The sequence below is a fragment of the Phaseolus vulgaris genome, chromosome 7 (assembly GCF_051622355.1).
Source record: "Phaseolus vulgaris cultivar YP4 chromosome 7, ASM5162235v1, whole genome shotgun sequence".
NCBI lineage: Eukaryota > Viridiplantae > Streptophyta > Magnoliopsida > Fabales > Fabaceae > Phaseolus > Phaseolus vulgaris.
Window position 1 is genome coordinate 8,926,469 of NC_143504.1, and position 70,446 is coordinate 8,996,914.

Here is a 70,446-nt window from a genome sequence, read left to right on the forward strand (position 1 = left end):
AAAAAAATGTGCTAGATAGAGAAATAAAAGCAAAAAGATGTTATTTAGGGAAATAAAAATGTAAATGGTGCTAGATAGGGAATTTATCCCATGTTCGAACGTAATACCTATTATTTCTCCGACTAAAATTGGAAATCTAAAGAAAATTAAACCTTTGAAATGGTTTGTGTTTAGAGAGTTTGGGATCGCCATGTTATCCTTATTTACATAAAAGTTAGAAGTGAACAGAAACAAAATAGTAGTAGATCAACATAAATCATGTAAAAATCACTATATTCAACTTAATTATAATTTAATTAAGTATAAAGAACTTAAAATTACTTAAAATTATTCAAAAGAAGAATCAACTAGGACTCTGCAGACAGTATTTACAATCTGTCATGACAATGAGTGAATCAGATATCAAAACAAATATATAGATTCCAGTTATTGGTAATAAAGCATACCCATACCTCATCCATATGTTGAACTAACTCTAAAAAAATGCTGCACAACATAATTATTAGACTATTATGTACAACTTTCCCAGTAAATTATTTTCACGATCCAACTAATCCCTTTTTGCGAGCATAGGCTGTTATCATGACAAACATCAAAGCAGAAAGTGCTCCTGAGATAATAACTACCTGCAACAAGGCATAATCGTATATTGACAAACTCCATACAAGTATTTATTAACATATAAGTCCTTGTTTTTTAAGAAGGAATCTATTAACAAGTTACATCTTTGATGTATTTTAAGATAATCTTGATTACAGCTTGTTATAATATATTCTTTCTAAGAAAACAAATTGTTGCAAGTTAGCAAATCCTATATATATATATATGCACATGCGTAAACAGTAATCATTTGCATACCCATTTGAACAAGTAATCATGGTCGTCGTTCCAAGTATATGGGATATTCATGCCAAATATAGCGGTAACCAAAGAGTAGAAAGCTAGACAAAATGTTCCAGAGCTAAGAAAGAGCTCTAACTGCATGAGAGTTGAAGACCATTTAGCAATTTTATTAAAAAAAACATAACAAAATACTGGTAGATATTTCATGCAAGTGCAGAAATACAAAAAGCACCTGAATCAGCTGATTACGGTGGCTGTCAAGCTGCAAAATGGAAAAATATCACTTGATTTTGGTGTCATTCAACATATACTGATAGATATTTTCAGAAAATTGCTTGCCACTTACCTGAATATTAATATAATCTTCAGTATCATCAATATACTCTCGCAGCTTTAAATGAAAAGAAAAAAAAAGAGAAATAGTTAGGTAAAAATAAAGCTACCCTAAACAGAAGATTCAGAGTAAGTAAACTTTTTCAAGTAAATAACACAGACTTTTAAAGAGACCAAACAAATATGAAAACAGTACACTAGAGTTTGGTCTAATTGGCCTAGAGTCTCTTAACACATCCCACCACAAAATTCAGGGATCTTGACAACGTGAATTAGACATTGAATCACAATTATCATAACATTTAATTTCAAAGACAAAAGTGGTACAGCAAAGATGGTCTACTTGATCCAAAAGGAAAAATAGCACAAATCACTCAATCAAGGAATCCAACAAAGAGTATATCATCTCACAAGTTCTTAAAACTAATGTGGTGAATTTTAAAAGGTTGCACAAAATACTTCCAAATCAAGATTTTGAATATAAACCACAAAGTTCAACTTAAAACAGCAGTAGATGGAAGAAGGAAGAGAGCAAAATGAAAATCTGCTTTATTAATAAAAAAAATTCCAAAGTGTAGTATTAACGTTTCCAAACATTAACAAACTTACTAGTTTGAAACTAAAAGTCTTGAGTTAACTGTCTAATAATTAGAATACTTAACAAATCATGGCTTCTAAATTAATAAGAAACCATTTTTTCCCATATTTACAAAGAAACAATCTTCCCAAATAGTTAATTCAACATTTACGGCTCCCTATTGCACAAGTTTACACATACATGATACTTACTGTGGTTAATTTGTTCAACGTATGATCAATTTCACTAAAATAAGCCTGCAAAATGTATAAAGACCATTAATAGCAAGTTTTCCTCATTAAAACAATGGAAGATATTTTCCTACTATTTTCTAAAGCAAGTTTATAACCTCAAGTAACATTTCAAGCTCTTCCACATCATTTTCATCTAAACGAACTGTTGCTAGACTTGCCCTACTTGCCCTAGATGTCCTTGATCCTAAGGTGGGGGAGGCAGCAAACCAATTTGCAGCACCTGTTCCACTGGCTGGTGACGAGGAACCTGCTTTTCTTGACAGGTATAGGTCAGCCATATCATCATCATCATCCAGCAATTGTTCAAGCTCATCTCTGACCTGTTCCAGATAAGAAGAATTGGTGATGGGAGAGGAAAAAGGGATACATGTTTTCTACTTAAAACTGATCAAGGCCGTTTACAGTGGTCACATTAAATCAATTCTATTTACATAAAGAAAATAGGCTTTTTCCAGGTGAAAATTTTTCACAGGCTTGACAGGAAAACTTGACAAACCTTTTGTACTCTAGCTGTCAGTCTTGTCATTGCACTCTTCAGTTTACGAACTCTGTCCAAATTACGACTACTAATCTGCAGATTACATTAAACTAAAGTACATGACAGAACCGAAAAGGTCAAGAAATAAAAGGAAGAAAGGGGAGCAGAGCATCCACATTTAAACCAGACAACAACAAAAAAAATCATTAAGAAGCAGGCATAACTAGAATGAACACCTCAGGCGATGATGAGTTATAACAAATGAAAAGGATAGTAACTGAGATGGAGGAAATAAATTTTCCTTCAGCCACTTTCAAGCAGCTTCATAATTTGTTAGCCTGTGTTATACGGTACGGGCCAGGGGATCCCAGATTAAAAAGTAGACATGAAGAGAAAGAATTAAATAATATATGTACCTTGGAGGTAAGTTCATCTAATGCAGGATAAGCAGCCATCTCCAATTCTGTTGTACGCGCAGCAAGAAAACTGCAAATGGCTTCTAAAGCAACTTCCAGGGCCCGAAATTCAAAGGGTGACTCTACATTGCATAATTTAGACCACTCAGATAACAAGGGCAATAGATAATGCAAAATAAAAAGAAATATTTATAAGAATAAATGCAATCATTGAGTTTATTCATTACTTATGGTTCGTCATCATTATAACATACCATCCTCTTCAGCTGCTTCAGCATCATGTTGGCCACCAAGATACTCTTTACCATCTCCTTGATGTTGAAAACTGGAAATTAATTGAGGCAACCGCCTTTGCAGTTCCTCGACAACAGGAATCACATTTTCATCTGTTGGATCTCTCAACAATACCTATACCATAATTTAGATACAATCAGGAATTCAGGATGTGGAAGCAATGGCATCTCAATTTCTAGATACAATTATGCATTCTACAAGGGACCACAGGTTTGATATAGGAATTCACAAATATAAAAACCAGGTCAGAGAGATAGCCAATGAACCATTTGAGGCTGCCTCTGCAATATTCTAATTATATGAAAAAAATGTCCTTTGCTGAGAGATATTCTTGTGCAAGTCATGTAAGGTATATTCTTGCACAAGAGCCACTATGTTAAGCAAGGCAAAAGAAGTCAACATGTAGTTTACTGTCTTCCTACCCATTTTATTCAATGAACTTGACAACGAAAACAAAACTTCAATCAATCCTCTGATTAGCCAAGACATTAAATACAAGAGTAGGATAAACTGCTCAGAGAACAACACCCCATCCACCATCCCTCCTATTCTCTTATCTCAATCAGTCAAATGTCAGATTGTCAATTATGGCTAGCCTAAAACAAAAAGAGTTAAATCTTGTCTCCCAAACTAATTTCATAATGTTCTTGTTCATGTTCTCTAATCCCGCCCCTTGAGAAATAAAAATATTGAAGGATAAAAACTTGACTAACCTCTTCAGCGGTGATAATTGCCTTGATATGCTGAAACACAGAATCAGAACAAACAAAGAACAAAATGAAAAAAAAAAAAAAAATTGTAACAAAAAATTAAAGAAACAAAACTAAATATATGGTTGACCTCCAAGTTAAGAACAATGGCCTTCTCACGACCGAGAATGGTGGAGGGGTAAGAGAGCAAAGGATCAATGATTCTGAGATCACGCGCATTAATCTGAACCCGATGCATGATTGCATATTTGTCCACGTCGAGCAATGAACCCCGCCCTGTTGCATCGAACAGAATCCAACTTCTCGAAGACTGTGGCTTCTTCTTCACAACCGCCATTGCCTGCGGATCCGCAGGGACGACGATCCCATCCCGCGCCATCCCTTACCCGTTCTCACTCCCACTCCAATCACATGTCCCGATACCAACCTCAATTCAAAATTCAATTCAACTTCAAACTTGATTCAATTCAACTTCAAACTTGATTCAATTCAACAAAAACCACCCACCACACCACGATCGAATTTCCTCACACCCCTTTTGCACATTTCATCAACACCACAATTGGTATCCTAGTCCTGCCTCAATATTTTTCCAACACCAGTATGAGGAATCAGATTACAGACGAAACAAACATAACATACCATAAAAAAGGAACTTTTCTTTCCCCCTTTATCGGAAGAGATAATAAAATATACAAAACTATCTTTGTTTGTTAATTTGTTTCTCTTTAGTTTTTGTTTGTTAATTTGTGTCTCTCTGTTGTGTGGTTTGCATGGGGGAAGCGTGAATAGGCATGAAATGCAGGGTGTAGAAATAACAGAAAAAAGAGAATTGAAACACAAACAGCTGGGTTTATATAGAATGTGGTGAGGGCCCACTGATGAGGTAAAGTCACTGAAATAATGAGGGCTAATGTGGGAAATTAGCCCTGTACCCACTGGCACGGGTATTTTATAAAAACAAATGACAATAATTCTGGTAAGTAAAATAATTTAGGAAATATTATTTTATTACAATATTTATTTTATTTGAGATTATTATTTAAGCAGAAAATAAAATAATTTAGTATTTTTATTTATTTAGAATTTTGGAAACTTAGATATTTATTAATTTTAGATTTTTATCTGAAAATCACATTAAATAATTTAGGATATGAATTTATTTAGAAATTTTGATTAATTTAGAAATTTTATTGATTTTTGATGTTTATAAAGTTTTGGATTTTTATTTATTTAAAATTTTGAAAAACATAGAAATTTTATTTATTTTATATTTTTATTTAAGTAGGAAATAAAATAATTTTTGATTTTGTATTTATTTAGGATTTTTAAAAACTTTTGAAATTGTATGTATGTATCACATTGTTTATTTAGTATTTTGGATATTTTAGAAATTTTATTTTATTTTAAATTTTTCTTTTAAACAGGGAATTAAATAATTTAGAATTATTATTTATTAATATTTTGAATAATTTAAGAATTTTATTTATTTCAGATATTTTATTTAAGTAAGACATTAAATAATTTAGGATTTTTATTTATTTAAAATTTCAAATAATTTAGGAAAAATACAAAGACAAATATTATAATATAAGAAATAAACATAATTTTAAAAAAAGTAATCCTCTTTAAATATTTTTAAAAATCAATCCTCCTACTTTAACTAAAATTAATTTTAAAATGATTTCATTTATATTTAATGTTATAATTAAAAATATAAATATATAATTTATTTTATTTTTGCATAAAATATTTTAAAATTGTTTCAATATATTAATTTACATTCATGCTGGAATTATATTTTTTTTTCATTTTAAGCTTTAAATATCTTTTTGTTGCGCACATTTACTTTTTCATTTTATCTTTATATCAATATTTTATTTTATTATTTTAAAAATATATAATAATAATTTTTATTTTATTTTATTATTATCTTGGACATTTTTGTCATTTTTTTATATTCACTCTATTTTTTTAATTTTATAATCTGCAAACCAAACAAACGTAACTTTCTTAACCATTTCCCACATCCTTATCTGATCCTGTTCTAATTGTTACATTTTCTTTACATGTATTTGCATTGCGTTTTTATATATAGGATTTTGTATTGCTTTACCATGTTGTTGTCATCAAACGCGTTAAGTTTGGTTCCTTGGTTGAATTAAGACGAGTGACTCTAAAGTTTGATCCTTTAGTTAAATTCAGACTAGTGACTCTTCGTCCAATGTGTTTTCTTCTTCACTTCCCCTCATTCACTTCGTTTACTCTCCTCTCAAATGAGTAAGTTTCTCAATTTTTTTTTTCTAAGACACTATAACGGTAAACCTAACTACGTTTTTTTTTTTTTTTTTGTGTCCTCACTGACGTTTGTTGCTTATTTTTTTTCACTATTTTTCCCTAATTTTTTTTTTCTTTTTATTAAAGACTCTTTTTATTGAAGACTCAAATGATTTTTTTTTTCTTATCCAAAATACTAAAATGATTGTTTTATAAACATTAACCATTCACTAATTCTTTTATGTCTTCAAAGATAAATTTTTTAAGCTTTTTGAGATAAATATTTTATTAAGTTTATTTTTATTTTTTTTTATAAAAAACTTTCATGTTAAGCATCACTATGCTACTTGACATCTCAACTAGTTTTTATTAAGTTTATTTACATGCTTCTGTTTTGTTCTCAGACTTCTTAGATAAGAAGGTGTAAAAGTACAAAGATGAACATGAAACATGAGTGCTTATTTATTTATTTATTTATTTTTATTGACTTTTTTATGTAAAGGAAAAAAATTACTGAAATATGATTACTAAAGTTATTAAAATATTTTTATTTTTTCTCATTTGTATATTTAATTGATAGATTTAGTTTCAATAAATTTTATTAAATATATAATAAATATATATAACCTCTTTTATTCAATTTTTAATACTAAATATAATTATATATAAATAATAAAATAAAAGATACGGATACAGCAGCATAACACCTGCGTTTCCGCTACTATACACAAATTAGGAAAATTATGTAGTTCTTATGTTACAATATCAAGAATTTTTTTTATTTTACAATTTGTTCTAGTAAAAAAAATATAATAACATAACGGAAAGACACCACGACAGAAACTAATATTTTTTCAAAAGCTTGATGATGAGGAAAAGACAACACGACAGTAGATAACTCACTCAAGAATAATTTTGCGAAAAGTGAGTATGAAGACGATATTCATCTGAAGCCCATGGTTGACAAAGCGGATTCAGTGTTGGCTGATTCTCCCTGCAGCATATCAATTCAGACCTGCAGTCAACATACTGACTGAAATGTTTGTTTTTTTTCTTAATGAATTAAAATTTTTGTTTTTTTAAATATTTATATCTATAAGATAAATCACAAAGTTTCGGATATATAAATTCAGAACTAATATGTTACTTATGGGTTTTAGCATCCGAAAATTTACCTAGACAACATAAATGAGTTCCGGATCTCAATCCTTAGCACCATTTATAGCACATCATTTTGAATATGAAAATCTAGAACTCATAACTCACTTTCGGATATGATTATCTAGAAGTTTAAATGAAATACAAAAATAACCTTTTAGATTTCAAAATCTGAAATGTATAAAAATCACTTTTAAATTTGTGCATCCATAGGCAAAAATGAAATCAAGACAATGTTAAGTTATAAATTTAATGTTAAGTTATAAATTTTGCGTTGAGTGTATGTCATAAATTATATGTGTAGGAAGAAATTGCCTTCAGGGTGATGGATTGTGTAAAAATTCTTGGCAAGAATCTTGGGTTTTACGTAATGAAGAAATGTTAACCTTAACCACCACTATTTCAATTTTACACATTATTATTCCAGCTCATTCATGTGAAATGCTACTTGCCCCAGGAAAGAAAAAACATGATTCAAATTAGTGACAGTTATAGAAACGTTAAAGTTGCCGAACAATAAATCGACAACTATCAAGAAATGACCTTTTGACCTATATATGAGTGTACAGTTACAATCTGAATCACTTAACAGGAAGTGCCATAGAATTAAATAAATGGATATTCATGCAATTAACAAAAGAATAGATACTAGTGATCTGAACATTTTTCTCTGATTCTGACATTTAAACTTTATAATTAATTACAACTATAGCGTTATACAGAGGAAAAAATTGAGCATTTATGAGACAAGAAAGTATAAGTCTACAGTTACTGCTTGAAGAACGACATCGTCCACCCGACAGTAGTGTTGACAGAAGTGATGATCTCCAAACTACATCTATGGCACTAGTATAGTAATTTAATTTTGTCTTCTGGTGTTACAATATCTGTTCAGGGAGTGAGAAAAGAGTAATGAAAGGTGAAAGAATATTGTATTTAATTTGTTGATTACAATATACATCTATAGTCAAAACCTGACAGTATATAATCCTACAATTAAAACTCGGTATCACGACACTACAACAAATAAGGTAACAATCAATGCTGATAACCATTGATTGATAATTACAATAATTACAAGGATTAACACAATCAAAGGTAATCATTGGAATCCACATATTAAGAGATCTTGTCTTTAATTTCCCCTTTCAAATTGATGGGTGAGGGAGTCACCCCAAGTTTGTCTCTGAGTTGGCTGAATCGTGTATGAGTTAATGCTTTAGTGAGACAGTCAGCTATTTGATCAACTGATGGAACATAGGCTACAACAATCTCATTTTGCAGTACTTGGTCTCTGATGTAGTGCACATCAATTTCAATGTGTTTGGATCGAGTATGCATAACTGGATTTGAAGCTAGTGCCTTAGCACTCTCAAGTTATCACACCACAATGTTGGTTTTCTTGGCAGGGAGAGTTTCAATTCAGCAAGAAGTGAACGAGTCCATGTTATTTCAGTAGCTAAGTCAGCCAATGCTCTATATTCTGACTCTGTACTGGATCTTGAGACTACCTTTTGCTTCCTCGAAGACCAAGAAACAAGTGTTTCACCAAGGAAGACACATTGACCAGCCATAGATTTTCTATCATCCACACTTGTTGCCCAGTCTGCATCTGAGAATCCTACCAAGTCCAAGTCAGTTGATGGTTTGATGTGTAGGCAATGTTGAATGGTACCTTGAAGATATCTCAATATTCTTTTTATGCCTCGCCAGTGATCTATAGTGGGAGAGCTCATGAATTGGTTGAGCTTGTTAACTGAGAATGCTATATCGAGTCTTGTGTTTATTAAGTATTGCAAAGCTCCTATAGCTTGTCTGAATATGGTTGGGTCTTGTAATTTCTCCCCTTCAGTTGTAAACTGCTTGCTGGTTATCATAGGTGTTGGACAAGATGAAGTATTTTCCATTTTGAATTTTCTCATAATGTCTCCTATGTATTTTGATTGCTTCAAGTACATGCCAGATGCATCTCTTTGAACTTCTATGCCTAAGAAGTAGTGTAGTGGACCAAGATCTTTAAGTGAAAACACATCATTGAGTTGTTTGATGAAGGATTCCAAGAACTTGGTGTTGTTCCCTGTGATAATTATATCATTCACTTATATAAGTAGGAAGTTAATGTAATTTGTACCTCTTGAAGTGAATAGTGAGGAATCACTTTATGTGTTCTTGAAACCCCAGCTGACTAAGGCATTTTTTAGGCTATCAAACCAGACTCTTGGAGCCTATTTCAATCCATAAATTGCCCTGGATAACTTGCAAACATGTTCAGATTTAGTTGAGTCTACAAATCCTTCTGGTTGATGCATAAACACAGTTTCTTTGAGATAGCCATTAAGAAATGCATTGTTTATGTCTAGCTATTTGACCTCCTAATTGAGGTGTACTGCAATTGAGAGTATGATCCGAACTGTACTGGCCTTGACAACTGGACTGAAGGTCTCTTCATAGTCCAATCCAGTTGCTTGTTGAAATCCTTTTGCTACTAATCTTACATTTCTCCTTTCAATTGTTCTATCTGCTTTGTACTTGGTCTTGAAGACCCATTTAGAACCAATGATGTTCCTGAGTGAGGTCGGGCTGTCAGGCTAATACCCGCTGACTTGGAAGTTGCTTTTGCTGGTCTTCCCGATGGCTGGCCAAAATCAGAAGAGTTTTTGGCCTTGATATGGTACCAAGAGCCAAGTTTGATTTGACATGAGTGCCTGATACTCTTTTTTCCATAACTTCTTTTCACTGTGGTCTTGAGTGCTTCTGTGACATTTTCTGGTTCCTTCTCATCTGTGGTAGTTTCAACAAACCCGACACATGGCTTCTTTGCCTTATGCATTTCAGCTTTGCTCCTGGTCCAATGAGTGTTGATGTTTGGTTCAACAAAATCTTGGTGATCTCCAGCAACTGTTTCTGTGAGATCAGGAATTTGAATGTTGTTTGGTGAATTATTTTCAAAAATTGGACTGCTCCTTGTTGAATTATTTGCAGCCTAATCTCTGCTAAAATTAACTGCACTCTCAGTTGGATTGGTTGTTCTTGTTCATCACCAAGATTGTTATCATCTGGAAGTGTGGCTGCTCCAATATGTGGGTTACCTGTAGTATGCAAAGAAAAAGGGGGAGATGAACTCTCAGTTAGTGTTTTCAAGGGACTTCTTGTATTAAGAAACCCATCATGGAATGGAAAATGTTCTTCATTGAAAACAACATGTCTTGAAGTGAAGATTCTTCCATGAGAATTTATGCATTTGTATCCTTTGTGAGAGTTACTATACCCCAAGAACACACATCTGGTTGTGTGGAATTGTAGTTTGTGCTAATTATAGGGTTTAAGACAGGGATAGCAAGCACACCCAAAGGGTTTTAAGGAATTGTAGTTAGGTTCCTTTTGAAAAAGCAATGAGTAAGGGCTTTCATTTTGAGTGACTAGAGAGAGCAATCTGTTTATGAGATAAATTGTTGTGGAGAAAGCTTCCCACAAAAAATGTAAGGGCATTTTGGCTTGTGCTAGCAATGTCAAGCCAAATTCAGCAATGTGTCTGTGTTTTCTCTCAGCTTTACCATTTTATTGTGATGTGTAAGGGCATGACATTCTGAATTGCATACTTCTATTGCACGATTTTGCACAGCTTTGTATTCACTACCACCATCACATTGGATTGTCTTAATTCTCTTGTTAAAAAAACTTTCTACCATGTTCTAAAATTGAATAAAGGTTTGTACAGTATCCGATATCTGTTTCAGAGGATAAATCCAAGTAAATCTACTAAAATCATCAATGAAGTGAACATAATATTTGAAACCAGAAGAAGATATTATTGGTGCAGGATCCCAGACAACAGTATGAACTAATTCAAGGATTTCCTTGGCATGAGAGGAATGTTTTGAAGGGTAAAAAATGCATTTTGCCATATTGACAAGCCTCACAAAAGTTAAAATGATCTCTAAGTGATAATTTCACATTACAACTTTTCAAGAATCTATCTAGGACTGTATTATTTGGATGACCAAGCCTTCTATGTCAACTCTCCTTGACAGATACATAAGCACACGAGTCCCTTTCAGTCCTTGAGAGTTGATACAAGCCATCTTTAAGTGTCCCTTTTAAAATTGCCTTCCGAGTTAACTTGTCCTTCACAAAGCAACAATTTGCATCAAACTCAACAAGAATGTTATTGTCAACAGTTAATTTTGACACACTTAATAGATTTTTTGTAATGTTGGGCACATATAAGACATCATGTAAGTTGAGTGAGTTTAGTTTTGAGGAACTTGTGGCAACAATCTACAATTTCTCACCACTTCCAACTATTAACGAGTTCTTACCACAATGATCTGCTAGATCCTCAAATTTTTCAGTTTGGTGTGTCACATGATTGCTTGCACCACTGTGAAAGTACCAATCATAATCTTGAGCAGCGCTTTGTGAGGCTAGAAAGGCATTGTGTGCTCCTTGTTTGTCACTGTCTGCTGAATAATTTGAGTTTGAATAAGACTTATCAAACATGTACCAACAGTTTACAGTTGTGTGCCTAACCTTATTGCAAACTTGGCATGTTGGTTTAGACATTCTTCCTCTTCCTTTGCCTCCTCTCCAACTTCTGAAGTTAGAGCATCTCTCGTTGTTGTTTGTGTTGAATTTGTTATCTTTGTAATCAATTTTATTAGCAACATTTTTTATGCATCAAGAGAGAGTTTGGTAAGACCATTCAGTTGATCAAGTCTACTCTCAAAGGTTAGTAATTGGGCCTGCAGATCAACCCAAGTGACTAGTTTGATCAGATAGTTTGACCACCACATGGTTGTATTCAGAATCCAAACCATTTAGGGTTTGAATGATTAGATCTGAGTTGGAAATGGGACTCCCTGCAAGTTTAAGTCTGTCATCGAGATTCTTCATCTTGACCAAATATTCCTCCATCTTCATTTCTCATTTCCAGATGCTGTGAAACTCAGATTTAAGGTAGGTGATTTGAGATCTTGTGTGTGCACCGGCTAGGCTTTGGGTTTCATCCCAAAGTTGTTTTGAGGTTTCACAGTGCAACAATTGTGTTGCTATTTCAATAGTCGTTGAATTCATCAACCATCCAAGGAGTTGTGAATCATGAGCCTGCCAATCTCCAAATGCGAGTTTTGGTTTCTTGCTTGAATCTGCAAAAACTATGAATTCTTCAAGACACTCCTTTGTCCCTAGTGACGGAAGAGGCCCAAGCACAAGCCACATGCAAGCCCACCAAAGGGTAGATTTGGGCCAACCACTAGAGTTAAAGCCAAGAGGATCCAAGAAGACTGGGATATGGCTATTGACAACAAAGAAACTTCCCAATACATGATCAAAGAGGCCAAAACTCTAGTGTAGAGTAGACTTTAATTTCTTGTCAAAATTAGATTAAGAATTTTATTTGTAATTTTTCCTTAGATGAAATTTGGCACCTAAAAACCAACCTTGGTTAAATTAGGATTTCTAAAACACCTAATTTTAACCAAGGCCGGTTATGATTAACCAAGACACATTTTCCACATGTTCCATATTTAACATGTGCTAAACGTTTTCCATCACATGTTAAATATGCTTCATGTGCTCCATGTGCTAAGTGGAAATTAGGCGCCGATTTCAAATTCTTTTTCATTTGAATTTCCCTCCAATTCTCTTGTTCAAATCCAGCCCTCACTTGCTATATAATGAGGTGCTTGGGTCATGTAAATTCAAGATTAATATAATTAGTGAATTGCTGCCCAAAATATGAGCCAATTTCACTTCTTGTCCAAAAGCTCTTAGGTTAGGCTATTGATCTTCAATTCTCACCTTGCCAAACCACTCTTCTTCCCTACCTAACATGCACCTTCAAGGCCACCACACCTCTTAGGAGGGCCTTGCACGTCAACCTCCATTGTGCTTTCGCCGATCATCAACAAATTCTACAATTCATGAAGGCACTTCTCCATCTCCTAGCATGTGCCCATCGAGCCTGCAACCTTTGACTGTAGAAATCACCAAGGATTTTCATGATGGATAGTTGTCTCTGTCCAACTTGACAGATACAGTGAATGGAAGACAATTTTGGGATTTTGAATCTGCAGCGGATGTCATGATTTGAATTGGATCAAAAGCTCTGATATCAAGTGAGAAAAGAGTAATGAAAGGAGAAAGAATATTGTATTTAAATTTGTTGATTACAATATACATATATAGTCAAAACCTGACAATATATAATCTTACAATTAATACCCAGTATCACGACACTACAACAAATAAGATAACAACAAATAAGATAACAATTAATACCCAGTATCACGACACGACATTACAATAATTACAAGAATTCACACAATTAAAGACAATCATTGGAATCCACATATTAAGGGATCTTGTCTCTGATCAGGGATTATCCCATACCCTTTTTAATTTCCTGCAATTATCAAACAAAGTAAATGCCGTAACATAAGCTTTATGGCAATCCACTCACATCTGCTAGAACATACCACATGAGCCTCTTACATGCCTTTGGTTCTTGAATACCATTGCTATGTTGCCTCACCAGAAATCCCCATATATTTGTTTTCTGCCCTGTTATAAAAAAATTATTAACGTTTCTAAGTAAACTATAAAATGTGAAAGAACGATAGAGGTGACCTTCATTCCTCTGTTATATGATAAACTTTATAATAGTGAGGTAACCAGTGATAACAGTCTCAGTGAGACAGAACACTAACTTCTTAAGAGTTAAAGGATTTTGCCACCCCCAATATGCCTACTCCAGTCCCTATACAAAATGTTCAAAAATAAAAAGAAAAGAGTGCTATGTGCTTGCTTGCCTGTCCCCGTGTTGCACTAAAACAAGGTAAGCAGGATCTTGAGCAGATATCTGAAACAGCTGCCATGCAATGTAGAAGCAAGTAGTAATGCTGAAAATTTTGGAAAGTAAATTAAATGTCAACCACAAAAAATGTATGAGTCTATGTGTATGTGTTGTTAACTGGCATAAACCGTTCATGAAAGTAAAGAAGTAATCAGGTCTACCATAATCTCAACAAGAAAAATATAAATCAATCTTTTCTTACTTTGTGTATTTTCTGAAATACCCCACTAATAAGCACTAATGCAGTGTACAGTCACATTTCTATTAAAATATATAAATTATACACAATTTTCTCCAAAAGACTAGATTTCATTTCCAAATCAATGTATAGTTAAAAATTAAACCGTTGTTCATTGACAATTGGAATCTGTCATAAAACTATGGCTTGTTAAAATTCTTGAAAGGTATTTTATAATGGTAATTAGTTTTAAAATTGTGAGAACAAACCTGCCAAAACATATCAATAGAATTATCCAGAAGATTGCAGAAATCCAACTAGATTCTTTGTAGACAACCCAGACCTGATATTGCATTGAATAGTTAGGAATAGGATACCTAAATTGATCCAAGAAAAGATAACCGAAATTAAACTTCAGCATTATAGAATTGAACATCTTTGCAGGCAAAAATATTTTGACGTTGATTATCTCAACATTTAGAGTGCTCAAATAGATCATTTTCAGGACCATTGCCAACGAAAACTACTATTCCTTAACTTATTAAAATCTTTCTGCTATAGCTCCAAAATGCAATTGGTAGCATATATATCTAGATGTTTGACTTCTCTGGTAGGCATTAAATTAACCAAGTAGAAACCCCATTTTACATAACAAATGGCCTCAAATTAGGAAATCAAAACAAATATCTTTTCCCAGAATTAACTTATGGTTTCCAGAAGAAACAGACCATTTCCTTACATTCTCTTGAATCTTGTCCCGTCTTACTACAATAAGCAGAATGCAGAAAATCATATAGCGAGTTCGGAAAGTTAGATAGTTATACACTCTGCACGGATAAAACCAATTAACTTGAATACTTCTAACAGAATGTAACACCACTACGATGCCCTTGAATGTGTGAAAGTAATTAAGAGTAATTTAAAAAGGTCTTCGACTAATTCTCTAGAACAATATTTCTGTAAACAAAGAGAATAGACCTATTTTAACTTTAAAGGGGCATAAATGCTTCTAACCAAGCAGAATTTTATAAGAGTGAGATGTGATTTTATTAAACAATAGGGAGGCCAAACATATATTTTTTACCATCAAAATTTTTCGTATAGAATTTTAGACTTTTTATTATAAAAGATGTGATTCCAAGCATAACAACATAAATATTACTAAAATTGTTTTGCCTCCTTGAACGACCTTAATCCTTTATTTTATGAAATAGATTTGCATTTGTATGATTTACTAAGACTAAAAAACTGTAGACATACTGCTAGAGCCACAACGTTGAGGTAGAAGTCAACTAGTGTTGCTACCAACAACCTGCAAACATTTTGGAGTTTATCATATTCAGTTAAATGAAAAATAATCGGGACAAACTGCAACTTCAAAGAAAACTTTCTAACATGAACATGCAAATGCAAAGATGTAAATATCTACAAGGCATAATTTAGGAAATGAAGACTAAAAACACCTGTTATCCTGTTAGATTTGCATCTTTGAAAATAATGTAGTCCGCTATGCATAACCATTACAAATACATTGCTTACATGAGCAAGTAATTTTATTAGTGCTTTATTATCTGTTTTTGGATTATGCTGACATCAAGTTAACATATAGTTATGCATTTTGGCACTAAAATCAAATAATGAAGATTACCACACATCAAGCAAATATATCCTCAGCTTCCTCAAAAACTGGTTTTTATAAGGCTTGAGAAGATTCTTGTTGCATGATGATAAACTTTAATTAAAATTGAACCCATTACATCAAAATTGAAAACAGAATAACTCGATCAATGCAGAAGATACCACAAATAAAGTGATAATGAGGTAATCAAACTTCTCCTAATTAAACAAGTAAAACAAATGAAAAAGGAATGTTCCATCTCACGAGAAGTACAAAAATAATACATATCTCATTCATGTAGCTTGAGCTTGTATAGGAAGGTTCAATCATTCTTGTGTTGACAACAAGGATAGTAACATCAAATAATGCTTAATAATAACAAATATGAAGCACTTACGGAGTTAAAAGCTCTACTCGGAAAGGAGAACCATCAGTGACAAAAGTGTACACCAAAGTTCCAAGCATGACGACACCCAAAATGCTGAAAAGTATTCTCAGGGTCATGACCGAAGAATGCTTTCTTTGTGGTATTGTGTCATTCCTATGTAAATGTGAGTCAATCAGAACCGATGATGAAAATCAAAATCTAGAGATTATACAAAAAATCACACAGCTAAGTAGACCATAAACCTGGATTCTATATATATCATCAGTATTCATATATATATGTATAGTTTACAGGACATGGAAAAAAAATAATTAATAACACAATTTACTTCAGCAACAGAAAGAAAGAACTCTATCATTTTTTTTCACTAACTGTAATCAAACTCAAGAAACCTAACTATCCTCATATTGATTAAGGGATTAAAGGAAGAAAATTAATATATTCATTTCAGAATCAACAGACTCTCCAAGAAGATTATTAAAAAATTAGAAGCATAAGCTAGATGACAGCTAGACTCTAGAGTGACACCATTATGCATTGATCAAGAAAATATACAAGATTTAAAAAAGAATGGCAAATATTGAAAACTCGACTCTGTACTAGTGATTCTGTAGATATACTTGTTTGGATGCCGCAACAGAACATAATAAATAGGATCCTGTGAAGATTCTTGAGATGACAGCTTCAAAAATTTCACAACAATATAGGCAGATGTAGTGATGCTGAAACAATTGAAAAACATACCAAAAAGATGAATTAGCACTTCTGAGATTCTTTTGAATGACCATAAACAAGATAAGAAACAACACAGAAACTAATAATCAATCTGAGCTTTTATACATATGAGAGGAACCCTTACATTTTATTCGTATTATGAAATCAGATTATTGTTGCCAGTTTTCTCCATAGGTGTAACAAATGATAGGAAAACATAAAAAATAAAAAAAAATAAAAAAATAAAAATTGAATCTAGTAGACTATTCTTCTCTCCTCAGAAAAAATTTAAGTAAGAAATATGAAAAGATAACTACAATGTGACTTACTATTAGTATAAAACAAATAACCAGATTAACTAATCTTTAGATGAGTCATAAGAAAAAATTTATTACGCATTACATAAATTTATTTCAAAGATGAAGAAAATTAGCATTATCATCAGATCCTTGAACCACTTGTTCCACACACAATTATATAGCACTGAGGGTTATATTTAAACCAAAAGTAAGGAACCATGACATCTAATTGGATTTTTATTTTGTGTGGCAGTTATAGCCGAATAAGGTAATAGAATTTGGAAAAAGTCATAGAAAAAGTAGAGATCTTGTAAAAAGTTTTTGCTCATTGCTCCGATAATATGTTCTACATATTAATACTAGCCTGGGTGAAGCAATATTACATATTATTCAATTAAAATAACATCAAACAACGATAGAAAATGATACCTTCCAAGGAAAACAAGCAAAACAATCCACAGAATTGAGCTAATGAAGTTTGATTCCTTGTAAGCAACCCAGATCTGATGTGACAGACGATGCATGTCAGAGCTTATGAATCTTCGCTCGAGAAGTGATTTTAACATAATATCAATTAGGCTAAGTTCTTTTAAGCATTACGCATGTATTAGAGTGATTTTAAGTCCATATTTAGTCAGCTTATTTTGGAGAAACAATCAAACTTTTGTTAGCTTCATGAGACATTCTGAGAAATAAGTGGTCATTTCTCCAAAAACAACCCAACAAATGCACATAATTAGAAAATTGCTAGTCATTTGTTTTAAAGATAAGTGACATAATATACAAAAAAAAAAAAGAGTAGGAAATACATTATAAAGGTCTCCCCAACTTGACTTGAATTCCTACGAAAAATTATAAGAGTGCATAGCACAAGTGATGAGTTTCCAGGAGAAACTGCACTGAACTTTTCAGAGGAAGTTGTACAATTGAAATTTCGCATTAGCACAATTAAAACCAGACATGAAGTGTCAACTTTATTTCTCACTCAACACAAGATCAGTCCACTGACAAATCCAGTGCAGCACATATTTTAAATTAGAATTTAATAACTTCTCTTCGCAAAAGTTTATCATTAGTCATGTCCCTTTCTCTATCTAAAACTGCTGTTGGTATCTTAGCATCACTAAATATCTTAGTTTATTCTGTCATTGCAGTAATCACTTTAAATAATGTATAGATTCCTCATGGAGTAAAATATCGCAGTTTCAATTAAAATCATAAACGTAATACGTGTTGTCACTCGCAGTCTAAATAAAATACTGAAGCAATTAACGAAGTCAAGTAGTTCGTTGACTTACACCCAAAGCTACAACGTTGATGTAGAAATCAATCAAAGTTGCTCCCATCCACCTGAACCAAAACTTTGTTCATTCCGAGAGAAAACAGTGAACTAAAATACAGAAAATAAGTACCGATTGGATGAACTTTCCCAATGGCAATCACAAGAAAAACCAAAATTAAACAAACTTCGTCTAACTTCAAAAAATTAAGATACATAAATTGATTTAATATTTAAAAAATAATTTATGTTTTCGTGTTTATGATATGAAAACATAATTCTATGATCGTTGTATTCCGGTACTAAAGAAATATAGAGAGAGGTTACGGTTTGAGGAGTTCTTTATGAAACGGAAGACCATCGGTGAAGAGAGTGTAAAGAAGGGTAGCAAGCATGAGAAGTCCCACAACAGTGAAGAGAGTTCTCAAACCGGTTGCCACTGAAATTTTCGCCATTGAGATTCACAGAGAGAAGCAATTGCAAATAGCAGCGAAGAAAATTAAGAACAAAGATGCAATTTGTGGTTTAAATGTGACCACACAAGACTGAATAAACCATAAAGTAAACTACATCATTTGAATTTGACTCATCGAATTAATAAAGTAAATACATCATTTGAATTTGACTCATCGAATTAATAAAGTAAATACATCATTTGAATTTGACTCATCGAATTAAGGTAGATAAGGTAACTATTGTAAATTTATGAATATTTTAAATTCTCAAAATTAATATAATGAATAGAAAAGTATATAAAACTTTCTTTGTTATTAATATTAAAATAAATCTGAAAAATTGAAGAAAAGGATATAAAAAGATGTGATACTATTTATGTAAAAAAATTCAGGCGATTTAGTTATTTGAAAAAAAAAAGAATATAAAATAAATAAATATTTAAACGATTTAGGTTAAAGTTGAAATTAGGATGTTCCATCCTTAAATTCAACTGACTAAATTAGGTTTTATCTTAATAAGTTTTCTTTTAGCACATCTACAACGATTTTATGAGTCATCAAATCTAATCAATTAAATAATATATGTATGATAAAAATAATACTTATTATGATGAATAATTATTAAAATTAGTATGCATATTAGTACACAAAATAATAAAAATGATATATTATATTATTAGCATTAGCTGTTGCTATTGGCGTGATTCGAATATTGGATTATACTGTTACTAAAACCTAAAATCCACCACTTATGATAATATAACTAATTAAAATAGGATATACGTAAGATCATTATTCAGAACTCATATTCAAAATATGCATCTTGAATATGATATCTTAAATCTAATATTAATATTTTAAATATATTTGGAATCATTGAAAATAGAATTAAACTAATTTGATTATATTTGTTTTTCAAAATTAAATAAATTTATAATTTTTAATCAAATATGTTATCTACATATTAAACTTGAAAAATATAAAATCAGATCAAAACACATTTTTTTATTACAAACAACTTACATGTCATGTCTGCAAGCTTGTTATTATTTTGTATGAGAAAAGCTTGTTATTATTTTGTATGAGAGTTTCTCATGACAACTTTATCAAACTTCAACTCTAAGTTAATTATTTTTATAGTCTTGAACTTCGTTTAATATAATATAAAAAAAACTTTTTTTATGCAGCATAAAATTAATATTACGAAATATATTCAATATGAGAGTATAATTTTAACATTTTTATGATATAATTATTATTTATGTCTTAAAAATAGTGTTGGAATATTTTTTTCTGTAATTTTTCATTTTTTAAAGGCTTATGAACATACGTTTATATTATTACGAATTTGATTGTTTAAACATTTTACTATATTTTTAACTTAATCTTTTGCGCTCATTATATTTTAGATTTATAAATGTTCAAAAATAATATATTTAATAAATTAAAGGAATGAACTCTTAACAATAAGTTGAAGTTCTTTTCGTGATTAATATAAATTAACTCTTATAAAATAGTTAAAAAAAAATAACCATTCCATGCTACATAACTAATTATTTTTTAAAAAGTGATTGTCAAGTTTATTTTTTATTGTTTTTCTTTTATCAATGTTTATCAAGGGTGCTGCTAATGTGAATCATACTTAAAAGGTTAGTTTGTCACTAATTTTACAGAATAGGTTAACACATTTTGTCCATCAGTTCAGTTCAAGTTTCTAAGGCAAAATCTGTTGATCCATTTTTTAATTAAAAATAAAACAATAATTTATTTTTTTCTATTATATAATTAAATATATATATATATATATTAAAATATATGACGGAATTGGCCTCCCAAGATAGTTCTCCTCGTGGAAGGATAAAAGATTTAAACTCCATTGACGAGAGTAGACGTAGTAAGTAATACTCCGCAAAGTATGCTTCAACAATATGAGGAGTGAATGTCGAGAACAATGACTAATTTTGAAGTGTTATTTAAAGAATGTTAAAAGAAATGGAAGAACAGTTCTGAACCAGTAAGATTGGCTGAATCAACAATATCTGTTCTAAGAAGTCTCGAGTCTTTGAAAGAGATGCGACTACGACTTATTTATCAATATTCTTTAGTCGAATATAATTCTTGCATGGGTAGAGGCGTTCCAAAAAAATACAACATCAAGAATCCAATTTCCTATTTTTAATGGTGATAATTTAAATCATTGGTTATATAAATATGATAATCTCTTTCTCATCCATAATGATGACATTAAGGTTCACCTATTATCCTTCATGTTGAAAGACCCGTCCTTGAATGACATATTGCTTTGTCAAAATATAGAGATTTGTTATTCCTTATCCTGAAGAGATTATGGTGATTTAGACAAAGAAAGATTCGGGGATAATTGGATTGATACTTGTGTAAATTTCTACTTATACCATTATACCATTTTTCTTGCAAAAATTAGTAAATTCACCATTTCTATAAGTACTTATACATTATGAATGTACCTGTTTTTTTCTCTACACAGCTTTTGAAAGTATAAAAAACATCTAATTTTTCTGCTAAGAAATATATCCAAGTTTTACGACTATAATTATCAATGAAAGTAGTTAGCTACCTTTTTGGAAATGGGTGTAATAGGGTTGCATATGCCAGCATGTACCAAAGGTTTTGAGAAGCTCTCCATGTGCTCTCTTTTGGAAATCGATCCCTTTGTTAGTTTTCTCGCTAGATAGTCTTTACAAATTTTGGAGAGGGACTTGAGTTGATGAGAATCAACTAAAGGTGACTTTTTATAATGAAGAACAAGATCATTCGCCTTCACATTTAAAGTTTTTCTTGTTAATCTTTGCAAAAGATAAAGCCCAAGCCCAAGAAGGCCAAAGCCCACAAAAGCCCAAAGACCATCCCATGAAGGGCAAGGCCAAGTTTTAAATAAATATTGTTTAGAAAGGTGCTTAGAGGGAAACATTAGAAACTTCTATTGTTAAAGCATCTTTTAGTCTTTAGTTAAGAGTCTTAGGGGGGGGTGTTAGTAGATAGGTGTAGGAGTAAATAAGGAGGTGCCAAAGTGAGAGAAAGGATCACACCTTCCTCATGCTTTGTTTTAGGCGTAAATTCTAGAAGCTTTTTGGGAGGGAGTTTTTTGAATTTGTGTAGCTTACATTTCAGCACCTTAGGCTATAAATAGAGGTGCTCTCTTTGTAAATTGGAGATTGAAATTAATCTAAGAAAACTCTACTCAAATTTTGAGTGAACTTTGGAGAGCTTTTGGAGCCTTCTTCTCTAGTCTTATCTTGATGGATCAATGGAGTCCTCAAGTGGCGGCATCACTCTTATCTAGGAGCATTCCACACTTCTAGTGGCGAGATCATCCAACATCCTTCCATCTTCATGAGCACTCTCTTCTCCTTCCTTCCTTCTCTTTCAATTGTTCATGTTGTCTTGTGTTCTTGAGTTGTTTGGTTCGGCTTTTCTATTTTTTCCAGCACCTATGTTCTGTTCTTGCCTTTTAATTACACTTTTGTTCGGTTCAAATGTTTGCTTATTCAATTCTGTTCGGTTCCTTTAATTGTACCTCTCTTTGTTGATTCAATTTGACAATATGTGGAGCATCCAAATGAGTTTGGGATTTGGTACTAGTTTTTGGTGAGTTCTTGTCTTAGAACAATGATCCAACTCTAAGAAAAGTGCTTCTATAATGTCCAGCTCAAGGTGATTCCTAAGAATGTCAAGAATCATTCTCTATATGGCTAGTGGAATCACATCATGAGTGGTGGCATGTCATTCACCATTTTTTGTTGCTCAAGAGTCTTCAGGTCTTTAAAGCCCAAATGTTCATATTTACAGTGTCATAACTGAGTTGAATCTTCTGTAATTGTATTAAAACAAGCTATCGCATTTGATTGAGGCTTAACAGATAAAATGAACATTCTATTTGAGTACATTCTTACTTCCATGATTAAGCCTTTCTCTTAGTGATAGACCTTACATCTTCCATGTTGGAAGAGGATTGTGAATCCCTTCTTTTGCAAATGTCCAATACTCAATAAGTTGATTTTTAGCTTAGGTACATAGAATACTTCAATGATATGGGAGATTCTATTTAACTATCTTTGTTTGTTAATTTGTTTCTCTCTTTAATTTTTGTTTGTTATTTAACTATCTTTAATTCTATGCAACAGTCTCTCTGTTGTGTGGTTTGCATGGGAGAAGCGTGATTAGGTATGAAATGCAGGGTGTAGAAATAAACAGAAAAAAAAAAATTGAAACACAAACAGCTGGATTTATATAGAATGTGGTGAGGGCCCATTGATGAGGTGAAGTCACTGAAATAGTGAGGGGTAATGTGGGAAATAAGGATAAGACAAATTGAGACATGTTTTAAGAAAGTAATCCTCCTTAACTAAAATTACTTTTAAAATGATTTCATTTATATTTAATGATATAATTAAAAAAAATAAACATATAATTTATTTTATTTTTGCATAAAATATTTTAAAATTGTTTTAACTTAAAATTAATTTTTAAATTCAGAATAATTTTGCATATATTAATTTACATTCATGTTGGAATTATATTTTTTATTTCATTTTAAACTTTAAATATTTATACCTATATATATAAATAGTTTTTTTTGCATATCCTCTGTATCAAAAACTTCTCACTATTCTCATTCTAATTTTTTTCATCTTTTTTACCTGCATTGCGTTTTTGTATATAAGATTTTGTATTGGTTTACATATGTCATCATCAAGCGCATTAAGTTTGGTCTGTTAATTGAATTAAGAGAAAAGATTACTGGAATATGATTACTAAAGTTATTAAAAAAAAAATTATTTGTATATTTAATTAAAGATTTAGTTTTAATAAATCTTATTAAATATATAATAGATATATATAATCTCTTTTATTTAATTTTTAATATTAAACATTATTATATATAAATAATAAAAGAAAAGATACAGAAGCGCAACACCTACGATAAAATAAAAGATACAGAAGCGCAGCACCTACGTTCCGCTACTAGATATAAATTAGGAAAATTATACCGTTCTTATATTACAATATCAAGAATTTTTTAATTTTACAATTTGTTTTGGTAAAAAATATAATAACATAATGAAAAGACACCACGACAGAAACTAACATTTTTCAAAAGCTTGATGATGGGGAAAAGACAGCACGACAGGAGATAACTCGCTGAAGAATAATTTTGCGAAAAATGAGTATGAAGACAATAAACATCTGAAACACGTGGCTGACATAGCGGATTCAGTGTTTGATGGATTGTGTAAAAATTCTTGGCAAGAATCTTGGGTTTTACATAATGAAGAAACGTTAACCTTAACCACCACTATTTCAATTTTACACATTATTGTTCTAGCTCATTCTGATAAACTTTATAATAGTGAGGTAACCAGTGATAACAGTATCAGTGAGACAGAACACTAACTTCTTAACAGTTAAAGGATTTTGCCACCCCAAAAATATTACTTCATGCCTACTCCAGCAGTCCCAATACAAAATGTTCAAAAATAAAAAGAACAGAGTGCCATGTGCTTGCTTGCCTGTCCCCGTGTTGCACTAAAACAAGGTAAGCAGGATCTTGAGCAGATATCTGAAACAGCTGCCATGCAATGTAGAAGCAAGTAGTAATGCTGAAAATTTGGGAAAGTAAATTAAATGTCAACCACAAAAAATGTATGAGTCTATATGTATGTGTTGTTAACTGGCATAAACCGTTCATGAAAGTAAAGAAGTAATCAGGTCTACCGTAATCTCAACAAGAAAAATATAAATCAATCTTTCCTTATTTTGTGTATTTTCTGGAATATCCCACTAATAAGCACTAATACACTGTACAATCACATTTTTATTAAAATATATAAATTATACACACGTTTCTCCAAAAGACTAGTTTTGATATCAAAATCAATGTATAGATAAAAATTAAACGGTTGTTCATTGACAATTGGAATCTGTCATAAAACTACGGCTAGTTAAAATTCTTGAAAGGTATTTTCTAATGGTAACTAGTTTTAATTACCAACCAATGAGCAAAATTAAAATTGTGAGAACAAACCTGCCAAAACATATCAATAGAATTATCCAGAAGATTGCAGAAATCCAACTAGATTCTTTGTAGGCAACCCAGACCTGATATTGCATTGAATAATTAGGAATAGGATACCTAAATTGATCCAAGACAAGATTACGGAAATTAAACTTCAGCATTATAGAATTGAACATCTTTGCATGCAAAAATATTTTGACGCTGATAATCTCAACATTTTTTAGAGTGCTCAAATAGATCATTTTCAGGACTACTGCCAATGAAAACTACTACTCCTCAACTTATTAAAATCTTTCTGCTATAGCTCCAAAATGCAATTGGTAGCTTATATATCTAGATGGCTGACTTCTCAGGTAGGCATTAAATGAAACCAAGCAGAAACCCCATTGCAGGTAATTTTACATAATCAAATGGCCTCAAATTAGGAAATCAAAACAAATCTCTTTTCCCACAATTAACTTATGATTTCCAGAAGAAACAGACCACTTCCTTACATTCTCTTGAATCTTGTCCTATCTTACTACAATAAACAGAATGCAGAAAATCAAATAGCTGAGTTCGGAAAGTTTGATAGTTATACACTCAGAACGGATAAAACCAATTAACTTGAATACATCTAACAGAATGTAACACCAATACATGCCCTTGAATGTGTGAAAGTAATTAAGAGTCATTTAAAAGGTCTTCGAGAATAATTCTCTAGAACAATACTTGTTTAATCAGTAAACAAAGAGAATACACCTACTTTAACTTTAAATGGGGCATAAATGCTTCTAACCAACCAGATTATAAGAGTGAGATGTGATTTTATTATAGAATAGGGAGACCAAACATATGTTTTTTACCAACAAAATTTTTCATATAGAGTTTTAGACTTTTTATTATAAAAAATGTGATTCCAAGCATATCAATATAAATATTATTAGAAATTGTTTTGCCTACTTGAACCTTAATTCTTTGTTTTATGAAATAAATTTGCATCTGTATGATTTACAGCTGCTAAAATTAAAAAAAATGTAGACATACTGCTAGAGCCACAACGTTGATGTAGAAGTCAACTAGTGTTGCTACCAACCACCTGCAAACATTTTGGAGTTTATCATATTCACTTTAATGAAAAATAACTGGACAAGCTGCAACTTCAAAGAAAATTTTCTAACACGAGCATGCAAATGCAAAGATGTAAATATCTATGCTTGAATAAGACACAGCAAGTAGTCTTGGTGAATATTTAATTTAGGAAATGAAGACCAAAAAACACCTCTTAGATTTGTATATTTCAAAATAATGTAGTCCGCCTCTATGCATAAGCATTACAGTTACATCAGATACATTGCTTACATGAGCAAGTTATTTTGTTACTGCTTTACTATCTGTATTTGGATTACGCTGAGATCAAGTTAACATATAACTATGCATTTTGGCACTAAACTCAAATAATGAAGATTACCACACATCAAGCAAATATATCCTCAGCTTCCTAAAAAACTTGTTTTTCTAAGGCTTGAGAAGGTTCTTGTTGCATGATGATAAACTTACTTTAAAACTGAAGCTATTACCTCAAAATTGAAAACAGAATAACTTGATGAATGCAGAAGATAACACAAATAAAGTGATAATGAGGTAATTAAACCAGTAAAACAGATGAAAAAGGAATGTTTCATCTCACGAGATACATATCTCATTCATGCAACTTGAGCTTATATAGGAAGGTTCGATCATTCTTGTGTTGACAAATAATATGAAGCACTTACGGAGTTAAAAGTTCTACTCGGAAAGGAGAACCATCAGTGACAAGAGTGTACACCAAAGTTACAAGCATGACGGCACCCAAAATGCTGAAAAGTATTCTTAGAATCATGACCGAAGAATGCTTTCTTTGTGGTGCTGTGTCATTCCTAAGTAAATGTGAGTCAATTAGAACCGATGATGAAAATCTAAAGATTTATACACAAAATCACACAGCTAAGTAGACCATGAACCTGGCCTCTGTACATATCATCCAACACCCTTTATTCATATATGTATAGTTTACTGGACATGGAACAAAAATAATTAATAACACAATTAACTTTAGCAACAGAAAGAAAAAACTCTGGTTCATTTTTTTGGCTTCACTAACTGTTAATCAAACTCAAGAAACCTAACTATCCTCATATTGATTAAAGGAAGAAAATTAATATATACATTTCAGAATCAACGGACTATCCAAGAAGATTACTAAAAAAATAGAAGCATAAGCTGGATGACAGCTAGACTCTAGAGTGACACCATTATGTATGATCAAGAAAATATACAAGATTTAAAAAAGAATGGCAAATATTGAGATAACTCGACTCTTTACTAGTGATTCTGTAGATATACTTGTTTGGATGCCGCAACAGAACATAATACATAGGATCCTGTGAAGATTCTTGAGAAGACAGCTTCAAAAATTGCACAACAATATAGGCAGATGTAGTGATGCTGAAACAATTGAAAAACATACCAAAAAGATGAATTAGCATTTCTGAGATTCTTTTGAATGACCATAAACAAGATAAGAAACAACACAGAAACTAATAATCAATCTGAGCTTTTATACATATGAGAGGAACCCTAACATTTTATTTGTATTATGAAATCAGAGTATTGTTGCCAGCTTCTCCATAGGTGTAACAAATGATAGGAAAACATAAAAAAAAATGAATCTAGTAGACTATTCTTCTCTCCTCAGAAAAAATTTAAGTACGAAATATGAAAAGATAAATGTGACTTACTATTAGTATAACACAAATAACCAAGATTAACTAATCTTTAGATGAGTCATAAGAAAAAAGTTATTATGCATTACATAAATTCATTTCAAAGATGAAGAAATTAGCATTATCCATCAGATCCTTGAACCACTTGTTCCTCACACAATTATATATCACTGAGAGTTATATTTAAACCAAAAGTAAGGAACCATGACATCTAATTGGATTTTTATTTTGTCTGACAGTTATAGACGAATAATGTAATAGAATTTGGAAAAAGTCATAGTAAAAGTAGAGATCTTGTAAAAAGTTTTTGCTCATAGCTCCCATAATATGTTCTACATATTAATACAGTCTGGGTGAAGCAATATTACATATTATTATTCAATTAAAATAAAATCAAACAACGATAGAAAATGATACCTTCCAAAGCAAACAAGCAAAACAATCCACAGAATTGAGCTAATGAAGTTTGATTCCTTGTAAGCAACCCAGATCTGATGTGACAGACGATGCATGTCAGAGCTTATGAAACTTCGCTCGAGAAGTGATTTAAACATAATATCAATTAGGCTAAGTTCTTTTAAGCATTACGCATGTAGTAGAGTGATTTTAAGTCCATATTTGGTTCAGCTTATTTTGGAGAAACAATCAGACTTTTGTTAGCTTTATGAGACATTCTGAGAAATAAGTGGTCATTTCTCCAAAAACAACCCAACAACACAAATGCACATAATTTGAAAATTGCGAGTCATTTGTGTTAAAGATAAGTGACATAATATACACACAAAAAAAACAAGTAGGAAATACATTATAAAGGTCTCCCCAACTTGACTTGAATTCCTATGAAAAATTATAAGAGTACATAGCACAAGTGATGAGTTTCCAGTAGAAAAAACTGCACTGAACTTTTGTACAGTTGAATTTCGCATTAGCACAATTAAAACCAGACATGAAGTGTCAACTTTATTTCTCACTCAACACAAGATCAGTCCACTGACAAATCCAGTGCAGCACATATATTTTAAATTAGAATTTAATAACTTTTCTTTGCAAAAGTTTATCATTAATCATGTCCCTTTCTCTATCTAAAACTGATGTTGGTATCTTAGCATCACTAAATATTTTAGTTTATTCTCTCATTGCAGTAATCACTTTAAATAATGTATAGATTCCTCATGGAGTAAAATATCGCAGCTTCAATTAAAATTATAAACGTAATACGTGTTGTCACTCGCAGTCTAAATAAAATACTGAAGCAATTAACGAAGTCAAGTAGTTTGTTGACTTACACCCAAAGCTACAACGTTGATATAGAAATCAATCAAAGTTGCTCCCATCCACCTGAACCAAATAAAATTTGGGAAAACTTTGTTCATTCCGAGATAAAGCAGAGAACTAATATACAGAAAATAAGTTCATGAACTTTCCCAATGCAATCACAAGAAAAATTAAAATTAAACAAACTTCGTCTAACTTTAAAAAACTAAGATACATAAAATGATTTTAATATTTAAAAATTAATTTATGTTTTCGTGTTTTTGATATGAAAACATAATTCTATGATCGTTGTATTCTGGTACTAAAGAAATAAGAGTGTTGATTCAGCAAAGAAATCAGAGTAACTAAAATTTGGTGTAAACATGTGTTGATGAGATAGAGAGAGATTACGGTGTGAGGAGTTCTTTACGAAAGGGAAGACCATCGGTGAAGAGAGTGTAAAGAAGGGTAGCAAGCATGAGAAGTCCCACAACAGTGAAGAGAGTTCTCAAACCGGTTGCCACTGAAATTTTCGCCATTGAGATTCACAGAGAGAAGCAATTGCAAATAGCAGTGAAGAAAATTAAGAACAAAGATGCGATTTGTGGTTTATATGTGACCACCAACACAAGAGTGAATACACCATAAAGTAAGTTATATCAGTTGAATTTCTTGACTCGTGCATTAAGGTGGATAAGGTACTATTGTAAATTTATGAATATTTTAAATTCTCAAAATATAATATAATACAGGAGTGTAATGAAAACGTTTTTTATTGTTAATATTAAAATAAATCTGAAAATTTGAAGAAAAAGGATATAAAAATATGATACAATTTATATAAGAAAATTCAAGTGGTTTAGTTATTTGAAAAAAATATTTAAACGATCTAAGTTAAAGATGAAAATAGGATGTTTTTCATCCTTAAATTCAACTAACTTAATTAGGTTTTAGCTTAATAAGTTTTCTTTTAGCACATGTACAACGATTTTATGAGTTTGAAACTCTTCAAATATAATCAATTAAATAATATATAATAAAAAAATAATAATACTTATTATGATGAATAATTATTTTAATGAAAGTGTTTAAATAATAAGGGCTTATTCATAAAGTGGCAATAATTTTTTTTTTCTAATTTTTAATTTTAATTTTTTTAATTACCTAACTCAATTATCCAGTTCAATTAAAGTCAGATTTGGTTGCTAAAGAAGTAAACTCAACCTAACTCTATAAGCATCACATGGGTTGGATTGTGGATAAGAATAAATTCAAAATAATTTGGACTTACACCCTTAATTTATTAGTTAAAATCAATCTCATTTTTGTTGTTCCTTTTCATTGACTTATAATTAACTTTTTCTTTACAATTAGTATTGTTAATTTGTAGTGTTTTTCACTTTCCAAAGGTCTTTTTTTTTGCAATTTACTTTTCAATCTATCATTTTATTTCGTTTTCTCAAATTATAACCTCAAACTCTTTATGTTTTATTTTCTTTTATAACTTCCAAGCTCTTTTCTCTCTCATACCTTTTTTTTTCAACAACTTATGGTTTCAAACTACTTTAATCTTAAATTTTAATCAAAGTGGCATAAAAATAAATTACCTGAATAAATATATTAAAATTAGTATGCATATTTGTACACAAAATAATAAAAACTATATATTATATTATTAGCATTAGCTGTTGCTATTGAAGTGATTCGAATATTGGATTATACGGTTACTAAAACCTAAAATCCACCATTTATGATCATATAATTAACTAAAATAGGATATACGTAAGATCATTATTACTAATTCATATTCAAGATGATATCTTAATCTAATATTAGTATTTTAAATATATTTGGAATCATTGAAAATAGAATTAAACTAATTTGACTATATTTGTTTTTCAAAATGAAATAAATAATTTATAATTTTTAATCAAATATGTTATCTACATATTAAACTTGAAAAATATAAAATCAGATCAAAACACATTTTTTTAAATGTGTAAAAGTAATTAAGAGTCATTTAAGAGATTTTTTAGACTAATTCTATAGAACAATATTTGTTTAATCAACCAACAAAGAGAAAACAACTACTTTAACTTTCGACAGACATAAAAGCTTCTAACGAACCACAATTTTATAAGAGTGAGATGTGATTTTGGTACAAAACAGAAAGGTCAAACATCTACTTTCTACCAACAAAAATTTCATATAATTTTAGACTTCTTATTATAAAAAGTGTGATTCCAAGCATATCAATACAAATATTATTAAAAATTGTTTTGCCTCCTTAAACCTTAATTTTTTTTATTAAATAAATTTGCATTTGTATCACTCAGAGCTGCTAAGATTAAAGAAAATGTATGTCATATGTTAACAAGCAATACTGTCAGAAAGTTTTGAAAATAACACAACTGAAAGCATGGATCTAATTAACAAAGAAGATACCAAGGACAGTTTTCTCTATTCGGATTGGTGTATGAGTCTTAGAACCTGCATACAAAGTGCATAAAATTTATGTTTTTTTTGCTTCTAACACACTTAGAGTATTAGGTATATTTGTGGTAGAGATCAATATAAAGTTTGATTCATGAAATTGAACTGGTGTAGGCTAACAACAACAAAAATACACACTTGATGTGCTTTGTTTCTTTTTCGAATATATACAGAACTACTATCTAGTTTTCTGTCATAATTGCAGGGGAGAAGCTATTGTAGCTGAATCATACACTAGGCACCTTCTTACCTTAGAAGTTTGGTTGGATCATGATTTGTTGGGGACCAGGTTTTTTGTCTGCTTGTGTGTTCTTTATTTTTTATGTTGCAGCTTCAAATTCATCATTTATTCCATCACATGGTGACTACGTTTATGGACATATTATTACAATTATTTTTGACAAAATGCATTGTGTCATTCTTGAGTAAATGTGAGTCAATTATAACTGATGATTAAAATTTAGAGAATATAAACAAAATCACACAACTAAGGAGACCATAAAACTAAATTTTGTATATGTCATCCAGCACCTTGTATTCATATGTATATGGATAGTTTACGGTGCATGGAACAAAAATAATTAATAACACAATTTACTTTAGCAACATGAAGAAAAAACCCTGTATAATATTTTTTACTTCACAAACTCAAGAAATATTGTGTATCCATATCTGCAGGTTTAGTGGTTGTATTCATATGAGTATATATACACAGGTTTAGATCCGATTCCCTTTTTGTTAGTGGTATGACCCTAAGAATCCAAAACTGCTTCATACATTTTAGTAAAAATATTGAGGTAGATTGAAACATTCATACTATCATTTGGATGTCATCTTTAATCAAATATGTTATCTACATATTAAAGATAAATATAAAATCAGATAAAAACACATTTTCTATTACAAACATCTTACATGTCAGCATGTTTGTTATTATTTTTTGTGAGAGTTTCTCACCTTTATCAAACTTCAACTCTAGTTAATTATTTTTATAGTCGAGAACTTCATTTCAAGTTCAACCTTTTTTATGCAACATAAAATTTATATTATGAAATAGATTTAATATGAGTAATATTGCAATAGAATTATATTGCAATATGTTGTTAAAAGATTAGTTGTAATTACACATTAATTGTGCATAACTAAACCAAAAAATTACCACAGGTATAATACAACTAATTTTTAAAGACGACAAATTTTATTAACTCTTTTTTTGTAATTTTAGAAAGTATTTATTTACTAAAGACGGATTTAATTGATTTTTATTTAAGTTTAAAATGAGTGGAATAAAGTAGTATATAACTTAATCGTGTTAGAATTTCTTCAGTAAATATGTTAGTGAACTCTTAAATAAAATAACTCCTAAAAACGTCTTCATTAAAAAAAATAAGTGGTAAAGCTACGTCATTTCAAGAAGAAAAAAAAGGTTATAAAAAAGTAACCTACAAGTTTGACACTCCTGATATTATATTTCATTAATAAATATAAATATAAATAATTTTTTTTTAAAAAAAAATATTGGTTGGCAAGTGTCAAAGTATCAAGCCTTAAACCAATGACTTGTCTTATACATGAACATAACAAATTTTTAGATAACTGTTAGGAGACATTTAGTTTTTGTTGTTGGTGAAATCAGAAGGAGAAATTTAGGAGGGAAAATTTCCAGAAATATAAAGTTAGAAAAACATAAACGCTTGGTTTACCCTAAAAAAAATAAAAGTTTTACTGAAAAAAAAATGTCATTTTTAATAAATTATTTAATGTAATAATGAATTAAAATATTTAGTAAAAAAGTGTCATTGTTAACCAACCCAACCAAATTTAAAAAATATATATGACGCAAAAGGCCTCCCAAGATTTTCTCCCCTTGGATGGATAAATCATGCATGAACTGTGATTTAAACTCCATTGACTAAAGTATACTTCAAGTGTCTACTTCTCAGGAAAACACGCTATCTTATTCCACTAAACCACTTTCTCACCGCCCAATATTGTTACGTGTATCTCATGTTCTACTCAGTTAGCAAGGCAAGTAATACAAGGTGTTGTTGTCATCAAGCTTTTTTGTTACAAGTGAATCTTTTAGACATGATCACGTATCCACCCATGTTCGACCTTTAGAACAAAGCAAATTCTAAGCGTAATGGTAAGGAAACAAAAGCTACATCACATCAGTGTGACGCACCACAGAGATTATGTAGCATTCAAACAGAATATAAACATTAGAAGGTCCGCGTGACACATCCCAATTTGACAATCGACGGGGAAAAAGTTCAAAAATTATTTAAACATTCCATGGTTTATATCTCGCAGGCTGTAGTTTATCAATTGAACATGCTTAACCTGCAAGTGCAACATTCTGAAGCTCGTCCTTCCTAAAACAGGACTACAATAAATGGTACAATTTATCAAAATGGCAACCTCAAGGTACACAGTTCACTCTCACAATCAAAGCATACAGTACGTATGCACTGAATGACCAAAAGGAATTTGAACTACAGCAACAAGGGGACTTCAGAAAATTATTCAGTATCTCCATATCAGCATGCACATCCACTCCTCTGTTCATTTTCTGGAACTGCCGCCTCAGGAATCCCTTGAAAATATCTGCAATTGAAATTGAAACAAAAGAGTTCGGAAGTCAGTTAAGCAGCTATCTGCCAATAACTCAATCAGGAAATAAGAAAATGCCCCAACAGAATAAGGCATGAGACTCCAAAGAAGGAATAAATATTAATACGTTCATATACATATTCAAAATAACCAATGAAGCGATGTAGAAAATAAAAATCGTAATTATCTGTTTTATGGGATCAGGAAAAGTGCATAAAAAGGTGGATGGTGGGAGTAGGCTTTCTCACCACAGCTACCATTCTGTTCCAACCTTGTAGTGTGGGAAATGGTCTAACAGTACAAAGCTTCCTTTCCTTCATCCCCCCCAACACACAAACACACTCTTCAAAATTTTGCTGGAATCCGTAAAAAAATTAGATATGATTGGAGGTAAATTGAGTTGGAAATCCAATTGTGTTTTGAACTCCATTAAAAATGGAATATATTTACTATAATGTTGTAGTTTTACAGTTTCATAGTTATAATATAATCTCACGCTGAATAATTAAAACTTTCCCCGCCCCCACTTTAATAATGTAAGCTATTCATCAACTTGTGTTAATATTTATATGCTCGACCTCCTTGGCTAACAGTAGTTGGCACTCTGCATGTATGTCATACAAGTTTTTTTCTCATAGTTCAAAATTATGAAATATGACACTAAACTAAAGGCTGTTGTTTTCGTTTATCAAAAACAGAAAAGCTAAATACACAAACAGGGTGTGTAATATTGAGGAGCAAACTCCAACTAGCTCCTCTCCCTTTGTTCTATATGATTTTCATTTCATACAGAAAAAAAAAAATAATACATAGCAGTGACAAGAACTTACAATCTATATTGGAGAAAATATTACTAAAAGAATACAGTTAAAAGCAGAATGTCATGCCCAAACATACATAACATCTCATAAGAATACGGTTTTTTTAAACTTAATAAACTATCAGCTGCATAAGAAACATGTGAGTGCCAGGTATATAAATTCATATTTTTAACCAAACAAAGAAATCATGGAGCAGGAAAACATTTGAAGACTCTCTACTAGACATTATGACTCCTTTGAAAACCAGATAATTTGGACAATCTATTGATCACAGCATCAATAAAGCTATTTGCTTCAATAACTGAACATCAAACTCAATTGCATCTAGTAAATGGAACATCAAACTTCCTTAAGTATTAATTGAATTGAACATTTATTGACATTGGAAGTTTAGAGACAAAAAGAAGCTTGATTGAAATGAGTATCATTTCCATAGCAACGAGATAATTTCTTAGTTAAGTATTGTTAGCATGTTGGAAAGGAACCAGTCATGATAGCTTAATATCACATATACACACATGCAATGGTGTTATCAAGAGAAGTGAAGGGATCAAATATTGACCCTTGGACATTATATGAACTGTTAAAATTATAAATTTAGAACTTAAAGGTCAAATGATCACATGAAAAAGTTGCATGACTTTAACTTCTGATCTTAACTATACATGCTCTATTCTCTTTTCCAAAAACAATTTGGGCACAGATGACCAAGGAGAGATATAAATGTTGACCTGATAGCTGCAATAAAAAATAGAGCCACCGAGAACATTTGGCTCCAATAAATGAACACCAGACAAGTATGGCAATTTTACATCTTCAAAGTGGAACATCAAACTGTCATAAGCATCACCAAAACTGAACATTTACTTCATTTGTTTCAGAATCTTCATAACTTGTTTTTCAGTATTGACATTTGACAATAGGTTTTAGGTTGCTTCTGCTTTAGATGAATCCTACCATTTTCTTTATTGCGCTTTTAATATCTTGAACACCTTCACTATCGATTTTTTGCAATAAGAGTCTTCCTCACAATTACTTTCTTTCTCTGCACTAGACACATTGATTTCAAAGAGAATTTACTGAAGATCATTGGATTTTTTTCACAAAAGCTATCATTCCATAAATGGGTTTCATGTCTTGAAATTAGTAATATCATTGAAATCAATACTTCAACGAATATTTTGAATCTGTTCATCAACCTTTGTTTTTTCAACCTCCCCTTTTCTTCCAGACTCCAAAAATTTCGAGGTGGTATATTATAATTCTTCATAGCTTTCACTAGAGATGGCGAAAACAAGATGGACCCAACAAGTCAACTCATTTAATGCACCTTTTCTAACTAGGATTTGGAGGAAGGTGAAAACTCGTAACTTGGAACACAAGATCCTATGATTTGACCTAAAATGCAAAATTACACTTATATATAATACATAGGAATAAAAAACAACATAAATTGAGAAAATAACCTCTAAATTACAATATTTAAAACAAAATTAAATTGAAAAATTGTAATCATAATGTCATAATATCCAAATAGTATAATCATAATGTCATAATGTTCAAACAGTATAATCAAAATGTCAAGTTAACTTGTGTGGGGGACTCATCAGTGGAGATCTTCTCAGTGTTTCTCCTCCCCATTTGGTTTTCCAACAGAAAGGCAATACAAGTTCATCTGATAGCTTAAGATGCAACTATATAGTAGTTGCATGAATAAGATGGAGCTATCGGTTCAAAAATTGAGTGCAAACGAAAATGGGAAAGGTAAAAAGCATTGAATATTTCTATTCTTTACTTCTACTAGTTTTAATACTACTACTTCAACATAAAATTTTCAATTATTGTGATACACACAAGAAGAAATGTCGTCATCATCTTTAGCAAATTCTCTAACAAAGAATCTGCAACTAGAAAAGAATATCAAAGAGAATTAATAACAAAAAAAGATTGTTATTAAAGAGAAAGGCTTCTATTGCATGTGCCAACAACGGAGGAGGTTGAACATTGCAGAAGCCATCCACAATAGAAGCAAAGCAACTCAAAACATGTCATCAACATGGAAGTTGTTTGAAAAAACTGAAATTCTAAAAGAGAAAGGCTTAGATGAAGATATTCTTTCGATGATCTAGGTTTTCATGTGGCTAATCAATTTCTCATCATGAGATCATTTATTGTCTTTAATGAACACAATCTTTTTAAGAAAATGGATGAGTTTGGATATTGCCTGCATCAATGCCAAAAGCACATCTAAGATGTAGTCATGTGATTGCTTACGAGCAATTGGCATTGGCTTGTACAAATACAAACCACTAATGTTTGGAAGAAGGGAGCAGGTTTGGGAATTTCTTTCTAAGAAACAGATTCTGATTCCATAAGATGAAGCTCCACAAGAAATCAAAATTTTCAAATTAAAGCCTTTCCAAAATGCCAGCGGAACTAGCACTCTTCAGTGCCTTTGACGACAGTTTGGAAAATTGCCTCAACATCTTCTTTCATGTGCAAACCAGCTAATTTAAATAATTTTTGACAGAAGATTATGCTCCAAAGTAATTATTCTTTTACATAACATTCAGAGACAGTAATAAAAATTATATTAAATAAAAAACTTAGGCAATAAACAGAAATATGTGTCATGAAACGCATATCACTGAACCATCTTCTATTTCTATCACTTCATCGACATTCCAACAGTGAGAGTATGTAGATAGGTCTTAATGCATACTATTTGTAAATTAAATCTTAGGTAAATAGTTGGTTTAGTACAACAAGTATTAACATATTTCATTTTAAGTACAATAAAAAAATTAACAATCCTAGTACAAAAACTTTAATTATGTTAGTTTTGTTTTAATGGTTAAGGTAATTGAGTATGTGTTTGGTCTTTAGTAATTGTCATCTGTGTTTATTAAAAGGAAAAATAACATTAATATGCAAATAACATTCCATTAATATACAAAGTCAAAATTGTGAATTTAGAATACATGTGAGTAGAGTTGGGATAATTGCAAGGTTAATACACATGACAATTTTTAAATACCAGACACATGTTCAGTTACTTCAACCATTAACTAAGTTCAAATAAAACTAACAGCATTAAAGTTTTTGTACTTAAAACAAAATAAGTCAATATATTTTTGTATTGAACCAACTATTTATCCTTAAATCTTAAACTGCAAGTAGTACTAGCATCATAGACAATAAATTGTACATGTCTGGTTCAATTATATAGTAGTACAACTTATATTCATGTATATCTGCATGCCAATTCAAAGTGAAACTTACATGTCTTGTTCGTGCTCATTGGCTAGAGCAGCCTTGGCAATACACAGGAATGCAGCATCAACATTGAAATCCTCTTTTGCGGATGTTTCAAAGTAGGGAATATTCCCTTTTGAAGCACACCAATCCTTCGCTTTCTTCTCAGAAACCTGCACGCAAGATAAATAAACATTTTACATTCAGAGATAAAGTGAGAAAATTTCATAGGGTAATAATATTTTCCTACCACTCGACTATTCCCGCCATCAATATCAATCTTGTTTCCAAGCAAAATAAATGGAAATGTCCTTGGATCGGGAGGGTTTGCCTGCATCACAAAATACAAAGAGAACATAACTCTGAACAGAAAGCTTATCCAGCAAATTCCAACATTGGTAGGTCATACATCAGAGTTAGACAATTTGTGAGTGTTGTGAAGACACACTAGCTAACAGGTGCATTTGTCTCTGTTGTGAGCACACAGCCAAACACTAGCTAATAGTCAAAGCAGCAAGAGATAAAGCACTTTAAAAAGAACAAGAATTACCTGTTTGAGAAACTCCTCATGCCAGTTATCAAGGGTATCAAACGACTTCATCACATTAACATCATACGCAAGAACACAGCAATCCGCGCCTCTATAAAAAGCAACCCCGAGGCTTTGGAATCTCTCTTGCCCAGCAGTATCCCATATCTATCAATCAGACACACAAAATAAACACATTAGAACACAACACAAATTTCACAACAACCCTAGAACAGAAAAATTCAAAAGAACACTGAAATACCGTTGGAATAGGAAACGAAACCCACTTGTAGAGTGACAAGTCTGTCGTCAATCTGAAGCTCTTTAGTGACAAAATCAGCTCCAATGGTAGCCTTGTATTGCTGACTAAACTTCTTGTGCACGTATCTACACAGTTAGTTAAGGTCCACACAGAGCTAAATTCCAAAAAAATATAAAAGGACGAATAGATTATCAATAACTATAAAAATATCATCAAAATAACCGAAAACACAAATCTGATAAACTTTACAGATGCACTCGCTATGATTACAACTACAATTATAATATATCATTGTAAACCAAAGTGAATCCGAAAAGCGGTGAAAAAACAGCGACGCGCGGCGCGTGAGGATACTGATTCATCAACGAGGTCTTTCCCACCCTGGCAATGGCAAAACACGAATCAGATAATGCGTTTTCAGAAGCGGTGTTACCGGAAAAACATAAAGAACGTACCCGCTATCGCCAAGAACAATGACCTTGAGCAAGGTTCGTCTGCGCAACGACATAGCTGCTTACGGTGGGGGCGCAACGCACTCGGTGTTCCTTCCTTCGTTTCTTTATTGAGGGATTTGATTCCGAGGTCAACTACAAGCACAAAAGGGGAAAAGGAACGCCATTTTCGATCGCTTTCTGCACTGTTCTTGTACTAAACAGATTTCGCCAAAAACAAAAAAGGAAAAACAAAAAAGGGAAAATAATTTTCCTTTTTAATAAATAAATTTCATAGACTAAAAAAAAAAGAAAAAAAAGAAAGATTCGTACAGTGGATACCTGAAATTTAAGTATGTGAAGTTCAATTTGGAAATTTTTTTCTTTATGGAAAGTAAATAGGTGTTGTGTCTTAGATTAAATTAAATAAATTAAAGAGATAAATAAGTTAAGACATAATTAAAGTATAATTAGTTATAAGAAAGGTGTTGCGAGATAAAGTTACGAAGCGTGCATGAATGATGCCACATCGTGGTGATCTATCAGATCCAATAATATCGCTCTGAGTTGTTTGGGAGAGAGAAGAAAAGGTATCAAAATACGATACACCACCTAGAAGATTCCATCATAATTATTTACGTCACAATTGAAACGGACTATTCAATAAAAAAGAAAACCAATTCAGCACTCCATTTATTAAAATTACATAATCGACTTCCATTGAATTGATATATCAGTACAAGAGAATATCAAAAGCCAGTGGGTCAATAGATTTTTAATTTTTAAATATTAATTTTCTTTAAAATAAAAAGTATTTTTTATTTTATTTTCAAAAAAGAAAAACTTGTATGAAAAAGTTCATCATTTAAGTAATAATTGTTTGCTCAAGCAATTGGATGAGTTTTTTTTTTATTTCTATATATAGATCAAAACAACTTATTATAATTTGAGTTAAAAGAGAAATTTAAAAGTAAGTGATTTTATTTAAGTTTATCCATTAAGCATTGATAAGATATTTAAACGGTAGTAAAATACTTAATTGATATGAACTCTCACTTAAATGATAATGTGTCATATATATAAGATGGTATGGTAATTAATTAAATAACTTATGTTGTAGAGAGATAACTTAAATTACATGGATTATATATATATATATATATATATATATATATTCCTAGTATAAAAATGGTATGTGATGTATTGTCTTTTGTTTATAATAGTTAATTATTGTTAATTAAAATTAAAAATTATTAAGAAATTTAAGTTTAAAGTAATCTTGTTTCTATCAAAAATAGAATCAGAGGGTACTTTGGTGAGGAGTGTGTTCTTCGTGGAACGAGTTTTCAATTAGTCTCCAATGAGAGAGGGAGATCCACTTGCAAAAGACTCTTTGATGCTTAAGTCAGTAGGAACACAAAGATGATGATAAATTTTTAACAAAGAGCTAAGAGTATAAAATAAAGTTTAATATGTCCTTTTACTGAGAGAGTCATCACCTATTTATAGGTCTTGTTGGACTCACACCATTAAGAAAAACATTGAATGGTTATCATGAGATATAAATGGATCTTATAACCGTAACTATAACAACTAATAACATGCAATTGATTTATGGTGTTTTGTGTGTCTTAAATATAATATTAAACAACGGACAGTTATTGTTTGATTTATGTGTCTTAAATATTATACTAAATGAGTTGTTATTGGTTTGAATGTACCGGTCGTAATTGGGGGTATGTACATAAGTCCCCCCTGTTCGAATCCGATAAGATGTACTTGTGGACCAATTTGAAAGATGAACGAGTTTAGCTTGAACCCGTTTGGATTTGGTTTTTAGTTATGCTAGTCGTTGAACATGTTTCGTTCTTGATTGAACTTGCATTATTTTGCTTTGCTATTAGTTAAGTGTGTTGTCGTGCTCTTGGTTGAGTGTTTCTAGTTCTTGATTGAACTTGTAGTGTTTTTGTTTTGTTTTGCTATTGGTTGAGCAAGTTGTTGTGCTCTTGATTGAGCGTTTTCAGTTCTTGATTGAATTAGTATTATTTTTGTTGTGCTCTTGGTTAAGCGAGTTGTTGTGCTCTTGGTTGAGCAAGCTATTGTGCTCTTGGTCGAGCATTTTTAGTTATTGATTGAACTTATATTATTTTTGTTGTGGTCTTGGTTGAGTGTTTTTTTGTTTTTGATTGAACTTGTATTATTTTTGTTGTGTTATTAGTTGAGCATTTTTAGTTATTGATTGAACTTGACGAGATTGTACCGAGAAAAAGGGACTTTATTCCTTGCCTCATTAAAACATTGCTTGGTAAAACCCTCATTAGAGAAAAACACTCAAGCAAAGGAAAAAAAGTACAAGTTCTCGATTTTCAACTATGACCTGGTCTAATGTATTAAACGGTTTAAGGCCCCTGATGGGACCAACTCCTCCAAAAGTTCCCTTACCTTAAAGTACTCCTCCGTGCTATGACCTTGATTTTGGTGATAGTTATAGTGCCTAATCGGGTCCCCTGAAGGATTATTGGGGCTTTGTGTTGGCATACATACGAGTTTTAAGTTGCAGGGCTCTCGGAGTACGATCTCCCTTGAGGCATTCAGAGGGTGTAGTTTTTGAAACTTCCCCAACCTCTTTCTTTTAATATATGAGAAGGTCGTTGAGATTGGTGCCTTCATTGCCCTTCTCCGGGTGTCTGCGTTCTTCTCAATGATCATATATCTTACCGCCCTAGCCCATTGTTAATCCATGTCCTTAGTGTTGAACCAAGTGGTGTTCAAGCTTTGAAGAATCCAAACCCTTTGAAGGATGTTGAAGCCTTGATTGTGTTTGGTGTTGCTGTGCTGGTTTAGTATAGTTATGGGGTAGTTTGAGTTTTGTAATCCACCCCTTGATCGAATCTAAAGCATAAAGCATCTCAATCTTTGTGAAAATAAAATGTTTTCAAACTAAGTTAAAACAACCGATTGTTTTGTCGAAACAACCGATTGTTTATACTTAGGTGTTTTGAGAAAAAGATTGAAAACTGTTTTTCAAATGGTTGAACCGTTAAGAACCAAAACAACCGATTGATTCGAGGAAACAACCGATTGTTTGTTTTGGGACCATAACAGAAAAATTGTTTTATCTTTGACTGAGCTTTAAATGATTTAACTGTTTACGCTCCAGTCATTAAATGTTTTGACCAATCTTTTAATGCAATTTAAGAGTTTGTTAAGATTTGATAACAAACTACATCTTTGAATAAATTCAGAAAAACAAATTTGAGAAAAAATCTTTGACAAGTTTTTGCTAAGAGTTTTTGAGTTTTTCAAAGAGCTGAGATTGTTGAAAGTATGTGATTGATCAAAGTTTGTGGAATAGGATTCTGCTTGTATTGATTTCAGATTATCTTCTGTAACAAGTGTAATCCTTGTACTTTGTGAAACAAGTTTCGTTTTTGTGTTTGCTAAGATTGGTTGTGTGTTCTTGAGGGGATCAAGATCAACAATCTTGGTGTTGGTGTGTTGGCCAATGAGAGTGTGTTTCTTGAAGTGTTAAAGGTCATTCTCTTGGTTGTTGTGTAAGTGATCAAGGTGTGATTGCTTAGTGGATTTCCTCAGGGTTTCTGAGAAGACTGGATGTAGCTCTGGTGTTGGAGTGAACCAATATAAACATCTGTGTGCAATCTCTCTATCCCTAACTCTTTAAATTCAGTTTTATTTGTTGTTTGCTGGTATAAACAACCGATTGTTTCTGTGAAACAACCGATTGTTTTTCTGTGAAACAAACGATTGTTTTTCTGGTTGTGCTGATTTTGTTTGCTGTTTTTGGTAAACTGAATTTCTTATCAATAGTTTCCTGAGATAAATTCATTCTTGTTTTAAAAGTTTACGAAAATCCTCTTTAAACATTTCACCCCCCCCCCTCTAGTTTAAAGTCATCCATTCTAACACTTGGGGGGTTCGCGTATAGGGTGTCCAAGAATTTCCCTCAACGTAGCCCCCACCAGTAAGGCGTGCATGGAAACCGCTGAGTGTAGGTTGGGTATGTTTAAAGTAGCTCGGGAAAATCGGGCCATGAATTGTCTCAAGCCTTATGTTTCCCTTTGCACGACATTGTGAAAGGATGTCGAGGTGGCAGTCACGGACTTGTAATCTACAAACCTGGTGAAGAACCTGCCACAGAACGTGTCAAAACGAGTCTACTGAGTTTCTATGCATAGAGTAGTACCATTCTGAGGCCATCCTAGCCAAAGTGGTGGGAAACAACTTGCAGTACACGTCCTTGTCCTTCGAGAATAACTGAGCTTGGGTCATATAAGCCTTAACATGTGCCTCGGGATCTGAGGTCCCCAAGTACTTCTCCAAATTGGGCCAACTCCATCTCTGGGGCAATTGAGCCCTCATAACCTCATTCGTGGGGATGAAAACCCCTTAAGGTTCCTCATTGTGCAGTTGGTCAACGGGTCAGGAAGTGCCTTAAAGGACTTATGCTTGTGCCCACGACTCCCTTGACCTGTCCTACATTGTGTGGAGCTCGGTGGGGTTCCCTTCCAAGATAATTTTCTGGTAGGGGTGCGAGATATCGACCTTTCATGCTGATTCGAGTTTTCTCAGGGACCCTCTAGGATTCGATGGTATGCTCCTAGTGTTGCTGGTCACACTAAGTGGTGTTGTTATTGTCCCTACGAGCTATATGATCATGTGTTGCTCTCTTAGGGATGCCAAATTTCGTTCCATTTTTTCTCGCATTTGGCCCAAGGCGTCTCTCACAGTTCTAGATAGGTCTTCCTCGTTCTTTATGGGGGTCCCCTATTGGTTGATTTGTGTTTTTCTGTTGGATACTCATAATGATAGTGTATGTTCAAATTTCTATAGTGGTTATAGGAAAAGTTTTACTAAGCCCTACAGTAGGCACCAAATGTTCCTACAAAAAATGGACTCGAAGGGTACCTCGGTGAGAACTGCGTGTTCCTCGAGGAACGAGTTTTCAGTTGGTCTCCAATGAGATAGGGAGGTCCAACTGCAAAAGACTCTCTGATGCTTAAGTCAGTAGGAGCAAAAATGATGATAAATTCTTAACAAATAGCTAAGCTAAGATTAAGAGTATAAAATAGAGTTTAGTGTTCCTCTTACTGAGAGAGTCATCACCTTTTTATAGGTATTGTTGGACTCAGACCATTAAGAAAAACATTAAATGGTTATCATGAAATATAAATGGATATTATAATAGTGATTATAACCGCTACTAACCCACAACTCATTTATGGTCTGATTTATGAGTCTTAAATATAGTAGTATTAAACGAACAATTATTGTCTGATTTATGTACCTTAAATATTATATTAAATGAGCGGTTATTGGTTTGAATAGAGGACCGAAAGGTCGAGAGGCTGTTAACATATTAAAGGACAGTAAAATCATAAAAAGATAAATAAATAATAAAACAATCTTACATTCTATCAATGTTCAACGAATAAGCCAAAAATATTAAAAATACATTTAGTAACTGTAAGGTGTAAAAAATAAAAGTCCAATAAAGTTAATAAAGGCCAATAATTAGCACTGTAAATAGATTATATGATTAATCAAGAGTAAGCCCAACTCCACCTAACCAAGAGAAAACCCAAGTCTACATAGTTAAGAGATAACACAAGTTCACCTAACCGAAAGATAGTTTCAATCAATCAACCTAATGACCAAAAACTCAAGTTAACATCAAGATACTCAAAAAGTGTGAGAAGAAGAAGAATGAAAGTTATTTACATAAAAAAAAATGAATTATTTAGATAACTTTTTATGTTAGTATTATTTTGATATAAAATAAAAATGAGTTATTATTAGTATTTCGAGTTGAATGAGACCATTATTGTTTGAATGTAAGTTTTTAATAGAACTATGGTAATTAAAATCTTCATGTGTTACATGTCTATAGATGAAATTGGCGATTTTAACTCATGGAAATTGGTGCCAGAATACTTTAACCCATTAGCATGAACAAAAAAAAAAATCTTTGCCCATTTTAGAGTATTTTAATATTAAAATTTTATGCATGTATTATTTAAGTAACTTTGAGACTAACAAGACTTTAAGCTTCTCTCATAAAAATTAAATTATCTACAATTAATGGGTTCTGCAGTTTAATTGATAACTTATTATTAATGTAATAATCCCTGACTTTTTGGGAAATATTTGAAAAATATTATTAGAGCGGTTTTCACTTAAATAATATTCCTTTATTTTACGTTGCATGGTTTAAGTTATTCAATCATTGTATAGTTATAATAAAATATTGTGTTTATGATATCTTAGAAGGTAAGAAAAATATTTCGTATGACTATGTATTTAAAGTTTATCATATGTATTAGAAGGATATTAAAATAGAATTAAACACGCAAGTTAATTAAATCACTGAAAAAATATTTTTAACAAAAGTTAATTATATTTAGTATTTTCGGGATAGATAGCGTTGGATTACCGACGGTTTTTATAAATTTCTAGAATGACAATTATTTTTTTACAGTTTTTTGAAATTTCTAATATTTCCAACAATTTTTAAATTTCTGATATTTTTTGCGGTTTCCAAACATATAGTATTTATGATGGTTTTCAACCTCCAATATTTAGATTTGAATTTCCAAATCCAACACTCTTAGTTTTATTCATGTAATCTTCTCAACTTCTAACATTTCTATCAAAAAAATATTTAAAAATTTAAATAAGATTAAATATTTTCTTAAAAGGTGACATATATTAAAAAATTGTTAAGAATATTATATTTTTATCAAATATATTGTAATACAAAGAATATTTGATATTTTCTATTAATTTTAAAAAAAAATCATTAAATAAATGAAAATCTTATAGTACAAAAATATAAACGAAAATATAAAATATATTTTAATTCATAAAAAATATTTCAATGACAATTTTCAAATAATATGTATAGTATGGATTAGTTACGTGGGCACACATAATTTACATGTTGTATTCATATTATTTTTGTTTATCTATTTGGCATTATTGGTTAACTTAATATAAAAAAAATACTCTTGTTATACCAATTTAAAGGTAAGGGTGAATTTAATTTTTTTTATTCAATTCCAATTGTCTATCTTAATAAATTTTAGAATGTAAAAATGTGAGATAATTTTTTTTATTCAAATCCAGTGGATTCTCTTAATAAATGTTGGGAGGTGAAACGTTAGGTTTCAATTCATTGAAAGTGTGGGTTTCAATTTCTGCTATTGATATACAAATTTAAAAATATGTTTTACTAGTTTAATTGTTTTAACAGTGATATAATGTTTATGATTTAATTATTTTTTAATTTAATAGTAATAATAACATAAATATATGTAATATATTTCACACAATTTTAAAAAAAAAAGTTCAAAAATTACAATTATATTTTAAAACGGATTACAAAACTATGTTTTTAATCTAAACTCTTAACTATCAGAAACCACAAATCAATTCATAATTGTTCTTACAACAAGGACCAAGAACACTTGAAATGGGTTAATCAAGACTAATCCTTCAATCTTGGGCTGAATACTATCTTGGGCCGGGTACTTCTCTCCTTGATGGTGCTCTCGGCTTCTCCTCTCGGCTGGTACTCTCGGCTTCTCCTCTCGGCTTCTCCTCTCGGCTGGTGCTCTCGGCTTCTCCTCACAACAGGTGGGGGGTACCTGCAAGTCGCTCCGATGCCAAAGTCAGAAAAGGTTTAATGTTCATCAGATAAAATCACTCTTACCTTTTTCTTGTGCTGACCTCCTATTTATAGGGTTTCGTTGATGGGCCTTCAACAGTACTTTTGGACTTTCTTCTCACACCTCTTTATTACTTTTACACCCCCTTTTGCAAGTTCCTTATTTAAATTGGGCTTTATTATGATTTTTATTATCCTTTCAGGTTTCGGTTTAAACCTCTCGGTTTCAACCTTTTTCCCTTGTTTATTCAATGTTGTTCTCGGCCTAAACCTCTCGGTTTTAGCCTACTAGTACAATAATTTTACAAAACTTTAAAAAATTAATTTTTAAAAAAATAGTAAATTAAATACTTATCTTTAATTGTAGGTGTTATCAAACATCAATAATAGTTTAAAATTTTACAACTTTATAAGTTTTCAAAATTTGTAGAAAATGGTTACAAAATATCTGTATAAATTTATCAGTTTCAGGATTTACACATGCGTCTCTTCGTATAGACAAATAACAAATTATCACACAAGTAAAATTTTATCATAACACCACAATTATCTATACAAGTTCATTTTACAAATTCATAGACCAATTAGTTTATGATCACTTCAATATATCATACATGCATACAAATATCTAATTTGTTCATGAAAAAATATCTATTAATATATTTTGAAAAATTCGTATTAAACAAGTTTTATACGAAACTAACACATTTTCTCCATGAATACAATCTAAGGTAAGACATCCAAAATTCTATAATTATTTAAGTAAGATACTTTAAGAACAATCAAAATTTAGAAAAGACAATGCTTGAATAGATGAAGATAAAGAAAAAAAAAACAGAATGAGAACTTAGTGAGATAAAGAAGAAGAAAGGTGTGCATATAAATGAGAAAGAGTGAAAAATAAGATGAGATATTATACTCATTTTTTTTTTGTTTTTAACAATAATTTACACAATACTAATACATTGCATGGAACAACTAGTTATTTAATGATTATTTAGGAAAGGAAAAACACACTAATTATCCTTTTTTGTGATTTGATTTTAAAAATGTAAGTATTTTTTATGGAAATTAAAAAAATAAAAGGATGAATTTAATATATATATTAAATAATTAAAAATATATTAAAAACTAAAAAGTTGAAAATAATAAGAGTTAAAAATATATAGAAAAATGAAAAGTAATGTTGTAAAATTACTAGTTGAAGTTGCTAAAATTTTTAAAAAAATTGAAAGGACAAAGGTTTCAAAAAACAACAATGTTTATGACAAAATAAAATGTGAAGAAATTTTTAGAAATATATGAAATATTTTTAAAATTAAAAGTTTGAAAACATAAAACAGAAAAACACAATTTTTGTTAAAAGATGGACGATTAAAAATAATATATTTTTGGAAACATATTGAAATTTATATAAGAATAAATTAATATTTAAATTTAGAAGAAAACTAAAAATAATATTTTTGTAAAAAATATATGAAAAGGCAAAAAAGGTACATTGTTAAAGTACAATAGGCTGAAAAAAAACATTCAACCAAATTATTATATTTAACTAACAATATTAAGCTTTATAAAAGTAATGCTTATGAACACTCTTTCACAAAGTTGAGAAAGATTAAAGCTTAAAATTATATTAATGCTTAAAAAACATAACTTGTAGAATTTAGACTATCAACAATAAATTAAAACATACATGTCAATATTTTATATCTTGAATTATTTTTTTTGAAAGAAAAGTTAACCAAGTAATCTTAAATTTATAGAATATTAGATAAAGTTGTTTTTATATTAGATTTCACAATGTTCCAAAAATTAAAAATGATAAGTATTTTGATAGCTTCCAGTTATTAAATCAAGATGTTTCTAAGTTTTCAAATTTTGTAAAAGTAAGGAATTATATGTTTAAAAAAATTATGCATTGGACTTCATAGTAGAGTTATCATTATCACAATTCCCCTAATAAAAATTGTTAAAATATTTAATACATTGGACTTCATATATTCGTATTTAATTGTAAGTTATTAATAATTAAAATTGTTAATATATTTAATAAAAATTTACATGTCAAACATCACTATCAACCTTGATATCTTAATTAGATCAGCATCTCAAAGTTCACCTTCACTACCATCAATTAAAATTAAAATTATTCAATTTTTTTATTAAAGGTAAAGACTGAATTGCATATTTTATTCCATTTCTTTTATTATTTTGCACATTTTGTAACTTAATCTTAATTCTTTTCACATTTTATCAAGTTTTTAAAATTTCATTAAAGTAAGGCGAAATTGGACAATTAACTCAAAACTAAATAAAACCTAATTACCTCGAATCAAATGGTATGGTAGGTTATTTTTCTAGAAAGGATTCAATTAATCCGATTATTAATCCACAAGAAGCTCTGTAATTATTAAGTTAATATGTAACACCAATTTGATATTTGAAAAACTTCACCGAACTGCGGTATAGTGTTTGTTCGTGTCTTGACCATGGCGACTCAACCGAGCGATGCAGAACTCATAGTCAGCTTGCAAGCCAGGGTCAAGGTATTTCCATTCAATTTCTGCTAATTTTTCATGTTTTTCTTCCTTAGCCAATAGAATTTTTGTTCGTTTCTGTATTCGGTTTGCGTTTCTGTATTCGGTTTGCGTTTCTGCAACTATATATCCTAAATTGCTTTTTGTTGTTGTTTGTTTGTTTCCGGAAACTGAGATAATCTTGAATAGGAAAACCATCACAGTGTTTTGTTAGGCTTAAGTGGTTTTCGCTTGCATTGTATCTTTGACGTGGTTTTACCTACTGATTTGTGTTTCATACATTCAGGAATTAGAAATAGAGAATGCAAAGCTGTTAGCTCAACTTGCTGATTGCCACAGTCATGAGGTTAGCTGGTAGTCTATTTCATAGTTTTGTTTGCATTTTTGGTTGTGTTTTATCTTTTGGCAATATTGAGTACAATTAGCCTGGAAAAGTTAACCATGAAAAACAAAGAGGCAGGGGAGGAAGCTGCATTCCTCAATGAAATTTGTTTGAATCTTTGACGCAGGTGGATAAAAAATTACATGGCCCTGAGGGGAAAGGCAGGGAATCAAAAGAAGGCAACATGAAATTTGAAAAGAAGATACAGGAAAAAAAGCCAGGTTCTGTTCTGGATACTTTCTTTAGGGGAGTAGCTGTGGCACCTGTGACATGGGTGCTAAGAGAAAGTATTTTTTGATAAATAATATCATGATAAATTTCTCTCTCTGCCCATTATTATTTTTTTGTCAAAATTATATTAAAATTGAAGTTATCAGCTCCACTTTATGTTCTTCAGTACAAACTCTGTACTGTGTTTGATGATCGTCTCAACTTCTTGATTTCATTGTTGTTTTACATGTATACCTTGTTTCTGTTCTTCAGTTGCAATGGTCTTTTATTTTAAATTCTTTTTTACCTGTGTACATGTGTTTCCTTTCTTTGTTGTAGCTTCTATCAGTTTTGTAAACGGATCTACAAATTAAATTAGCTTTTACATCGTGAAACAGGTTATGACACAAGTTTTATGAGTCATCGCAGCAAGAGATATGTAGCTTTAAAAGTCATGTACTTTGGAAAAAGGTATATACTATCACTGTAATATTGCCTTTCATTTTCTGTCTTAACAATTTTACTCATAGCTACTCTCTTAGTTATCCAGAGGTTGAGAGTCAAGCCTTTCATCTCACAGCCTATATCTCTCCCCCACTCACCCCCTCGCCCGCAGTTAGAACTGGGAAAGGATTTGTTGTTGTTTTCCATCTTATCAATTTCTGCTGAGATGCTGATCTATATTGAAAAGACAGAGCACATTTCATGTAAATTATTTCTTTAATGCAAACACACAAAATAAAATAAAATTTAGTATTTCAAGTTCATTCCACAATCACTCAATTATAGATTTCTATCTTAGTCTGTGCTTATATATATTTAGAACTTCCTTTGCAGGTGACATTTGATAGATACTTAATAATCTGAAGTTCCATAGTTGAATTAAAGCCTTTTTTTTTTCTTTCTGTTTTTTTTATCCCTTATCATTTTGGTATTTTGGTTCTTTACACTTTTGGTCTAAATTGGACTAAATTCAACATTATAATTAATATCAAGGTCTTCTGACTACCTCTTAAATACAGGTTTTATGGTTTTGCGTCTGAGGCACAAATGCAACCAACTGTCGAGGTTTGTTTTTCAAAAACACAAGCCAATAAATTTTAATCTGCATAAATTGATCATGAAAACCATGAAGCAGAATTTTCGATGTAATCACAAATTATTATTTGTTCTGGATGAAGTATTCTGGTTATCAAATGTGGGTATAATTTTGTAAAACCATTACATGATATTGTATGTGAATGCCTCTGTCTATTTATCATTTGTCATTTTTCTTGCAGTTTGAACTTTTTAAAGCTTTTGAGAAAACACGGCTATTGGTTGGGGATAAGAAGGAGTCACAGTATTCAAGATGTGGTAGAACTGATAAAGGGGTTTCCTCTGTTGGACAAGTAAGTTGAGGCATGGAAGAGTAAAAGAATAGAAATACATAACTTGATTAAGAAAAGATAATATGACAAGTTGATCTTTTGTATTTTTGTATTAAGATACCCCCCAACAACAATCATCGGGCTTCTTAATAGTAAAGACCTATATGGAAAATGCATTGGTAGAAAAGATAAGGTTCTTTTGTCGGGTGCCACAATAGATATATCGAGGGCTAAACAAGTTAATACATTATAATTAACATCGGGACTCTCTATCTTTGGGTAAGAGCTATGTATGGGGATTTATAATTTGCTGACTCTCAATTGACTTTATTCCCTTCCACTATATCACCTGCAAGGTTTCATTATTTCTTGGGACCTTTATTTTTCTTGAAACCTGGATTAAGACAAGTAACTGAAAATTGGAGTTTCTGTTATTGTTGCTTGCTAGACTTAATTCACCTGTATTCTTTAATGATAAAAGGAATTTGGAGCCTTGATTCTTCTCGGGTGTATATGTGTAGATTATTTATCCAATTTCTCACTGTGTCCCCAAACCATGACAAATTATCCTTAAATAACCCCTATGGAAATCTACACTTAAAGTTTTAAGTCTTGAGTCTGGACAGAATTTCTCAGTAAGATGAATAGTAATTCTATGGCACTAATAGTATGTTGCAGCTTCATTGACCAAATACGAATTTATCTACAAGTAGGTGTGGATGTGCTATTTTGGGTTTGAAATGAAAAAGAAATATTTATGCCTATTGTAGAGATCCCACATCAAATAGAGATAACCATTACAGGCCTTATAAATCATAGGTAGTCCTCTCCTTACTAGTCACATGTAGAGTTTAGTTAGGTCCAACTAAACCTAAATTGGAGGAAGTTGTTTAAAGCCTCTTAATTTGGGGCCTCCTAAACATTATGGTTTGGAGGATATATATTCTTCCTGTCTCTGGGAGATTGTTTTCATCTAACTAAAACAATAAAACCTGAAAACAACGTTAAAAGTGTTGCACAATCCTTAATATTTTATTGTTTAGAAACTGTTGATAGTAAAACAATCACAAGGTTGTTTTGTTGTGTGAGGAAGTTGGACGAAAGGGAGAGGGAGACCAAGAAGGACATTTGAGAAATTTGTTTAGAGGGATCTCATGATAAACAATATCTCTTAAGATTTGGCCTTTAACCAAGCTTAATGGTGTTGTTTGATCTGTGTAGATGACCTTACCTAGTGAGATAACACTTTTGATCTGTGTCCCAAATTTCTAATTGTTATTTTCCTCTACTTTACAGTTGATAACTGGAACTTCATATAATCTGTTAGTTCATTGTTTAATTGGTTCTGATGATGGCTATTTCTTGAAGCAGGTGATTGCTCTTTTCCTAAGATCAAACCTCAAGTTATCTGCAATAAATAATGGAAGTTCTGGAGAAGTTTTGGATGAGAAACATGGTTAGTAGAATAATTTTTAAAAAACTAAACTTCTTTGTTGCTTCTGATTTTCATAATTTTTTAGGGGACTTAATCTCATTTGATTTTCTTTGTTTGTTCACTTTTACATCATAAAGTGAATCTGGTAGAGCATTGACACATGGGTAATATAAGAAAAGAAAGGAGGGTGAACTTAATGGAAGGGCCTGCAAGTTTGAGAAGAAAAAAGAATGATATTATAGGCATGGTAGTGGAGGATTCTGTTAGTGGAGAGAGAAAAGGATAACTCAATGGAGGCATGTGAGTAGTGTGATTGTGTAGGTTTTGAGGGTAGATTGCACACACCTGTATGACAGTCTTATTTTCTTTTTCTTTGCTTCAAATGTTCTATTTCCAGTGGTTTAATTGTCAGGAGCCTTTTCTCCCTTTCTTTATGCTCAGAATTTTCAGTTTATATCAGAGTCACATTTAATCAATGAAACGAGTTAATGCTGTGAAATTAGATTTGTACTACTGAATGTGATATTGCCATTAATAATTAATTTCTTAATTTGCTTCCAAAATTTTATATAATAAATTTAGAACTAAAACTCAAGTGCTGGGTCTAGATTCTAGAACCAAACAGTATAAAGCTGGGTCTAGATTCTAGAACCAAACAGTATAAATCTGTATACAATCAAGTTTAGTTTGTGTTGCTGTATTGATGACTGGATTTTATTTCCTGCATTCTCTTTTCTCTCCTATGAAAGGTTAAATTTATAGATAACACTAATTACTTATTCTGAATTCTACTACATGAATAGGGAAGTCCTTCTCTTTGAAATTATAATTCTGACACAAATCCTCCTACTTGAGCTTACATAATAGTCTTCTTTTTTTCTTCCCCAGTAGGAGGAGGTTAATTCAGTGATGCAAGGAAAGTTGAGTTTTTCATGATATTTGAATCCTTATTTATTCTTGTATTAGTTCTGAGGTTTTACGACCTGACAATAAGTAGGGCGGGTTGTAGAGATCTATGATTGATGGTCTTCTATCTTACTATTATGAATTGAAAATGTCGAATCAGAGGTTTCTTAAATTTTATTATATGGGAATTATGTTAGTACTGACCACTGACCAACCTTTTTTATGTAGAAGGGGAAATAGATTATGTTCGGGTGCTAAATCGAGTCCTTCCACATGACATTCGAATTTTAGGCTGGTGTCCTGCTCCTGTTGATTTCCATGCAAGGTTTGTGTGTATTCTTTAAAACTTTGCCTTCAATAGTTATTAGTTATTTCTTTTATAACTTTCTTTTGCTGGTTTTGAATTATTTTGTTTGTTGAAACTTAAAAACAATGGACGTATGTTATGTTTTCTGATTAATTTATTATGTGGAATTTAAATTTAGATAAATGTTTTATTGTTATGTTTTAGAAGTAAGTTATGAAATAACACTTTATTTAACTAAAATGAAGGTAATAAGTTTGAGTATTGGTATCTAAGTAACTCATAAGGTATGGGAATGGATGCTAAAGTTAATATCCACATGCTTATGCTGTAAAAAAATGTTTTCTCAAAATTAGATTACTGATCCCGTGCATAAGCACAGTGGGCAAAAATAAAAGAAAACAATTTTAATTCAAATATAATAATAAACCTAAAAAATAAGAGTAGGTGGGGAAAATTAAAGCAGAGATTGACACTTGTCCTATTGTTTGGGCAGTTTTATTATATATTTAGATGGGCTCAACCAGACATGCACAATTTTACTTGTGTTATTTCAGTTGATGTTACAAACCAGCCTAGTGCAACTGAAGATTATTTTAGTGATTTGTAACTATAATATTAGTGAGTTAGAGTTTCCATTTTGGAGGGAGGAGGGTTGAACTTTGAGATTGTGGTGGATAATATGGTTATTTTCATAAGCAATTGTTTTCAAAAGCTTATGATCTTGTACGGGGCAGCCAGACCAAAAACACACTTTGAACACGGCTCATTATAGATTTTTCCTTTCACGAGCAAGTGGATTATGCATTTCAGTTTGATCAGAAATGGAGAATTTGTCATTTCACTTTACATCGTAAGTTGATACAGATGGGGTAGGATTGTGATGCAAGCTGAATTGTCTTTATTTAGTGACACTAACCTTCATATTGTGAAGATCTTGCAAAAAATAATTTAACTCTTTACTTCATGAAGCTTCATATCTTGAATTATTCTATTTCATTATCTTCTTCCATGTTTGCTTTGTCAGGTTCAGTTGCTTAAGCAGGGAGTATAAATATTTCTTTTGGACAGAAAAATTGAACATCCCGGTAGGAAATCAATTTTGCTACGCAGTTCTATAATTTCTGGAGCCTTGTTTTACTTTTCTTTTCGCCTTTTTGTTTCTAATCATTTCGAAGATTTTAGAAGCATGTGAACTGTAACACTTGTCATTGATTCATGTCCCATTAGGCCATGGAGAGTGCTGGAAACAAACTTATAGGAACACATGACTTTAGAAACTTCTGTAAAATGGATGCTGCAAATGTGCACAACTACAGGCGGCACATCACATTGTTTGAGATTTCTCCTACGGATGTGAGGTTAAGATTGGTAGACATTTTTCTTACCCTCATCCTTGTGTTTCTGTGGGTGCTTTTTTACTGGCAAGAAATATGTAGGAAACTAACACTTAAAAAAATTATGTAAATTGGATGTTACAAATGTGCACCACTAGTGTTAGCTTTTCTTAATATTCAATTTATTTTTTGAAGCTAAGATTAGTGGAAAATTAGCAAGGTTTTGTTATTGAAGTCAATCTTTTTCCCCATTTACCTGCAGGTACAATGGTAATCAACTTTGGGTGATTAAAATAAAAGGTAGTGCTTTTCTATGGCATCAGGTTCGCTGTATGGTAGCTGTTCTATTCATGGTTGGCAAAGGTCTTGAATCTCCAAATGTGGGTACTTGACACCCTCTCGTATAAATAATTTTGAAATCTTTTGTTGCTTTTTATTGGTTCCATAGGATTTAAATGTGTAGATAATTTTGTTTTATTGCCACAATAATGAATCTTGGTTCTTCTAACATTATTGTAGATGAATGTGGCAATCAAACAAAATCATGTAATTCTGTTGTGTAAAACTAGAGTTAGGATCTGTTTTTTTTTTTTTTTTTCCTTTTTTAGGGACAGCATTTATTGGTCCAAATCAATATAGAATTCCTTCTCCTCTAATTCTTAGGTCTAAATCAGTACAGAATATTTTCTACCCATTCTTGGGTCTAAATAAGTGTAGAGTATTTTCTTCACATTCTCAGGTCCAAATCAGTGCACAGAATCGGACTTGTATCTCTATTTATTTTACCCTCATTGTACCAGTTCCATGTGAAATTCAATCACATTTTCAATATGGTATCAAAGTTCGATCTAGTCCATCCCTGACCAGAGTGCCAGTCACACCGTAGAAAAACTAGAGTGCCCAAGGGGGAGACTGTGGGCTACGTACCAGCTCAACCAAAGGGCATGTTCTCCCTATCACTGTCTTATAGTGTATTTGAATGAGAGAGGGTAATTAATTAAGTTTTATAATGAATTTAAAATGTTTATAACAAAAAATGTTGTTTACAATCTTAAAAAAGTTGAAATTCTAGGAACTTATGAGAGTAATTTGATTACTTAAAATCAGATTATTTCAAATTTCATCCAAAATACTAGAATTTGAAATCCTTCATACTCTCTTCTCTCTCAAATCTCTGTCTTTTTTTTTTTCTTTCTTCATATTCTCTCTTTGGTTTCATCTTCATTGATGTGTCATCAGCTTGACATCATTTTTTTCAACTGAAATCTCCAACGTTAATTTTTTCAGAAGTTGGTCAATTTTTTTTCTCATGTCAACAGATCGTTTTGCGTAACTTGGTTAGGATTGTTTGTGACCATTATCAGTTGGGAAAATTTTTCTACTAACATTAGTAAAAATGTTGGCAAAAATACCTAACCGAAGACTTTGAAAAAATAACTCTAATCTTTGTAAGCCAAAATAATTGTGGCTAACGTGAATTGGAAATAATCTTATTAGCCATAAGATCGAGTTGGGTTGGGTCTCCAAACCCTTATTCTAAGATTTCCAACAGTGAAGATTTGGTAATATTGTGATATTGTTGATTTGAGTACAATTTCAAGTACTTGGAAAAATTGTTACCTTCTTTTTTCAAAAATGTTAAGGAATTTTCAATGCAACCATGCATACCCCACAAGACTTATCCCTCTCAATCTGTAAGTCTTCTCAACAATTCTCCTTCATTTGTAGTGACGTGTGGGGTATATCAAGGATCAACAGCATTATTGTCTCTAGATGGTTTATTTCTTCCGTGGATGACCATTTGAGTCTTGACCTCCATTAAGCCAATGGATAAGAGAGAACTCTTGAGTCTCTTGGGTCTTTTCATGAAGGACAAATAGGTAGTTTGATGAATATTTGCAAACACAATTTCAAATAAGCACCAAGGTGCTGAGAATGGATAATGATCACAAATACTACCATTTCATATTGAACACCTACGTTTAGAAACATGGAATTGTGCATCAGAGTTCACTCGTGGACACCCCACAACTAAATGAGGTGGTGGAAAGCAAACATTGACATGTTTTAGAGTTGACGTGATCACTCTTAATGGCCACAATGTAAATTCCCTTGAAAGTGTTTGGATGTTCAGCCTTTGTCCAGAATCTAAACCTTCACCTTAGCAAACTTGATCCCAAATCCATCGAATGTATCTTTCTTGGATACTCATCTCACTGAACGGGATACAAGTTTTGTTACTCTCCATCAACTATAAAATTTTAGCATACAATGGATGTGACATTCTTTGAGCACCAACCTTTTTACCCCAACATTCATATTCAAGGGGAGAAGTTTTGCACAACAGAATCACATGATTTTGTTTGATTGCTACACTTATCTGCAGAAAGTAGACAACAGGATTGATGTTGTGGTATGTGTAGATTGCATGTATTTATATGGGATCACTAAGAATATGGTGTTAATATTAATTTATTTGTTTTAATAATAAAAGTTTTGTTGGCTTAATGGAGGCAATGCTCACCATATGGAAGTGTTCTCTCTTATCTGGCATATACAAAAATGTTGCCATAATAAAGTGTCTGTTACAGTCGTACATCATAATTGTTTTTATCATCTTTATGTCTTAATTGAGGTTTTAATAGTCCTCTCAAACGTCTTCGAATATTTTCTTCAATTACGTTGTATATTTTACCTTAATGCTCTATTTTATTAGTTTTCCATAATTAATATGTTTTATAATAACATTAATGTGTTTTATTGGTTTGTCAAACTAATGAGGGACAAGTTATAGCTAAAATATGGGTGATGGATCTGGATATGGCTTTATAGGCAGTGAGTAAAGGTACTGATATTGAAGTATGTATGAATTTGGGTTTTAGTATTATTTTAAAACATGGGTGTGGAAAAAAAATGTACTCGTTGTTAACCTCTGCTCCTCAGAGTGACCTTGTCTCTTTAATATAGATATCTATGTTTGTGTTAGCGTTGCAGTGCAATATTAAATCCTAAGGACAATTCATCTCTACATATGGATTTCTTATTTTTGCAGTTTAAGATAACGACTTTTCATGCTTAAATTTGAAGGTGATTGATATGCTACTGGACACTACTAGGATCGTAAGGAAACCCCAGTATATCATGGCTTCAGAGGTTCCTTTGGTTCTTCAGTGCTGCGAATTTGATGACATTAAGTTTATGTGTTCAACAGGTATTTCTGATTTGTAAGACTTTTGAGTATTGGTTGGTTGGATTCCTTTTTCCAGATCTTATACTAGTTAGTTAACATATTAACGCTACAAACTTTGGTTGCATCCAAATTCCAATATTTTTCTTCTTTGCTTGAATTTATTTAATTGATTGCATATCTAGATGCTGGAGATGCGTTGCGGTTACACTTGGTGAATGAATGTCAAATTTTCCAGCTTCAAGCTACAATCTTTCACGAAGCTCTTCTTAACTGTGTGCCTCTATCAAATGGTGCTGCAAATGCGTTAGCAAATTACTTCCCAATTACTCTGCTTACTTTTATTTATCGTGATTCCGTGATCTATTATGCTTATGTATGACCATTCATTTTCCAGATCAAAGCTTGCTTCCGTTTCAGGGAACCAAGAAGAAAGTTTCCCATGTCCCTCTTATGTCACGTCCAACTGAGCGTGAGTTCTGTATCCAGCAATATTTTTTTAAAATTATTTAAAATTTACTTAAATGCATACTATAGATGAAATATGAATGATGTGTTTTCTTCCAAGCGCCATACCAAATTATTTTCACAAAATATACTTCTGGGCTCCTCTGATCTGGCTGCTTTCTTGTTTTTGTTTAATTAAATCTAGCATCATATGAAGAACGCCGTGCCAAACTCAACACAATTGCATGAGGATCTCGTTGGTCAACTCCGTTATATAATGTGTTTGGGTGAGCATTTGCATACTTGATTTTGTATGATTTTAATTTTGTAAAATTAATTTTTGGTTAATTTAGTACTTTGGTAATTTTAGTATAATGTTATTTAGTACTTGGGTAAAAATAATTTTTAGATGTGTAAATTGTCAATAAAGGGTATCTATAGACTATTAAGGTAATTGTAATATTAAATTATGGGATTATTTTTGTCCTTGCACGCACTACTGGCATTTTTTCCACTGCAAAAGTAAAAACGTGCTTCCATCAAAACCATGATTTGGAATGCTGAATCGATTCTGCACAATTTTACCAAACATGGCAAAATAAACAAGGTATATTTGCACGGGTGAGTAATTTTTTTACGTTTTTCCAGACACGTAATGGATCATCCAAAAAATTTGGAAATTCACTTGTTTGTTTTATTCTTGGTTAGAGGATAGAGTAAATAATCTGAACTATTAATGAGAAAATAAATAGTTGTATGCATCACAAATACATATCTGTGTCAACTATCGATTTCCTTAGTCTATCTTTGTTCATTTTAGTGGGACCAAATTTTCCAAACACAGACCTTCAACATGGTTTGGATTCTTAAGTGATAATTTTTTATTGACTTTAAGGTCAAAGGAAAATGTTTGATATGGTACCATTTTTAAAAGAAAAAACCACTTTAAAGATTTTTCTTCTTCTTTCCAGTCAATATGTAAATTTGTTATTCTTAATAAATATTGATATGTATGGTTAGAACTTAGACTCGTGTATTGAAGTATATTTGTCAGACTCAATGTAAGTAAAAAAATCTTATAAGATTAATCAAAATGTAAGTAAATTTTAATTAATTTTTCTCTATTTAATGCTATCTTTTCTAAAGTATTTTTCATTGATTGATGTTTCAGTTTTAAAATCCCGCATGGATTTCCTTGCCTTTTGTTTTTTCAATTCTACTAAATTTGGTAGATGAATTTATTTTATTAAAGAGTAAATATCAAATTTGATCCACGAAAGACTGAAACAATTATTAATAGGTTTTTAATATAATATTTCATGTAAATAGATTTTTAATATTATTTTTGTTTGCACATTAGTCTATTTAATGAATGAGTGATGTATTAAAGAAGAAATTTTTTTTCTAACATAAGTGATAACACATGAAGTCCAATTTAGTTAAGTCTAAAAATAAGGACTATTGGAGTAATAGAATTCTCTCTTATAGTATGATCTAGTTTTTCCAATACCTAGTTTTTTTATTAGATATTTTAGTGTCATTATTTGATGTTAGAGAAACACTTATTTTTTTTCTCAATTGATGTGTTCATGTTATGGGAGTTTTATTTGCAAAATAAGCATTTTAAATTTCACATTCTCTGCTTATAAGTTATGTTATAATTTTTTTTTCTCTCTACTTTCATGATTTTGTTATAATTGTACAATTTTCGATGTTATTCATGGCGATATATGTCTAACTTCATTTGTGTTTAATGGTCTAATGGGTGTTGTGGTTGATATTTCCTTTTGTAATGAGGTTACTATTTATGGAATTTGATTTGGGTAGGTGTGTTCAAGGGTAGGGGAGTGGTGTGGACAATTGGGTTGGAAGATAAGGTTATTTTATGAGTAAATATCCAATTAATTCTTGAAAGATAAGATTGAGGTAGTGACACATGTCCGTAAATAAAATTTTCATGTAAACGTGTCCTTGAAAATTAGTTTAATGTCGAACCATAAGTTTTACTACTATTTAATTGGTATTCTTTGTGAGGTTGAAAGGGTAAATCACGGATATGTTTGAGAAAATGAAAATGAATCCAACGAGAGGTGATATACACTTTATGATGTGCTCATTTATTCCAAAGCTTTGTAAAGAAAGAGATTTTGAAAAGGGAAGAAAGATCTAAGATGAAAAGCCAGATCTATCAACATTACTCTTTAGTGCTGTCAATCCTTCAACAACAGAGGCTTACAATGGTGTGGAAAACGTAAGAAACTCATTGTAGGTAAAAATGATGTTATTGTAGATATTATTGACAAGTATGGGGAAGATGGTTTTTTTTTGCCAAGATTCCAAAAGTAATAGAAGAAGTTAGATCAAATCGATAAATTATCTTATAAAACTAATGTTATACAAAAATATTTATGATTTAAAACAAGTAAATTGTAAATAAGTTTTTTCTGATGCATTTTAAACACTGTATCCGTTTTTTTAATTTGACCCGGCATCTTCACAGATACAACTGTCAGATTTTAACCTTCGGTTGGGTGGTGGTGGTGGTTAGGCAAAATGTCCTCGTTCTGAGTGGTAAATCCATAATTTGAATCTCTTAACTATGGAGTTCTACTAACTTTTACTGTAACAAATCAACATTGGGTAACTAAATAGACCATCTAACGCGATGAACTCAAATAAATTATCATATTTAACGTCCCCTAATCACAGAATATGATTTCCCTTAATGAGTTTCACACATTTGTCATAGTTTGCCAAGGGAATTGAAAATGATAGGATAGGGAAAATGACATAATTGTGAGTTGAAAAAGAAAAATTCAATGCTTATTATGGAGTTGGGATGACTTTAGTAAAACAGACAAAAGCTAATTCCCAATAGTTTGGTTGTCCATGTCTCCAATGTTGGGTGCCTTGAAGCTAACTCCTAATCTGGCAATGAGCATGTGGCAAAAAGTTGAACCACCGAAACAACTAAACCCTTTTTATTCCTCTTTCTCGCTGATGGCGGATTAATCATGGCCCTCTGCTTGTTATCATATGTATGGGTAGGCATGGTCGCAGTCCCCTACTATTCATTCAATTTGAAAATGAAATCCATTAGTACCATTGTTTCAATAATTATCATCACTGGAACCCATCTCCAACCACAACTTTCAAATTCCAGTTTACACACTTTCTTCACTTAATTCAACTTCCTCAACATTTTTTTCTAATAGTTAAACTCAATAAAGTTTTTTTTTTCTTGAATATATTTTTTAATTTTAAAATTTAATTATATAAAATAGATATGTATTATTAGTATATTGTATTTCTTAAACAAATAATATTGGAAACTATATTTTTCTGTCCAGATAAATATTTAGAAAGAAATTAAATATTATATTCTTTTGAGCGCAAGGAAGAGAGAGGAGGGGGTGGAGGGAAATTCGGATAAAAAAAAAAGAAGAAAGCGAAAACAAACTTAAAATCTCTTGACACGAATTGTCCCTCACTGGCGTCGCGGTCTGTGATATGCATGTTTGCGTCGTGTAAGGTCTGAATTTGAAAGAAGAGAGAGAGAGAGAGATGGAAGCTGCGATGGGACTGATGCGGAGGATTCCGCCGAAACACACAGAAACCGCTCTCTCTGCACTTCTCAGCCTTATGCCTCACCACTCCTCCGATCTCCTCTCTCAAGTCGATCAGCCTCTCCAGGTCTCACTCTCTCTCTCTTCAATCTTTATCCCATTTAATTCAATTACAATAATTACTCTCTCTTTAAATAGGGTTTAGGATAATTTTGGGTGGAGGATGAATGTTGTGTCGCGATTTGCTTTTCCAACTTCTTTTATGAATTGTTGATGACAAAAGCAGGTTCTGTGCGATGTGGAATGCGGGAAGGAGTTCATTTTGTGTGAATACAACAGAGATGCAGACTCTTACAGGTTAATTTTCGTAACCATCGCTATATCTGCTTTGTGCTGGATTCAATATGCTTAGTGTGTGTTGTCAAGCATGTTTCTCTCTTATTTTTTTTTTTTTATTTTTTTTTTGTGTGTGGTTCTACTTGATCGAGTAGATTATGTTTCCTTTGAAGCTAAATTAGGTATGACCTTTATTTAGTCATTTTTTGTTGTTGGAATCATCGCTAGGAGCATGTACTGAAGGAATATTACATCTAGTATACTTCAACCTAGTTTGCTATAGCATTTAAATGTAAAACATTTGCGTTTTTCTTTTAAAAGGGATTTAACTTTATTTATGTCGATGTAAAGATATAGAAAATTGGCTGTGTTTGGAATCAGAGAAGGAGAGGGGGAATGAAAGAAGTGGATTTTCTTCCGTGAATAGTATATGGTTAATTCTATGCTTTTTAATATAAGGAAAAGACAATTGGATGTATTTGCTGCCCTTTTGATGAATATGGCTGTGTAGTAGAAAAATAGCAGAATATTTTATGGAAAACTCGGTCTGGAAATGGAGACCAGTACAAATATTTAATTGTGTGTTGCTAAGTAGTTCAGTTAAGTTCCTATGCTATAGGCAGATCTGTTATTTCTTTCTCTGGATTGTTCCCCCAAATTTTCCTTTTTAACGTGTTTACTATTTAGGCACGGTTTAAACTTATTTTTGACTCAATGTCTCTACAGATCACCTTGGTCAAATAAATACCATCCACTATTAGAAGATGGGTCCCTCCCTTCTTTAAGACTGCGGAAGCTGGAAGTTGAAGCAAATGACATATTTGCAATATATCGTGACCAGTGAGGTCCTTTACTTACCTCATCTTTAGAGCTTATGTGCTGTTTTTAGATGTCTTATTAAGAAACCTTTTGTCCTTAGTAACTCAATACCTAATTTTGTGTGTTCTTGATGTCTATCCGAATACAATTATTTAGCTATTTTGTTTTAAAACAACATGCACCATTAATGGATAATGTCATAGGTATTATGAAGGAGGCATTTCATCAGTGTACATGTGGGAAGATGACAATGAAGGTTTCGTAGCCTGCTTTTTAATAAAGAAAGGTGGGTCTATTATTTGAGTAAACTCTAATGGAAAGCACTACTCACACTTTTGACCTTGTTTCTGATGTGATATTTTTTCAATTCCATGATTAAAGATGGCTCAAAGACAGGGCAGGGTAGACGGGGATATTTAGAAGAAGGAGCATGGGATGCTATACATGTTATAGAGGTAAAGTGTCATTCCATTGAAGACTAAGCATTGACAAATATAGCTGTATGACAATTTTTAATACAATGAGGAACTATAACATCTCTCTTTAGGTCTAAATCTTCTGATTCTTTTCTTGCAAGTTTATTTCAGTTATTGATTCTTAGCCCTCCTTTTTTTTGTTAATTTAGGTGGGACCAGAGGAAGAAGAAAACACCAATTATCGTTTAACCAGCACAGTTATGCTGACTCTGACTACAGATAACGAGTCATCTGGAACTTTCAGTTTATCTGGATCAATTAGACGTCAGGCATGTTCAATCAGAATTAGCTCATGTATTTTGGCAATTACATCATTTAGTTAATAATTGTATGCTATTTTTCTTTTTGCGTTTCTTGACAAGCCACGTTATCAACAATGCACCCTGATTGAATATTGATTTAATTACACGGTTTTTGTTTGAGTAATGAACAATGCTAATATTCTTTCCTGCCTTTAGCTCGAGTCATCTTTTTTTCTTTAGTTTTAATCCTAAATTATTTTTCCTTATATTTTAGATGAGTATGAGACTATCAGTTGCTGATGGACATCTTTGTAACATGGGAAGGATGATTGAAGAAATGGAGAGTAAGCTGAGGAACTCACTGGATCAGGTAATTTTTTTATTATCGGATTCAAGCTTCAACTGCATACTTGTATTTGAATTTTTTTTATTTTCCTTTTCTGTTATTTGTTCTTTGGTCGGGGAAAGGTTTGGGTATTTGTGAATTGCAGGTATCCGTATGTTAATCATCTATCTGTATGTTAATAATACACGTTACAGGTGTACTTTGGGAAAACAAGAGAAATGGTTTGCACACTGAGACCACCTTCTGAAGTGTCACAGATGAGAATGCCCGAGAGCTGATGTGCCGTTACATGGTGTAGCAGAGAGAAATTGCTTTGTTTCCTTCATATGTTTTGGGTTATTGGCTGGTAACTTGTCACACTATTTGCAGTAGGTAGTGTTACTACGGTTGGTGGTTCGGATGGCCATCGTTCTATAGAGGTAGTTCTGTTTGTTGTTTGAGTGCCAATTGTTGTCTTCTGTAGTGGATAAGCATCATGCTTGTTGTTGATACTTGAATGTTCAACGAAACTGTGAAATCCCAAAACACTTTCCCACGATAATGCCTGATATGATGGATTATTTTACCATTGTTGTTATTATTAACCAAAATTATCTTAGGACTATGTGAATGAAAATGAATACCAGCCCGAGTAAGGTAAAATCGTCCAGAATCATGGGCACGGCTAGCAATTGATATATATGTATTCAATAGATTTTTAATTAAATGAAATGCTTTTTTTATTATGTATTTTCCTTCTCTGTTGTCCGAATTAGAACAAATCGATTGGATTGACTAGGAATCAATCACTTGACTAATCTCCCAATTCGTATAATCCTAAAAGTTTATCTTGTAAAAGAGTGTAAAATCAGTTTATTTGATTCACATCTGGGCATAATTAGTTTGACTGAGTTAGTGGAAAAAGTTTAATTAAAAGATGGAGTATTATAATGACGTGATTTTAGTCTAATAGTATTGATGGTTTAAAGAGCGTTAAAAAGGTATTCTAAGGCACTATCTAATACATTTAAATTTTATTGACAAATACGTTGTTGATTTATTAAATAAAATGAGTTCATAAAATTGTGCTTTTTAATATTTTTCTGACAATTGTAAGTACCGCGCTTAAGTTGTACTAGAAAATATTTTATTAGTTTTTTTTTTATAATTATATTGATTTAATTTTTAATTGGATTTGCTGATCAAAAACATTATCCTGCTTTGTTTGGATTGGAAAATGAAAAGTTGACGGTGTGTGAGACATATTAGAATGAATGTGTGAAGAAAGTTTTCTTGAGTGATGTGATGGTTATGATAAAATTTTTAATTTTTTTAAATATGTAAAAATGTAAGTTTACAAATTTACCTTTATCTTTAAAATATTTAAATAATAAAATATGAAATATAAAAAAATATAAGTCAGTCAGTTTTAGAATATAATTTTTTTTTATAAAAAAATTATAAATAATATGATGAATGTGATTGAAAAAAATTAAAATTTACAAATTCATTTAATATATAAAAAATTAATTAAATATTTTAGATGATTAATATTATTTATTATTATAAAAAATTATTTTTATATAAATAATTATATTATTTTTATTATTATTAATAACTATTAATATTTAATATAAATAAAATAAAATAAATAATATTATTATTTATTAAAGTTATTTGATTTACATTTATTATCATTATTTTAAAAATTTATTTTAGTTAATATTATTATTTATAATTTTATTATTATTTTATAAATTAATTTTAAATATTATTATTTTAATATTTATATTATTAGTATTAATAATGCTTTATATTATTATTATTATTATTATTTATTTGGACATCTACAGTTTATTTAAAATAAAATTTTAAAAAATTAAATAATTTTAATTATCTTTTATTATATATTAATGATAGAAATGTAAGTTGCTTGTGATTTTCTCTCCTCTTCAACTTTCTCTTCATCAATTAGATCCACAAAAATTCATCCAACTTTAGCTTTCCACTCCCCTTCCCCTCGCGAAACAAAAATGGGTAAGCACTATTTTTTTCTTATAAATGTTATGAGGTTTCATGTTAAATTTTTGAATATCACGTACTTATTAGTTATGATATTTATCAGTAAAATTTAAATTTTATATTACAAAATTATTAATATTATATTATTTTTGTTTGATATTGTAAAATATATTATAATAAGATTATGTTAACTTTTTCTAAAAGTGTGTGTTTTATAACTAATATATACAACCTCCTTATTAGTTACTTTCTAGGACCTCCATTTCAATTACATTTTCTCCATGACACTAAAATTTAAGACCTTTCTTAAGAGTTCAATATCACTCACTCAATTCAATGAATTGTTACTCTTAAAAATGTACTTGAGGGCATATATATGTTTTTTAAAAATCACTTGAGTGTATCATTGGAGATACAGTCACCTGTGTTTTATAAGGAGTATATTAATACGAGAAATAAATAAATAATAGTTAATTGTGAAGTTTTAAGTTTGTTATTTAATTATATTGTAATTTATCTATTAAATATTTAACTTATATTTTTTAAATTATAAAAACAAAAAATATACAAATAATATATATAATAGCAACAACAATAGTAGGCCTAGTTTGATATTTTCTGGGCTTTCTTAAGTTGTTGGACTTTTAGTTCTCTGTAATAATCAATACATGAATGAGATTATTGAAAAATAAATAAATATATTATAACTACAATTTGTAATTATATTCAGAGTAATTATATTCAGATTTTGATGTATTAAGCATAGATATGGAATATATTGCAGCTTTTGCATAACATATTTTAAGTGCAGTTGTCTAAGTTTGTACGTAGTGAATGTTATACTAATTAACAAACAGTAAAAAAGAAGAAGAAAAAAAAAAGGACCCTATAAATTGATTATTCTATTCACATCAAAGTCGTTTTAATGCTTTCAATTATTAAACATATAAAAGTTCATTCAACCTGTTTGCACTGGCTCTGGATCTTACTTTTTTTCTGCCACCTCACTAGACATTTTTAGAGCAAGTTATTCTTTTCATTGCTCAAAATCAGCCCCTAAAAAATTTTCAGCACACAGATAATGATTTTATGCAGGGAGACTTGTGAAAGAACCATTATCTAAAATAGCATGAATTATGAACAGATTTAGAAATCCTCGTCACTGTCCTTTGTTGACATTTGATACTTTTGAAACTTATCTTTTAACTCATGAACTCCTCTAAATTATACAAACTATAGTAGTTTTAGTTCATTCCCCTGCACGCAGTTTTTGGCATGATTGGTAAAAGACTCTACATATAGCACATTCTCTTATATGGCTAGTTACCTTGCAATATACCTGATGGAGGAGGGCCAAGCACACCTACCCAAGGAGAGCGTCTAGACCAAGACCAAGACCAAGGTGAGCGTCTAGGACGTGAAAGTAAGCGTCTAGGACGTGAAGGTGAGCGTCTAGGCCGTGAAGGAGGGAGGCTATCCATGGAGCTAGACCGTCTAGGACCCCTTACAAGATCAATGGCCAAACATATTCAAACACAAGCAAATGAGGCCACGGATGGAAGAGAGAAGGCTTTGTATATGTTTGCATAAAGGCCCATTGGGGGTACTTAGTAGATAGGATAGTGTAGGAAGCATTTTTGATGGAAACCTTCTAGAATCTAGGGTAATGTATGGCCGGTCATTGCACCTTAGATTTAGATTTAATTTTTGGTTTTATTTTCTTTAGAAAGGTGGCTTAACATTTACGTCCACATAGCCTATAAATAGGGAGGCTATCTCATTGTATTTGACAAGTTTATTTGAGTATTGTTATGCTGCCCATTTTGTGCACTAGCTATACTTCTCCTAGAAATTTAGGCTATAAACTTCATTCCCTTCACCTTTCTTCATAGAGCTGGCCGAACCTCTCTAATTCATACTCATCATGCACCTTCAAAGCCATCACAACTCCTAGGAGGGCTTTGTTTCACTCACCCATTGCTTCCGCATCCATTTTACTACTTTGATTCAAGAAGAACACATGAAATGCCATCATTTGGTATCATGAGCTTTTGGTTCTTCAAGATGAGTAGCTTGTCTTTTTAATTTCAGTTCTTCTTTATTTCATCTTTGTCATTTCAATTCCTTACTTGTCTTGCTGTTTTTATATTTTTAATTTGTTCTTGGTGTGCTTTGTGGAAGATCCAACCCAAGCACTCTTGTTCATTTGATCTTGAACAAGTTCTTGTGCAATTTGTGATAGGATTCCATACACCTTTGTGTTGCTATTTTGTTTTAGGCTTTGAGTCTTTATTGCTTTCATTATTTTGCTTCATATTATGCTTTGAGTCTTTAATTTTCTGAATCTATACATGTTTTGTCAAGTCATGTTAATCCATATTGTCATCAATTCTTAGTAGTCCTATTTTTTTGGCTTGATTGTTTCTTGTTTTGGGTCTCTTTATTTTGCTTTAATCTGCTGTTATTTTGATCCTTTGGTGCTTTTTATTTTTAGTTTGAGTTCATAATTGTGTCTTAGTTCATACACAATTTCCATTCTCACATTTCCATTGTGTTAATTTTGGTTATCTTGCTGTTTTCTTCTAGTTTTCCAGATTTCCCCTGTAACACCTCTCTGTTCTGGGCTGTTTTGTTTAACAAAATTTTTCTACCCATAGGAAAATTCTGAATTTCTGGAAAATGCAAGTTTAAGGTGTTATAGAAAAGACAAAAAAAAGAATGAGGTCAAAAGGAGCAACAGAAAAAAAATGATAAATCTCACAAAATCAGAGTGCGAATCTTGAGCGTTACAGCTGGCCTAACTGCACACCAAATTTGCAAAAATTATTAAAAAAAAATGGTGCATGCGTTTTAGGTGATTCCAAAGCCAAAATTTAGCTAAGATCCTGAATTTTCTTGTATCCAAATTTCAGAAACAAATTTTACAATTACAGCTCAGCATAAATCGGGGAACAAAACTGTTTTCTGGCCCACAACATTTTCCAGTGGTGCTGTTTTTTTATTTGGTCATCTAATCTAGTGCTTTTCTTTAGGAATTCCTTTTGTGTGCCAACTTTTATTGAGTACCTTTAATTGTTTGCTTTAATTTCTTGAATCTCTTTCTAAGTTGTCATATTATAAATCCTTTTGGTGGTACTGTTTTCTTTCAATTAAATTTGTTTCTTGCTTTTGTTTCTTGACCTCTCTTTTATGGGTGCTGGAAATTAATTCTCTCTTGGTGCTTATGTGCATGGAAATTGACTTGATTTAAGGCTAAGCCCTTGTGAATAGGTGCTGGAAA

The 70,446-nt window shown here is 31.4% G+C and overlaps 6 protein-coding genes and 1 pseudogene across 13 annotated transcripts; 2 read left to right on the forward strand and 5 right to left on the reverse strand.

Moving 5' to 3' along the window:
- Positions 1-257: 257 nt before the first annotated feature.
- On the reverse strand, positions 258-4,613 carry LOC137828814 (magnesium transporter MRS2-I). 2 transcript variants are annotated; one of them, XM_068635529.1, is made up of 11 exons: positions 4,036-4,613; positions 3,909-3,938; positions 3,156-3,309; positions 2,902-3,023; positions 2,504-2,578; positions 2,103-2,327; positions 1,966-2,010; positions 1,190-1,234; positions 1,076-1,105; positions 859-978; positions 258-626 (listed from the first exon to the last, which is right to left on the reverse strand). In XM_068635529.1, the coding sequence occupies exons 1-11, from the start codon at positions 4,282-4,284 to the stop codon at positions 540-542; spliced, it is 1,182 nt and encodes a 393-aa protein (XP_068491630.1). In that variant the 5' UTR covers positions 4,285-4,613; the 3' UTR covers positions 258-539. The 2 variants fall into 2 exon arrangements, with proteins under 2 accessions (XP_068491630.1, XP_090161440.1); XM_090305314.1 differs by lacking the exon at positions 4,036-4,613 and having other exon boundaries at positions 446-626; positions 2,902-3,021; positions 3,909-3,940.
- A 6,668-nt stretch (positions 4,614-11,281) lies between these two features.
- LOC150025762 (uncharacterized) lies at positions 11,282-12,683 on the reverse strand (annotated as a pseudogene). Its single transcript, XR_016523477.1, has 2 exons — positions 11,660-12,683; positions 11,282-11,465 (listed from the first exon to the last, which is right to left on the reverse strand). The product of XR_016523477.1 is annotated as an uncharacterized LOC150025762 (transcript).
- Positions 12,684-13,471: 788 nt separating this feature from the next.
- LOC137828816 (uncharacterized) lies at positions 13,472-19,206 on the reverse strand. 2 transcript variants are annotated; one of them, XM_068635532.2, is made up of 10 exons: positions 18,997-19,205; positions 18,689-18,740; positions 17,820-17,893; positions 16,998-17,099; positions 16,387-16,530; positions 15,632-15,683; positions 14,641-14,714; positions 14,150-14,239; positions 13,817-13,901; positions 13,472-13,743 (listed from the first exon to the last, which is right to left on the reverse strand). In XM_068635532.2, exons 1-9 carry the CDS (start codon positions 19,122-19,124, stop codon positions 13,859-13,861), a joined length of 759 nt encoding a protein of 252 aa, XP_068491633.2. In that variant the 5' UTR covers positions 19,125-19,205; the 3' UTR covers positions 13,472-13,743; positions 13,817-13,858. The 2 variants fall into 2 exon arrangements, with proteins under 2 accessions (XP_068491633.2, XP_068491634.2); XM_068635533.2 differs by having other exon boundaries at positions 13,522-13,743; positions 13,833-13,901; positions 18,997-19,206.
- Positions 19,207-24,485: 5,279 nt separating this feature from the next.
- LOC137828815 (uncharacterized) lies at positions 24,486-29,833 on the reverse strand. The gene is made up of 9 exons (XM_090304394.1): positions 29,589-29,833; positions 29,210-29,261; positions 28,341-28,414; positions 27,544-27,645; positions 26,934-27,077; positions 26,206-26,257; positions 25,189-25,262; positions 24,674-24,763; positions 24,486-24,606 (listed from the first exon to the last, which is right to left on the reverse strand). The coding sequence occupies exons 1-9, from the start codon at positions 29,714-29,716 to the stop codon at positions 24,486-24,488; spliced, it is 837 nt and encodes a 278-aa protein (XP_090160520.1). The 5' UTR covers positions 29,717-29,833.
- A 4,086-nt stretch (positions 29,834-33,919) lies between these two features.
- LOC137828817 (ras-related protein Rab7) lies at positions 33,920-40,192 on the reverse strand. Of its 3 annotated transcripts, none has more exons than XM_068635535.2 (8): positions 39,924-40,192; positions 39,606-39,798; positions 39,505-39,531; positions 39,176-39,275; positions 38,910-39,056; positions 38,610-38,690; positions 38,387-38,532; positions 33,920-34,277 (listed from the first exon to the last, which is right to left on the reverse strand). In XM_068635535.2, exons 2-8 carry the CDS (start codon positions 39,656-39,658, stop codon positions 34,211-34,213), a joined length of 621 nt encoding a protein of 206 aa, XP_068491636.1. In that variant the 5' UTR covers positions 39,659-39,798; positions 39,924-40,192; the 3' UTR covers positions 33,920-34,210. The 3 variants fall into 3 exon arrangements, with proteins under 3 accessions (XP_068491636.1, XP_068491637.1, XP_090161441.1); XM_068635536.2 differs by having other exon boundaries at positions 39,915-40,140; XM_090305315.1 differs by lacking the exons at positions 39,505-39,531; positions 39,606-39,798; positions 39,924-40,192 and having other exon boundaries at positions 39,151-39,269.
- Positions 40,193-49,602: 9,410 nt separating this feature from the next.
- On the forward strand, positions 49,603-59,866 carry LOC137827845 (Pseudouridine synthase family protein). 2 transcript variants are annotated; one of them, XR_016523073.1, is made up of 15 exons: positions 49,603-49,811; positions 50,089-50,148; positions 50,312-50,405; positions 50,793-50,865; positions 51,417-51,462; positions 51,675-51,785; positions 53,136-53,220; positions 54,334-54,430; positions 55,437-55,497; positions 55,640-55,780; positions 56,009-56,126; positions 58,834-58,957; positions 59,119-59,226; positions 59,331-59,405; positions 59,586-59,866. XR_016523073.1 is itself a non-coding variant. In XM_068634199.2 (15 exons), exons 1-15 carry the CDS (start codon positions 49,755-49,757, stop codon positions 59,627-59,629), a joined length of 1,284 nt encoding a protein of 427 aa, XP_068490300.2. In that variant the 5' UTR covers positions 49,603-49,754; the 3' UTR covers positions 59,630-59,866. The 2 variants fall into 2 exon arrangements, 1 of the variants encoding a protein (XP_068490300.2); XM_068634199.2 differs by having other exon boundaries at positions 55,640-55,770.
- A 2,697-nt stretch (positions 59,867-62,563) lies between these two features.
- On the forward strand, positions 62,564-65,730 carry CPB (Subunits of heterodimeric actin filament capping protein Capz superfamily). Of its 2 annotated transcripts, none has more exons than XM_068634200.1 (8): positions 62,564-63,073; positions 63,233-63,303; positions 64,009-64,122; positions 64,305-64,387; positions 64,483-64,556; positions 64,727-64,846; positions 65,094-65,189; positions 65,360-65,730. In XM_068634200.1, the coding sequence occupies exons 1-8, from the start codon at positions 62,945-62,947 to the stop codon at positions 65,441-65,443; spliced, it is 771 nt and encodes a 256-aa protein (XP_068490301.1). In that variant the 5' UTR covers positions 62,564-62,944; the 3' UTR covers positions 65,444-65,730. The 2 variants fall into 2 exon arrangements, with proteins under 2 accessions (XP_068490301.1, XP_090160623.1); XM_090304497.1 differs by having other exon boundaries at positions 62,744-63,073; positions 64,009-64,127.
- Positions 65,731-70,446: the final 4,716 nt, after the last annotated feature.

Excerpts from the sequence above, each read along its gene's own strand:
- LOC137828815 (XM_090304394.1), bottom strand. The coding sequence starts at position 29,716 with ATGGCGAAAATTTCAGTGGCAACCGGTTTGAGAACTCTCTTCACTGTT. Across the intron at positions 27,646-28,340 it reads TTGCTTGTTTGCTTTGGAAG|CATCACTACATCTGCCTATA; the intron begins GTATCATTTTCT and ends CAATTGTTTCAG. Across the intron at positions 27,078-27,543 it reads CTGTTGCGGCATCCAAACAA|GAATGACACAGCACCACAAA; the intron begins GTATATCTACAG and ends ACATTTACTTAG.
- LOC137828817 (XM_068635535.2), bottom strand. The coding sequence starts at position 39,658 with ATGTCGTTGCGCAGACGAACCTTGCTCAAGGTCATTGTTCTTGGCGAT. Across the intron at positions 39,276-39,504 it reads AAGACCTCGTTGATGAATCA|ATACGTGCACAAGAAGTTTA; the intron begins GTATCCTCACGC and ends CTAACTGTGTAG. Across the intron at positions 38,533-38,609 it reads ATGGCGGGAATAGTCGAGTG|GTTTCTGAGAAGAAAGCGAA; the intron begins GTAGGAAAATAT and ends TCTTGCGTGCAG.
- CPB (XM_068634200.1), top strand. The coding sequence starts at position 62,945 with ATGGAAGCTGCGATGGGACTGATGCGGAGGATTCCGCCGAAACACACA. Across the intron at positions 63,304-64,008 it reads AGAGATGCAGACTCTTACAG|ATCACCTTGGTCAAATAAAT; the intron begins GTTAATTTTCGT and ends ATGTCTCTACAG. Across the intron at positions 64,557-64,726 it reads ATGCTATACATGTTATAGAG|GTGGGACCAGAGGAAGAAGA; the intron begins GTAAAGTGTCAT and ends TTGTTAATTTAG.
- LOC137828816 (XM_068635532.2), bottom strand. The coding sequence starts at position 19,124 with ATGGCGAAAATTTCAGTGGCAACCGGTTTGAGAACTCTCTTCACTGTT. Across the intron at positions 17,100-17,819 it reads TTGCTTGTTTTCCTTGGAAG|CATCACTACATCTGCCTATA; the intron begins GTATCATTTTCT and ends CAATTGTTTCAG. Across the intron at positions 14,240-14,640 it reads CTATTGATATGTTTTGGCAG|CATTACTACTTGCTTCTACA; the intron begins GTTTGTTCTCAC and ends CAAAATTTTCAG.
- LOC137828814 (XM_068635529.1), bottom strand. The coding sequence starts at position 4,284 with ATGGCGCGGGATGGGATCGTCGTCCCTGCGGATCCGCAGGCAATGGCG. Across the intron at positions 3,939-4,035 it reads CCATTGTTCTTAACTTGGAG|CATATCAAGGCAATTATCAC; the intron begins GTCAACCATATA and ends TCTGTGTTTCAG. Across the intron at positions 2,011-2,102 it reads AGCTTGAAATGTTACTTGAG|GCTTATTTTAGTGAAATTGA; the intron begins GTTATAAACTTG and ends TACATTTTGCAG.
- LOC137827845 (XM_068634199.2), top strand. The coding sequence starts at position 49,755 with ATGGCGACTCAACCGAGCGATGCAGAACTCATAGTCAGCTTGCAAGCC. Across the intron at positions 50,149-50,311 it reads CTGATTGCCACAGTCATGAG|GTGGATAAAAAATTACATGG; the intron begins GTTAGCTGGTAG and ends TCTTTGACGCAG. Across the intron at positions 51,786-53,135 it reads GGGTTTCCTCTGTTGGACAA|GTGATTGCTCTTTTCCTAAG; the intron begins GTAAGTTGAGGC and ends TTCTTGAAGCAG.